Here is a 72,089-nt window from a genome sequence, read left to right as displayed (position 1 = left end):
ATCCATCCATTATCCACCCATCATCCATCCATCAATGATCCATCCACCTATCCACCATCCATCCATCATCAATCCATCCATCCATCCATCATCCATCCATTATCCACCCATCATCCATCCATCATCCATCCATCATCCATCCATCATCCATCCATCATCCATCCATCCATCCATCCACTCTGTATGTATTTCAAAGTATCAATTCTCCTTACAGTTTAAGATCAGAGCTCACAGCCTTTTTGGTTATGATATAACTTTGTAACAAACTATTAGCTTTGTTAATGTCATTTGATTTTTCTGCTTAGTTTGTGGTCCATAGTCTAACTGTGCATCCATTGTTGTTGCCTTATTTGTGTAGGTGGACAGCAATTTGGTGGCCAAAAAGGATAATCAAGCAGATGGAGACAGTAAGCATCACAATTGAGGATAAAGAGAAGCACTTCCGCAGGATCCAACTAGAGGACCAAAGGAAGTTTGAGGAGCAACTTGATTCTCTTCAGGTGTTTTTCTCATTTTTCTCAATTTTTATAAATCCTAATAGTCCATATGATGGTCATTATGTTGTCTGCATGCCCTACAAAAAAACTTTTTCAACAATATCTCACCTTACAACTGCAGATTTTAACATATTTAGTAAAAGTCCTATGCTTTATTGTATGGATGATGTATCCAGTTTTAGCATTTTGCAGGCGCATCAAAAGATGTTGACCCATATTATGCTCATGGCAAAGTTTCTGGAGTGCATAAATAAGCCAACACCTGCAGGCAGGCAGTGAGGCCACCCCCAGAACTATACTGATTCCTGAATGAAGTTAAATCTTCACCTTTATCCTTCTAATAAACTAGTATCCACTAATCTGTTTTGATCAGTCCTTCAAAATCAATTTAAGGCACATGGAAGTCAGGTGAAACATATCTTTTGGGTTAAGTTGTATCTCTTCAAGTTGTTGTTGCTTAAAGTGACACATCCCCTCTCTTATGCAGTGACCATACTCCAGAAGACGTGGATTCCTCCATCTACAGGGAATAAGTCTTCTGGTCAGCAGAGAGTGAAAAGCAAAAATATAGAAATGCTTTTTGTGTTTTTTCATGTTTTAATAAATGCAGTTATATCAAAATGTCCTGTGAGTGTATTGATGGGAACATCTCAGTGGGATAAATAAAGGTTTTCTATCCATCTGTCTATCTAATTCCTTTTATTTTTGCTTGTTGAAACCGATGCTGGTGCCACCCTGAACAGATTAAATGCTGATGGTTGAACAGTTTGACCAAGTGTTCCTGTAAAACATATCAAAAATAGATTTCCAGCTGGAGTTTGTTTAAACGTCTACTTTAGCACTTTGAATTGTGTTGATCTGGTCTGTTCCTGTTTGGCTGTGACTCCATCCTGGAGAGAAATATCAGCTGTGCTGCTGCCATCAACACCTTTGTTTCTAAATGTGGATCTTGGCCTGTTTTCCAGTCTAGTCCTGTTTCTCTGACTGTGACTAACTGGATGTGTTGTCTTCATCCTCTGACATGGGAGCTGGCTCGGAGCTCGTCTGCCTGGCTGTGTGCTTCCTGGTTGACAGTTGCCTTTTGTATCTATGCTTATTTTTCTATGTCTGCTTCTGCACACATCCTAAATTCCTAAAACTAATTTTAGGGAGACAGAGACAGGGGACAACGGACCCCTGTAGATCATGTCCCGGCCCCTGTTATAGCCCCTGTACTGAAGACATAATAATTTATCATTAGAATTTGTAATGATGAACTATTAAGTCTTCAGTACTAAATTATAAATGTATATTAACCTCACAACCTCATAAGGAATTACAAGTTATTTAACCTAATTTAATAGCAATTTCACTTCATGCAGCTCTCTTTATATATTTGAATCCCTTGCCCTGTTTTTTTATTTCATGCTTTTCTTTGCCCCCATGAAAACATGCTGGCCCCCTCCTGGCCCCTTGGTACATTTGGTCTAGATCCGCCACTGTTTGTCATAATTGAAGGTGACTGAACAAGAGCAACTACAGAGGCAGGTTGTAGGTTTGCTTTATGATCTGGTAGGTAGGTTGGTTTAAGTTCAGCATGGCTGAAGCTTGTGGGTGAGAGTACTCATGGTCTGCATAACTCGAGTTTGCTGCTGGACCATGGTTTGAATGAGTGTTTCATGCTGGCCAAGTAACAGGCCCTGATGGGAAATCACACTCCGTAGCTGCTCACCAGTCAGGATGGTCAGTTCGTTCTGTCATAACTGAAGGTGACTCTGAATGAGAGCAACTACAGAGGCAGGTTGTAGGTTAAGAGGTTTATTGAAAACAAGATAGTTGTTTTCAGATTGGGTTTTCAGATGGGGATCCAAGGTCTATGGTTCCAGGCTGGGTCTCAGGGTCAGAGACAGGGGTTCTGCAAGAAGGGTTCAGAGCAGGGTTTAGTCAAGGGTTTAGAGTCCTGCAGAACCAGCAGGCCCGGTTCAGAACCAGTGGACACCCCAGGGACAGGTGTCGACATCAGGGGACAACACTCGGCAGACCCGGTTCAACACACACTGTCCTCCAGAACCAGGGGGGCCCATGCAGCCTGGTTCCCCACAGGCTAGGGGGGCCCATGCAGCGGGCCCTGGTTCCCCACAGGCCTGCAGAAACAGCAGGCCCGGTTCAGAACCAGTGGGACAGGTGTCGACATCAGGGGACAACACTCGGCAGGGCCTGCTTACAAAGACTCAGGGTCCAGAATCAGGGGGGCCCATGCAGAGCACCATGGACCGCCCTGGTTCCCCACAGGCTAGGGGGGCCCATGCAGCGGGCCTTGGTTCCCCACAGAACCGCATCCAGAACCAGGAGACCAAATGGAGATCCTCTCCCCAGAGACAGAGCACCTGCCTGCATACAGACAGGCTGAGCACACCGTCTGACCTCCACACAACCACGTGCAGGGCCCCTGCTTTTCAGCAGGGCCGAGCTCAATTCGTGGCAGTGGCTCGTTGCAGCAGTTCCGGTGACAGTTCCGATGGCTCGACGTGGCTCGTTGCAGCAGTTCCGGCAAATGGCACGGCGTATTACTGGCCGGAGCCACTGAATTATTTTGTCATGTAGTTTTTGGATTACTGTTCTTTGGTATTTAATTATTTTTTGGGTATTTTTCTTGCCGTTTTTCGGCAAATGCCTTATTTATAGTACTCCTAACTAGATTGTTCTATATATATATATATAGTGATGTTACCACTTAATAACCTGTATTAAAATGTACTGTTTTTTTTTTATTGTGATGTTATTGCTTAATAACTGCATTAAAACTTTTATAGTGTCACATTTACTTGATGGAACAGAGTAGTTTATCTGCCAATAACTGGCCTCTGCCGGCAGCAGCCACCATCGGCCTCTCCGATGGCAGGCTCTGCCGGCAGCAGCCACCATCAGCCTCTCCGATGGCAGGCTCTACCGGCAGCAGCCACCATCGGCCTCTCCGATGGCAAGCTCTGCCGGCAGCAGCCACCATCGGCCTCTCCGATGGCAGGCTCTGCCGGCAGCAGCCACCATCGGCCTCTCCGATGGCAGGCTCTACCGGCAGCAGCCACCATCGGCCTCTCCGATGGCAGGCTCTACCGGCAGCAGCCACCATCGGCCTCTCCGATGTCAGGCTCTGCCGGCAGCAGTCACCATCGGCCTCTCCGATGGCAAGCTCTGCCGGCAGCAGCCACCATCGGCCTCTCCGATGGCAAGCTCTACCGGCAGCAGCCACCATCGGCCTCTCCGATGTCAGGCTCTGCCGGCAGCAGCCACCATCGGCCTCTCCGATGGCAGGCTCTGCCGGCAGCAGCCACCATCGGCCTCTCCGATGGCAAGCTCTGCCGGCAGCAGCCACCATCGGCCTCTCCGATGGCAAGCTCTGCCGGCAGCAGCCACCATCGGCCTCTCCGATGGCAGGCTCTGCCGGCAGCAGCCACCATCGGCCTCTCCGATGTCAGGCTCTGCCGGCAGCAGCCACCATCGGCCTCTCCGATGTCAGGCTCTGCCGGCAGCAGCCACCATCGGCCTCTCCGATGGCAGGCTCTGCCGGCAGCAGCCACCATCGGCCTCTCCGATGGCAGGCTCTGCCGGCAGCAGCCACCATCGCCCTCTCCGATGGCAAGCTCTGCCGGCAGCAGCCACCATCGGCCTCTCCGATGGCAAGCTCTGCCGGCAGCAGCCACCATCGGCCTCTCCGATGGCAGGCTCTGCCGGCAGCAGCCACCATCGGCCTCTCCGATGTCAGGCTCTTCCGGCAGCAGCCACCATCGGCCTCTCCGATGGGAAGCTCTGCCGGCAGCAGCCACCATCGGCCTCTCCGATGGCAGGCTCTGCCGGCAGCAGCCACCATCGGCTTCTCCGATGGCAAGCTCTGCCGGCAGCAGCCACCATCGGCCTCTCCGATGGCAGGCTCTGCCGGCAGCAGCCACCATCGGCTTCTCCGATGGCAAGCTCTGCCAGCAGCAGCCACCATCGGCCTCTCCGATGTCAGGCTCTGCCGGCGGCCACCATCGGCCTCTCCGATGGGAAGCTCTGCCGGCAGCAGCCACCATCGGCCTCTCCGATGGCAAGCTCTGCCGGCAGCAGCCACCATCGGCCTCTCCGATGTCAGGCTCTGCCGGCGGCCACCATCGGCCTCTCCGATGGGAAGCTCTGCCGGCAGCGGCCACCATCGACATCTCCGATGGCAAGCTCTGCCGGCAGCAGCCACAGTGGCGGATCTAGACCAAATGCACCAGGGGGCCAGGGTGTTTTCATGGGGGACAGAAAAGCATGAAATAAAAAACAGGGCAAGGGATTTAAATATATTAAGAGAGCTGCATGAAGTGAAATTTCTTTTCAATTAGGTTCAATAAAAATTGTATTTCTTATGAGGTCAATATACATTCATAATTTAGGAATTTTACATATTTATTTACTTAAGTTAAAATTACCATTTTCTATTAAATCTGAATTAGAACTCAGAAATACTGATAAATTCAGCTATAAAAATCAGAGTACCTTTTTATTTGTTTAGAAAAAAAAACATTTAGCAGATGAAAAATGGGATCCTATCTCAATACGACTGAAGCTATCACCTTACTGTTTTTAAATAATTAGTAAAGGAAAAAAATGAAATAGATCCAAAGGACCTATTAGTAACCAAGTCTGTTCCAGCGCATATCATCATTAGAATTTCTTGTAAGCATTATTTCTTCAGTACAGGTGCCAGGACATGATTTACAGAGGCACTGGCTCCCATTGGCCCCTGTCTAGAACCGCCAATGAGCAGCCACTATCAGCCACTCCGATGGCAGGCTCTGCCGGCAGCGGGCACCACCGGCAGCTTGCTGCCTGCTTTTTTTAAATGATCATTTTAAACAACATTAAACATATTGGTTGTTGGCACCGTTAGGTTACTCCGATCTGCCCAAGTAGAGCTGAAGAAGGGTCTCCTCTAGGGGGAACCCTGTGGGGAAAGCCCATCCAGTATCCCATACACCGCACGATTCCTGGAAGGTCAGAGGAAAGTTGCGATGGATGGGATTACTCCGGGGTGTAGTGTATTGGTCCCTGCAACTTCGCGGGTGGTTTCAGTAAACTATGTCATTAAAATATGTTTAAATGGAAGGTAGTAATAGGGTGTAATTGTCATGATGGGTAATCTGAGCTAGCCCAAAATGCAGAACACACACGGAAAACGGAGTAAAAGTTCAACAGAGTTTATTAAGGTTCACAAGCACACGATAAGAACAAGTTCTGGAACAGGTTCAGGGCTGGTTCACTAAAGTCTTAACTGGGACTGGAGACTGTTGGTTAGCAGAGTTCATGGGAAGCTAAGCGTCTAACTTCAGGCTTAGCATGGTAGACCTTGATCTGAGCTTCCAGCTCATTGCAGAGAACAACAGGGATCATCCACATAGGATTCTTCAGGGTGAGCTTCCAGCTCACTGCAGAGAACAACAGGGAATATCCACAAAGGATTCTTCAGGGTGATTCCACATAGGAACCTTCAGGTTGGCTCACCAGGGCAGATTAGCAGGTTAAGCTCTCCTAGAGCTTCAGGCTTGAGACTGGTTTCCTGTGATGCAGCTCTCCCAGAGCTTCAGACCAGAGACAGGGTTCCAGTGAGGCAGCTCTTCCTGAGCTTCAGACCAGAGACAGGTTTCCTGTGAGGCACAGACAAAGGAGAGATTAGAATCTGATCTCACACTAGAGACAACCAAGATTCAATCTGAAACAGAGGCTTAAGAAGCTAACCAACTAAGATCAACACTGCGGCGTGGAAGCAAGGTCTGGCAGGAGCTTATAAAGGGGAGGTCTCCTGATGAGAGGATTAACAACAGGTGTGCAGGAAGACTCCAGCCCTAGGAGACCCACGGCGCACTCTGCTGGAGACAGAGGGTAATCTCCAGATCCCAGCAGTAACTCCAGTCCTAATTACGGTGGCCCTGAGGTGCAGCAACACAAAAAGAGAAAACACAACGGCAAATCAGAAAACACAACACAAAAAGAGAAAACACAACAGCAAATCAGAAAACACAACAGCAAATCAGAAAACACAACAGCAAATCAGAAAACACAACACAAAAAGAGAAAACACAATGGCAAATCAGAAAACACAACACAAAAAGAGAAAACACAACACAAAAAGAGAAAACACAACGGCAAATCAGAAAACACAACACAAAAAGAGAAAACACAACACAAAAATCTATTTATTTTGAACACATGATGTATCCCCCAGCTTAAAGCTACAGTGTGTAACTTTTAGCGTCATCTAGCGGTCAGACTGCAGACTGCAGCAAGATGAACATCTCCCCCCCACCGCTTCTCCTCCCCAACAGTACGGCAAGCGTTACGGGACAAAATGTCTTCCACGACGTCCGCATCACCTACCTTCTCAAGTGATGAGGTTTGTTTACATAGATAATTTTACAGATAGTATTTTATTAGTCTGTGAAGGGTATAGATTTCATGTAGACTTAGGATAATAAATATACCCGTTATTTTTTCTACATCGTTGTGACGTTTTGGCGATCTCGCAATCGCTAGTTTGTTGGCTCTGCGCTGCCGTAGCACAAAGATGTCTGCCTCCATGGCTGCGAGACCTGCTCCTATGTAATTATAAATAACGAATTCTAAGGCAACGCAAATATTAAGGTTAAGAGGCTGAGCTCGTAGATGATGATAAATAACATAGTTATGTATAATATATTACATTTCTGACTGTATATCCCTGTAATTATTACACACTGTAGCTTTAAATACAGTAATAAAAAGCACAGTACACATAAGACTTCTGCAAAAACAACATTTATTGTTTAAATGGCACTGCTTTTCAGTTGAACAGGTAACAGTTCCTCATCATGACAAGGAATACAGGGCATATTATATTTAAAGACCCCTGTTAAAATTGTTTGCTCTTAATCGAAAAAAACATCTGCCCATATGTAAAACATTGAACATGGTTCAGGAAAAATATATATTTTTAGACATAATAAAACAAGATTTGTTGTTTCTTTGCTACACTAAAACCTGTAAATGTGTTATTCACAACTGCTTGTTTTAAACACTTGTGCAAGAACTTAAAAAGAAAGTTGACACCTGTTTTATCCAGGAATGTTTACAAAATGTGTCATTCAAAAATAAAATGTTTTGCACATATTCAGTTTACTTATTATTATTTAACAATAACAACATTTAGTATCAGAACAGCTTACCAACTTGTCACCTTTTTTGAGACATGGCAGTTTTTCATAAAGCTAACCAAACTATTGAGAACTGCAAACTGACATTTTGTAGCTGATGAGACAATCTACACTATATCCATTTCCCAGACAGAACTAGTCAGCACACTATTAAAATCATTTCTGACGTCTGGGTAATTGTAGTAACCAACAGGCAATTTAAGAATGCACCCATATGTGTCAGCCTGAGGCCTGCGCTGAAAATCAGATGTTTCAGTGAACTCAACCTTAATGGAATGCCCAACCAAATTTGAGCCAGTGCAAAACCTCAGGAAGTTTTGTAAAGTTTGATGGTCAGCTTCTACAATGTAACGTTTCAGATGGCGAGTAACTGCATGCTGTGTTGCGGTCATCACATCTGGGAACTGGAGAAGCTCCTTCACGGCCTTCGAAGTTGGTTTCTTGCAGCCCACATCACATAGCCTACCTTTTCGTTTTCGAGTTTCTGAATAAACTCTTCACTGACACCTCTATCTTTCAAGAAGTCCCTCAGGCTATCAGCAGTCAGCTCCATAGCTGGTGGGACACCGCAGGTGACCCTGCTACAAAGAGTAGAAGTTCGCTATAGTCATCACCTACCGGTGAAAACTAAAAAGGCTTTAATTAACCACGGTATCACTTACCAATGTTGAACTGTAATGTTACAGACAATAGCCGAATCTCAACAGCTTGAGTAACACGAAGTTGCGACAGGCAGCAGCTGTGAGAGCAGCGGTGAGAGCATGTCGGAAATGACTAAATGTGAGTGCGATTTAGGCCTACAACGTGCTCACGTTTTATTAATTCGAGTGCTCAATTAAATGAAAATGTGGTCATGTTTTATTAATTCGAGGGCTCAATTAAAGGAAACGTGCTCACAAATTATCAAGACTTGAAAATAAATATCACTTAAAGTGAGCTCTCCCGGGCTCCGTAAAAAACAAGCAGAGAGAGAAGAAGAAATACATATTCAGCACATGAAGTAAAATGAAAATATTGGAAAAATTGGTTTTTGACTATGCGGAGGGGAGGGGATGGGGGAGAGGAGAGGGGAGACGAGGTGAGAGAAGGCGAGCAGTTTAATGCCCCGTCCACACGAAGACGAACCCTGGCCTAAACGCACAAATTTTTCACCAAACCAGCCTCTCATCCACACGAAGCCGGCGTTTCGGGGGTCTGTAAACGATCTTTTTTTTATTCAGCCTTCAGAGTGGGAAGATTTCGAAACGCCGTTTTCGCGTTTCCATCTTTACGCTCTAACCGCATATTTTTTTTTACAAGCATGCGTCATAGCGTCGCCTCTAAACACGCATGCGCGACCAGTATGACAACAACAATGGCGCCGTTGCTGCTAATGCTACTCACCCTGCTGTCGGGCTTACAACAGAATCTTCTTCTTCTGGAATATTTCCAGGAAGAACAGAGCAATATCGACGACATAGTTCAGCACCTGAATTTGACTTAACCACGAAAATGGAACCGCAGGGCAACCATGTATAAATATTAGTGCGGATGCCCAACATTTCGTCGCTTATTTTTGCTTTGGCACCACAGCGCCACTTACAGGCCTGGCATACATTTTGCAGCGTTTTCAAGCATTCGTGTGGACGCTCACATTTATTTTACGTCTCCGTCTTTACGGCAAACGTTTTGGAAAATATCAGCGTTTCGTGTTCGTTTTGACTTCGTGTGGACGGGGCATAAGTCTTGTTACTAACTTCCTGGTTGTTCCCAAATGTGGTGTTTTCTCTCTGAACCACGGTTGGGAGGAAGTCCCACTGCCACCGAGCACGCAGGTTAAGGAAATCTCTGGAGATTTTTTCCAAGGCGCTGTCGATGGCAGAGACTATCCTGTTTTTTCGGGGTTCTTTTATTTTTATGCTGGTTTTAAGATAATCCAGTAATAAAACATCAAATGATGTGTTTAAATTCAGGCCTGCGTTCATAAATTTTAGAATACTTCCATATTCATTAAAGATGTCCTTGGAAATCCTTTTGACAACCAATTCCAGCTGTTGGATCTGCGGCTGAGGGTGAGATTTGGTTTTATCGCGGCAGAAAGCTATTAGCTGGTAGAAACCATAGTAGAACAGACGTTCTACTATGGTTTGAAGAGCACCTGATGGGAGGGACTTGCCCGCTGTCTTGGAGCTGTTTATCACATTTCTAATTAGTAGAGCCAGAAAAACAGCGTTGGGGTTCGGAGGCTCCTTCATCGGGTTGATAAAATCGAACGCATTCACTTGTTTTGTGCTTTTGAGTCCCAGGTCTTTTTCCAGACTTTTGATAAGAGAGGAATCAAAAGTGTTGTTCCGCGCCATGGCGGCCTGAAGCAAATGTTTAGTTGAGCCAAATATTTTATACAAGTCCTGAGAAACTGCAGTTACTATGTCTGATAGATTCGCCTTTAGAATCATATCCACACAAGGCTCTTTTGTACACATTATCAGATTGGAGAGACGATTTCTCATTTTCTCAAAAGAGCTTTGAGGGATTTCATTCTGAACTCTTTTGGGGCAGTTTATCATGTTTCTGAAAACCAAGACAGAGAACAGAGCGTTTACCTTGTCTTGTTTCCCAGGGCTTTTCATTTTTCCCTTTTCATTTTATTTATTTATTCATTTTTTTTTTTTACTTTTTAACTTAAAAGAATAAATAAATAAAATAAGACCAAGATTGATATAAAATTCATAAATGTATATTTATACAGTGTGGAAATATTAAATATAACAACTGAATTCATTTTATTTTGTCTTATTGTTTTTGTAAAGTTCAATTCCTCCCCGTAAGCCGTGATCAGAGGAAAGGTTACTTGGCGCCGAACAGTGGTGAAAATTGGAAGTTCAGTTTAATATAATTCAAGTCAGTGAATAGTTCCGTCTGAGATTAATGAAAATAGTTGTTTTAATGATTATTGAGTCAGATATGTGGCAGTAATGTTTGATTTATCTAAAGGTTTTTATCTGTTACTGTATAAATGGGTTTGGCTGGAATTTAAGGACAGATTCTAATAGATCTGCAGAGTGGGAACTATAAATCTGATAGGATTTTAATCTTTTATTGCTGTTTTGCACAATATGCTTAACTAAGTATTTTTTGTTGTTGAATATGAGTGATTTTGCAGATATATTTCATATACATACATTGTTTAGATTTACTTCTATCTTTCTACCCTTTTATAGAATTGAAAAATCCCTTTATTGTCCCACAATGGGCAAATTTACAGCAGCAAATAGATTATTGAAAATGGTCACACAAATGTGGACCTTAGAAAAATGTATAAGAATAATATATCGTTCTAACACACAGTTAGTAGGACTGTGTGTCATTAACAGTATATAACAGCTGAAATAATATCTGATTAAATAAGATATTTTACCACCCCTACAGGGGAGGGCAATAGACATCTTAAAGTATCAGAAACATAAATTCCCAGATCGATGGGAATATAAAGGACCTATGGAATCATAACACCCCTTCGCATTACAGTGATGCACACCACCTGATTTACTTAATTGGTAGTTGGCTTTCAAGGCTATACAGCTTGGAGTAGGACAACATGTATGAAAAGGATGATGAGATCGAAATACTCATTTGTCTAATTATTCTGCACACAGTGTATCTATGATTGGCATTTCTGGTTTATGATTTGTTTGCAGAAGGTACATGTCCATTTCCTGAATGTAGCGTGCAAATCATTCACACGCACACACACTTGTCAAGCACCCTTTCTCGAGTTGAGAGTATCTTCTCTCTGCATCCGACAGCCTGCTGGAGCAGAATGCTACTGGCTTTAAGCCATCTTCATGTTCTGGTGGTAGAGCTGCCCCTAAGCCGTAGCTGCTTACATCGGCACTGATGACTGTTGTGTATGGTTTTAGAGTGTATACGGACTTCACTTCCCATAATGCCATGTGTTTAGATGGGGGGGGAAATAAGGTAAGCTCCCACATTGAATGATGCTGTACTGCAACTACACAGACAGCCTACCTGTTTTATTATGCAGTAGTTTAATAACAAGTGGAATGTTCAACAGCTTAAGCTCCGCCTCCATCTTTTTGTATGCGTGACCTCACTCGGACACAACATACTGGTGATGAGGTGTGGAATAGTTAACCACGACTTTGGAAGCAGAAGAAGCTAGCACAACGATGGCAGTATCAACAGTGAAACGGGCTTGTGCTTTGACGAAAGCAATGAAAGTTTCAAGATGTGTGAGCAAAGATTTACTAGGTTTGTGGAAGCCAACGGAATTGATCATGGGAAACAAAGGGCTTTTGTCTTATTCATGGTCGGTGCAAAGACTTTATCATTAATTACAGACTTGCTAGCACCGAAAAAGCTGTATGAATGCACATTAGAAGACTTGTTAAAAGCACTGAGGGAATTCTATGTGCCAAAGAAAAGTGTGTTAATTGAACGTTACTCATTCAGTGTTTGAAAGCAGCAAAATGGAGAGACTGTAGCTGAATATGACGCTGTGCTAAAAGGACTTGCAACATGTGAGTTCTGTGATAATTTGGATGAGCAGCTCAGGGAACAGCTAGTTTATAGAATTAGCAGTAAAGACCTACGAACTAAGCTGTTGAGCGCGGCATATGGACCTCTATGCCTGCCTGAGCCCGTTCTGATGCGTTTGCCTGACCTGCTCCCGGACTCCTGCTGGATTTATGCTAATCTGTGTTCAGAACCTGGAACCACTTCCCTGACACCGTCCTGGATTTCCCTTTGTAACCTCTTCAGACCTCTGATCTTCTGGTCTTCAGACCTCCTGCCTTCCTTCGTCTGCTTGGATATGCTCATCAGCAAGTTCAGCATCCTTCTAGGCATCAGCTCCTAGAACTCCATGGGCAGCATTTGCAGCCATCTGGCTGATTCCCCTTCTTCTTCTGGGCACAGACTGAACTCTAAAACGAGGTTGGTGACTCACATGCTCGTAATCATCCTCGGTCAGGTTTACGTGGTCATTAACCTCAGTTGTGTTTACACATGATGTAGGTGAACACATTGATGTTAGTGTACAGGCTATTACCGCCATCTAATGGGCTTGGATGTCATTTTACAAATTGTGGCGGCCCATTTCCTAGGGAGAAAATCTCCACTTGCGCTTCCCTCATCGAGTGTGCTTTACTGTGGAGGGAACTCACTGGAGTGTTCTAGGAACCAAGTGAGGGAGCTGGGACTGGGCATTTGTCACCATCCAACCAAACTTCTCTAGTCTGAATGACATCCCAATGACTGCGCTATAGATGAAAACAACACTGATCCAATCGAGTACTAACTTCTGATGGAATTATGTGACAGAGGATTTCGGCTACCAAGAAAATAAAACTTCTGAGACGATTGTTACAATTTTATTTGGCCAATCAATTATACATTTAGTTTAAACGAAAAGCAAAATTATCAGACTGATGAAATATGTGGATTTTTTTTAAATAATTGTAGAAAAATACATAAATGTATATAATAACTACCAAGAGTCACATGGTTCCAGAGGACAACTCATTTGGTCAATGATAAAACATTATTATGACTCAGAGTAGAAAGACAAACATGCTGCTGACAGTGTTGACATATTGTGATGAACGAGGCAAACACCATTCTTTGGTATTTTTACTTGTTTATCTCAAGAGAATAAAAAGCTGCTCTAAATCCACCCTCAGTGAAAATCAATAGACTTTACTCTAAATTACTGAACATCATCCAAAGCTCGTGCCTTAATAAATGCCAGAATCTCATTACAGAGGGTTGTCCCCCACAGATGCACAGGTCAGTATTGTCAGAGGGACACAAAGCTCTCTCTTCTACTTGTTCTTGCCCAGCGTCCTCTGTTTCTCTGCATGCTCCACAATCTTCTCCTCAATGTAGAGACCTTTCCGCCGGCGGACAGCATTCATATATTTGAGGGCCTGGTTCTCAGAGTCTGCCTTCTCCCCGAAGTGCAGGTATTCTTCTTCTGTGGTGGGAACCCAGTACGGATCGCTGTTGATCACCTAGTTTACAAACAGAGTCATCATGTCAACTTGATCCCCAATCAGATTCAAAACAGGTAAACAAACACCACTTTATTTATGGAATCTGGCAAGATCCAAAACTTCTTAAAAATGTTCTACAAGGAGAGATCTACCATCAGATCCAAAAAAGCTTGAAACACACAATGATAATTCAATGTCAAATCTACCAAGGATGATCCTGATGTCCTCATAACTTTATTTAAATTTCCTAATGCACAGCAGGGTTTCAACAGCATAAGAAAAGTTCAATTCAAGATGTTCTAAGACCTTTTAATTCCACTTAAAATAAAAAGTTAAGACCGACACAATAAACACAAAAAAATAAAATAAAAAATGGTAGCGACAAATTTATCAAAAAGTAGAAATATTTCAGATTGCGAATAACTTTCCAAAGTGGAAGAAAACTAAAAATAGACAAATAACAGATCTATTTTTAACAACTACTGAACTAAATTCACAAAAATGTAAAATAAATATATATTGTCAATTATTTCAATGTTTGATATGGCCTAAAAAAAATCCTATTTATGATGTGGTAACAATTCTAAGATAAGTGAAAGACTGATTTAAGACAGTTTAATGCCAATGAAGGCCTTAGTTTCATATTGGACAATTCAATAGCTTTTAAGACTTTTTAAGGATCTGCAGGAACCCTGGTCTCTCTGGTGAAGTTCCAATCATTTGCATTTCTGATCAGAGGAGGAGCTCAGGAACAGGTTTGAGGTTTGCAAATTAATGGAAATCAAAGAATGTAAGCGAGGGTCTGTATCACACACAGGCTGAGCTGGCAGGCAGATTCTGAAGATCTTCCTGATTTATTGAACTGAAAGTATGTACCGTATTTTCACGACTATAAGCCGCACTTAAACGTCCTTTTTTTCCCTCAAAATGTGCGGTGCGCCCTTTGGTGCGGTGGGCCCTATGTGTGTTGTAACTGCGACTTTTGAGACCACCTCATTGAGGAGATGATGAAAGAGTGGCTGAATGTAAGGAGACCAGGTGTTTTTTTTCCACTCATCACCATCGCGTGCCCATCTCACAGCTGATGTGAAAAACATGGGGAAACAAATTAACGCTGTGCTCGCTGTTCAACCGCTCGACATCGGTGTGAACCGGACCCAGCAGGTGCAGCAGAAGCAGCGAGTTTACATGCAAAGTCAATGATTAACGAGCGTATAGGTGCAGCAAAAGGTCCCGCAGCGCATTTTGAGCAGCAGGCGCAGCGCGTCGGGAGCGTTTAAGCATCTGCCAACGCGCTGCTGCTGCTCGAGATGGAAAAATTGAAGTTTTGCTGCTGGACGCGCCGCATCAACCAATCAGAGAAGCTGATCTGGGAGCTGACAGCGAGACAGACACAGCGCTCTGATGACATATGATATTAAAGCAAATGAAAAAGGCTGGATGGATGAGGAGATGATGAAAGCGTGGCTGAGGCAGGGGTATGTGAGGAGACCAGGTGTTTTTTTCCACGCATCACCATCGCTGCGTGCCCATCTCACAGCCGATGTGAAAAAAAAAAGGTGAATCAAATGAACGCTGTGCTCGCCGTTATCCCGGGAGGTCTGACAAAGGAACTTCAACCGCTCGACATCGGTGTGAAGCGGCCATTCAAAGTAAGGCTGCGAGCGGCGTGGGAGCGATGGATGACAGACGGAGAGCACAGTTTCAGGATAAGTGGAAGGCAGCGCCGGGCAAGTTACGCCACCGTTTGCGGATGGATTGTAGATGCTTGGACTAACGTGTCTGCTGGCTCTGTTGTTCCAGCTTTCGCAAAAGCCGGCATTATTTCTGAGGAGCCGCGCTGCACGGAAAGTGACTCTGACAGCGAAGAAGGGGAAACTGGCATGTCTGATTTAGCGCAGCTGTTTAATTCAGAAACAGAGGATGATGACTTTGATGGGTTTGATTAATACTTTGTAATAAATACATGAATAAAGCACAATCATACTCAGTTTTGCACCCGCTCTATTTTTCTACCTGAAAACTTAATTCAACAGCAGCCTCTGGGCCCGGTCTCCTCCGCGTATACCGCGGTGGCTGGCAGGTGTTTTTTCATCTAAATAATCTAAATCTTGCAGCTATATTTGCTGTGATCAGTGGGAATAAAGTAGTTTTAATATGTTTTTAAGTGAGAAAGTCCACCTGAAAACTTAATAATTGCAGTCAGTTCATCCAGATTATCTATTTCTGTCGGAGGCGCTCAGACCCCCACATACCAGCGGTACACCGACAGTAGAAATCCCTGCAACAGCAGCCTCTAGGCTGGGCAGCCTCCGGGTTCACGCGGTGGCTGGCAGGTGTTTTTCATCTAAATAATTTAAACTGCAGGCACCAGGATACCGGCAATAAAAGCAAACATATTCCGTCGGCAGGTTTCAGGATTTTAAGTTAATTTAGGAGTGATCACAGCGCTGTGTCATCTGCGATGTGTCTGTCTCACTGCCAGCTCCCAGGTTTGATTAATACTTTGTAATAAATACATGAATAAAGCACAGTCATACTCAGTTTTGCCCCCGCTGTATTTTTAAATACGCAGTAGAGGTATTTAAATGTAGTAGAGGACATGTACCTGTATATAAAAAACGCACCCTATAGTCCGGTGCGCCTTATGTGTGTGTTAAATACAGAAATGGGACACATAACTGAGAGTGCGCCTTTTAGTACGGTGCGCCTTATGGTCGTGAAAATACGGTAAGTAGTACTTGGTATGAAAATAAGTTGAAGGAAGCTGGAGGGCCTAACTAAGAAGACATTGTGGGCCTAATTTACAGAACAGTATCTAAAGGCCTGAACACACCGGTTGGTACGACTAATTAATCTCTAATCCAATTTTTTTCCACGTCACACTGACTGCTTATAGAGAGGCTCTAACTAGGCAGGGTGAGCAGATCTGTGCAGATTTCCTTGACTTCTGTCTCTGTACCATACACACATTAAAACAGTTACCCACATTTGACTTGGAAATATTCTGAAGAGTTAAATAAAATTTTTTTTTTTAAAACACCAATGCATTCTATAAAGCAAAGCACTACTTAATGAGTCTCTGAACAGTACACCTAGGGAGGTCAAACCTACAAGTGACAGTAAAGGCAAGGTCAAGCCAGCACCCTACTGTGCATTCTGTGACAACCGAGAACACCACCTGAATCAGTGCATGGCCATCAGTAAGCTAAACAAAGAGCAGCTAACTGAGTGGATTAAGACTAACAAGAGATGTTGGCGCTGTGCGCGCTCACACCAGGCGGCGCAGTGCACCTTAAAGAAGAACTGTAATCTGTGTCAAGGTCAACACCTACAGGAACTACACAAATTCAATACAGTGACTTAGAGAAGTCCCACCCAAGCAACTGTGCCACCTCAAGGTGGCAGCACAACCTCCACTGAGGTGTTGTACCTTGATCTGCCAGCTGAAAGCAGCAGGGTGCTGCTGAAAGTGGTCCCAGTGTTCCTGTACCATGGCGGCCGCACTCTGGACACCTATGCGATATTAGACGACTGGTCAGAAAGAACGATGTTGCTACCAGCTGCCGATGACACGTCAGCCATGGCGTCCTGCACGAGCATTCGGGGGGGTCGATTCGTTCATGTGTCAGGGTACGCACACAGGGGGAGGGACAAGCAGACGACCATGATAAACGTGTCAGGAACCAACAGTGTACAACTGACCATAGTTTGTGATTGGTTGACGTTACTCATTGATTTCTCACTGTAACGGGGACCATATATTTCAGTTTCAGACCTTCTATTTCACTGCTTGCTAAGCGGCTGTGGGGAGATCTTCAAGCCACATGGTAAAAAATGTGTCAGAAAAGATCTCCTACTGTACCTTTAAAACAATTTTCCAACTTATAAAGTCAATAAAGCCAAGCTGCTCTGTAGCTTGAAGCTACAGAACAGAGCATATAAACACCCAGAGCGACAAAGCAACTTGACCACAGTTTGATACAGTGTTCAAATTTCAGCGTTTAAGCGTTTTTAACGACCAGATCACGTTCTGTGTGAACGCACAATTAGCATCCTGGACACAACCTGGTCCCCTTGGTTCTGCTCTAATCTTTTAGACATTTTATAGATTAGGACCAGTCCCCCAGATGTCCCACAGAGGCCCTCTAACCAAGATGAAGTAATAACCTTACTGAGAGACCAGCTTCCCCTGAGCTCCTTCCTCTGCACCATGGTCAATGTTAGAATCATCAGGAGTGGAAAATCTCTAAAAGCCTGTTTTCATTTGGAAACTAAAGTGCTAATTTACCCATTTAATTAGTTTTAAAATGATTCTGAGATCACAGCATAAGCAAAGGAAGGGATGTGAATACTTTCTGTTGGCACTCTTTGTAGAGATGATTATAAAGTCTACAGTGAAGCAGACAGAAGTATTCAGGCTTTGGACAACAGAAAGGAGACAGAGGTTACCTCCCAGTGGCTGAAAACCAGCTGTGGACTGGCCAACCCGCTGGTTCTCTTGCGGATCTCATCAGCAAAGCCAAAGCTCTCAGCGACAGGAAGAACAGCTGTGATGATGAACATATCCGTCCCCTCCTTCATCTCCTCATGTAGAACCCGACCCTCGCGCTTTCCCAGCACTCCGTAGACCCGGCCTGGAGGAGGAGAAGCACAGGTCAGGACAACCAGATCTCCCTGTAAATACGCTTCATCATCAAATGTTCCTAAAACAGATGAAGGATAATTACAGCTTTGACCTGATCTAATGTTTAAAATCAGAATGTGTCCTTTCTATGCAACACATCCCTCTGGGAGAACTGGGAGTTAGGGTAGGTAGGAGACAAGTAAAGAAGGAGAGTAGGAAAGAAAAAAGGAACATAGGAAGGACAGAAGGAGAGAGGAAAGGAGACAAGGGCAGAAGGAGCGAGGAAAGGCGACAAGGACAGGAGGACAGTAAGAAAGAGACAAGGACAGAAGGAGAGTAGGAAAGAAAAAAGGAACATAGGAAGGACAGAAAGAGACAGGGAAGGAGACAAGGACAGAAGGAGAATATAAAAAAAAAACTTGAAAAGAAGGACAGAGGAAAGGAGACAAGGACAGAAGGAGCGAGGAAAGGCGACAACGAACGGAGGAGAGTAAGAAAGAGACAAGGACAGATGGAGACAGGGAAGAAGACAAGGACAGAAGGAGCGAGGAAAGGAGACGAGGACAGATGGAGAGAGGGAAGGAGACAAGGATGGACAAGAATAGTAAAGAGACAAGGACAGAAGAAGAGAGTGAAGAAGACAAGGACAGAAGGAGCGAGGAAAGGAGACAAGGACAGAAGGAGCGAGGAAAGGCGACAACGAACGGAGGAGAGTAAGAAAGAGACAAGGACAGATGGAGACAGGGAAGAAGACAAGGACAGAAGGAGCGAGGAAAGGAGACGAGGACAGAAGAAGAGAGTGAAGGAGACAAGGACTGAAGGAAATAGACAGGGACAGAAGGAAGGACATACACAAAAAATAATGTCCTCATCAAGCAGGCCGCCACATCTTGGAGATACTAGTGCAGTGTTCGCTCTTACCAAGGACCTCAGCGGTCGCCATGATCTCACAGGTGTACATGGCCACCATGAGCCTCTGGGGCTGAGCCTGGAAAGCATGGCGGCAGGCATCCTTCATGGCGGCGATCAGCTGGCCAGACACCGGCCCGTAGCAGTCCGCAGACGGAGCCTCTATCCTCCGCTCAGCCAGAGGACAGCCTGCTGTCATATCCCCATCGACATCTCTATCAGCTCCATTGGGAACAGAGTCCTTCAAAGATTCTGGCTGCAGCGATAAAGCTGAGGACTGGACATCCCACCTCTCCACCGAGAAGCAAACACCCATCAGGGGCTCCTCGCACATGGGACCGGAGAGCGTTGCCAGCTGGAAGCCGCTGACGATGCTGTTATCAAAGTCCCGCAGTGGAGGAAGCTGAGTTCTGGTGGGGTCACTGCCTTGCCTGCTTTCCAGACACTGCCATATCGACGCTCGGCTGTAGTCCTTAATGCTGTTCAGGAGTATGTTTGGACCGGACCTAACAACAGAGACCACCAACATGAAGTCCTACCCATAAAGGAAAAGGCTTCTAGCTGAAAACACAGAGCATTCTCTGACCTGCGGGGCCCAAAAGCCCAGATCCGGTCCACAGCACTCCGCCACTTCCTTCCTTGCAGCAAGCTTTCCAGCTGGTCCTTCAGCTCTTTTATGGCCTCCATAGTCCTGAGATTTATGTCCAGAGCTTTCCCCTCCCTGAAGGACATGTTGATCAGCTCCAGAGTCCGGATTACATCTGAGCTCTTCTCCAGAAGAACCGTCACCTCTGTAAAGAAAGACAAGTGGATCTGAAGTCAACCTTAACAAGGTACCAAACACATCACTGTCCTACTTTCTGATTTCCTCTCTGAATTTCTGCTTTATTCAGCTAAAGCAGTCCAGATACTCTGGGCGTATTACCCTGTGGTAATGAGACTGCCCGCACGCCCACAGTCGCCAGTTTGTTGGGAGTGGTGACGGTGACGAGTCTATTAGAGTCCATCTGCTGGGACTCAGATGAACGTTCTTCTTTTACCTAGAAAAGAACAAAAACATTGATAAGGCATGAAAACAGGTGAATGTGAGAGTAGACCCCAAGGTTTAAGAAAGTCTACCCTTTAGGGGCTTCAAAAGGTCTTGCACCTTTTGAACCGTTAAGCATGTTTAGCTTGATGCATATTATATGTCTCTAGTTGGAAAATTTCTAATTTTGCAGCTATCAAAAAAACAAAACAATCAAAGAAGCTCATCCGGGAGCATCTTGGAGACAGATGCTGCATGCAAGCAGGTATTTCTGCTTCTGCAGAGCTGTCGGCATAAAACTATGTCCACTGGCTGTAAAAATCCAGAAGAGTTGATTTTTAGATACAAGAAAATCACTTAGACAATAATGATGATTTGAAGAGTTTCAGTCTGGCTTTAGAGCTCATCATAGCACTGAAACAGCTCTGGTGAAAGTCACTAATGATATTCTCATGGCCTCAGATAATGGACTTGTATCTTGTTGGATCTCAGTGTTGCATTTGATACAGTTGATCATAATATTCTTTTAGAAAGACTTGAATATTTTGTTGGAATTAAAGGAACAGCGTTAGTTTGTTTTAAATTGTATCTATGTGACCGATTTCAGTTTTGTTATGTTGATGATAAATCCACTTCCACTGTTATGCTGATGATAACCAGCTATATCTGTCTATAATCCAGATGAAGCTAACCCATTACATAGATTACAGGCATGTCTGAAGACATACAAACCTGGATGACTCTTAACTTTCTGCTTCTGAATGCAGACAAAACAGAAGTTATAGTCTTTGGACCAGAGTCTCTGAAAAATAAGCTGATTAGCCAGTCACTTCATTTGGATGGGATTAAACTGATTTCAGATAATAAAGTAAAAAATCTTGGTGTTGTTTTAGATCAGGACCTGTCATTTAAATCCCATATCAAAGAGGTTTCTAGAATTTCCTTCTTTTATCTGAGGAACATTGCAAAAATGAGAAATCTCCTGTCCAGGGGTGATGCTGAGAAACTAGTCCATGCATTTGTTACTTCAAGGCTGGACTATTGTAATTCTTTACTATCAAGAAGTCCACAAGCTGTAGTTAAAAGCCTTCAGCTGATCCAAAATGCTGCAGTCAGAGTTCTGATGAAAATGAAAAAGAGAGATCATATCTCTCCTATCCTGGCTTCTCTTCATTGGCTTCCTCTTAAATCCAGAATAGAATTTAAAATTCTCCTTCTCACATATAAAGCCTTAAATGGCCAAGCTCCATCTGATATCAGAGATCTGATTGTTCCTTATGTTCCTAACAGAGCACTTCGCTCTCAATCTGCAGGTTTACTAGTGGTTCCAGTGGTTCCCACAGGATTTCAGGAGACTGTGGTGGGAGAGTCTCTGAACCTCGAGGGTTTTGGACATTTTTAAGCGTGGTGTATCCCACTTAAAGGGGAAAGCAATTTTTTTTTCTTTTTTTACATTGGTCCCTTGATTTTCCGTTATTCCATCATGTTCTACTCACCCATATGAGTTTAGTGTCATTTGGAGCCGTTCTGAAGATATTCCGTTAGGTTATATCCAAGTAACATCTTCCTATGGGCAACGACTTGAAGGCACAAACTAAACTGTTCATCATTTATTCTTTATGGTACGCCAGCATTCAGAACATGGAGGCCAATCACTGTCCCCCATACATCCACGGTTATATTTTTAATATTTCTATTTTTTTTAAATAAAGCGCTGTGTGTATAACGCCATGAGACTGTGACAGGCCTGCAAAGAAACTAAAGTCAGCTCAAGTCCAGGCATTCAAATCACCTCCTAGTTGTCTTATTGCTTCAGGCGCCCTAACCTTCTCAGCTCACTATCAGAGCCACGTTTCTCCTGTAACCAAAGTCAAAATTAAACTTTTTCTGGAATAACTATAACACCTACAACCCCCTAAATCAATCAGTTCTCCACTGTTCACACAGGCGACCAACTTGAGAATCAAATGGCGAAATTCACTGAAAGATGAGGGATTTATACATCTAATTAGACTTCAGGTGGTTCTTCTGTTGGGGCCATGAGGGAAAGGAATGTTCTAGAGAACTTTCTAAGAACCACCAAGCTCCATCTTCAACACTGGGGCCAAAGGTCCAGGCTGTTCACAGCAGACCCACCTGATGAATGACAGCCACTTTCTGCTGCCTGCCCAGATCCTCGTTCACCATGTCCACCTTCGGGGGCCGGACCACCGTCTCCCTGAACGGGATGATGGGCTTGGACACGCTAATGTCAATTTTGGCAAATCTGTAGATCCAAGCAGGAGAAGTAGTGTTAGAACCCCAGTCTAGTTTAAAAGACATTGTTACCTTTAAAGTAAATATTTCTTTCTCTATTGTTTCAATTTGTTCAACAGACACTATTAAGCAAATGTGGTCTCAGCCTGGGCTTTGACTAGGCCTTTTACAGAAATCATATATCTATAGCTCAAACGTTTGCTGTAGTTTTTCACCAGGTCTGCATTAGTGGTGAAACGGTTCACAAAATCCGTGGTTTGATTCGGGTCAGTATATGTTTATTGTTACCCCGAAATCCCATAAAAATTAATGAAATGTAATTATTTTTAATGATTCGCAGAAACCATGGATCATTTCGTATGTTTTGCTGCTTTGAATTTAATCATCTGGCGCATGCCCTCTACGATCTCCAAGGAACTCAGAGGGGAGCGGACGGGAGCCACAGCGGAGGCTGTAGGCTTTGCTTTGTGCAGGCGGTCTGGAGCGCAGCGGGGCGGAGCGGAGCGCTGACGGAGTATGCGGGATTTCGGGGTTAGCCTGACATGTTAGTCATGTTGCTGTTAGCATAAACAAAACGTGTTGCACAATGCTTGCACACTGTTGCACTTTTATCCACAACTTTCTTTCGGCCGTCATCGTAGGTCACTCTAAATGCAAAGTAATCCCATACAGCAGACCAATAAAGTGCTGCTGGCGCGTCTTCAAACTCATGTTCTTTCCCACTCGCCATACCCACACAATTCTCCACAACAACTGATTTTTTTCTGCTACACCCGGCTACGCTGCTTCGCTTCTTCTTCTTCTTGTTTACTACTGGTGGTTGGCTGTGGTCGCAGTACCGCCACCTTCGGCTCTGGAGTGTAAACGCTTCACCTATGAGAAAAAGGAGCAGCGCGTGAACCGAACGCAACGCACGCAAACCAAACCGAGACAGTCGAACCAAACGGTTCGGATGGTTTTCATAAACCGTTCCATCCATAGTCTGCACACACTACAGCAGGGATTTTGGCCATCCAAACCCAGGTTTAAAGCCTTGCAGGGCAGCCTAAATCCTACTTCTCTCATTAAGACAGAAAAAAGAAAGAAAAATAACAAACGATCAGTTCAGGTGTTTTATAAAATATGTGAATCAGGAAATTGTCTATATACCAAACTGGCAGGTTGTTGTTCTCTACTTCAAAAAACACCTTTCCAGCCTTGTGGAGGTGAACAATTTTGCCTCCAGTCTCATTGGATAGCTCTTTGGTCTTGGCCATGTTAGTAGTTGGATTCTTACTGATCGTATGGGATGGACAGGTGTCTTAATGCAGCCAAAGACCTAAAACAGGTGCATCTAATTTAGGAGAATAAATGCAGTGGAGGTGGACATTTTGAAGGAAGACTAAAAGCTCTTTGAGGGTCAGAATTCCAGCTGATAGACAGCTGTTCAAATACTTATACTGGATCATACAAATTAATAGTTAAAAAATCTTATATTGTAATTTCTAGATTTTTTTTATAGATTGTGTCTCTCACAGTGGATATGCACCTATGATGACAATTTCAGACCCTCAATGATTTCTAAATTGGAGAACTTACAAAAAAGCTGGGTGTTAAATACTTATTTTTCTCACTGTAACTCTCAGTCCAACATGACAGCTGATGGTTTACTCAGAATGGGAGGATAGAGATAGAATGAAGCAGAATGATGAAAAAGGGGTCCCTATGTCCTCCAGCAGTCTACGCCTATAGCAGTATAGCTATAGATATGATAACCTGAGCAACTCTAACTATAAGCTTTAAAAAGTTTTCAATCTTGACTTCAAAGTAGACAGTGTTTGATTCATGGACTAAAATTGGTAGTTGGTTGAGAAAACTGACCTGGACCCTAACAGGTCTGATACCGAGGTAACGAGAGAGCTTTACTGAGGCAAAGCAGGAAAAGGAGCCATGATGAACACACACACCTCTCTCTGAGGTCATCCAAGCAGCGCTGCAGGTGAACCTCCCCGGCCGTCACCAGGACATGCTCTCCTGTCTCCTGTATCAGAACCTCAGCACACGGATCTGCCTGGTTCAAGAGACGCATCCCACGGACCAGCTTTGGCATCTCACCTGGAACATACACAGATTGTGTTGATCATCCGCTTTGAGAGGACACCGGGGGTTTAAAACTTCAAAATCATTCTGCCTCATTTAGCCCCATCCGCACAGAGAAGTTTGACCATGAAGACGAAACTGGACAAATACACAGGAGCTGTAACAAGCATTATAGTAATCATTCCATCCCAGTGGGGTTGCTGTGATACTGTCAAAGACGCACACAGAATGGAGACAACACCAGAGTAGCTTAGTTTTGTTTATTGGTTTGTTTAAAGGGAATAATTTGCAAAAAAATCCTGAATCAATAAGTCCCTGAGCAGGTGAGCAAATGAAACATGTTGTGCCATATGCCGTGATCATAGTTTTTAGACATTGGGAACCAGTGTCCATATTTCATCTTGACATGATGACCAGAAGAGAAGACGCTTTGGTGAAAGCAGCTGGGGGACCTCTGCGGCCCCCCTCTTTTTAGCCAAGGCCTCCAAAGCAGTAACAGGAACTCCCATAGAGGTGTGACTTGCCAGCCCCTTCTTTGTGAGTACAGACAAAACCACAGAGGACACAGGACGTTATTCACTTTGCCTCCTCTCCCTTGCCCATGAAGCTGGGGTCCATCTCCGACAAGATGGAGATCCTGCTGGAGCGGAAAGACACAGATCTCAAGAATCCTCAAAGATAAATCAGAACCTTTCAGAAACTTCTGCAAAACAGACCTTTTGCAACACATTTCTCTTGAGTTTCAGAACTTATTAACCCAGACTGGATGAGAAGCATGCCTTGATCAGCCACTGAGACCCCTGCTGTGAGCCACTGGAACAGAGAGAGAGACTGCCTTGCTGTGGCCTGCCTGCTGAACTCCAAATGGAAATGGACAAAAAGGTTTGCAGGTCTGGCATGAATAGGGACAGAACAAACAACATGTTGTTTGATTAGGAGTAAGAACAAGTCTAACAGGATGGACTGCAACTTGATCAAGCAAATAATTTAATAAAACATTATTTGGCCAAATAATGTTTTATTCACCTCATGGATTTGCATTGTGAATTGGTCTGAAAACATTCCAATTTCTTTAAAATTAGTAAAAAACTAATTTGATCATATCCCAAATTCTTCCAGATAAACTTTGGTTTCAAACACAGAATCCATCTTAAACTGTAATATGTTTTTCAACCGTTTCCCCCTTCCTCTTTGTACATAGTAGTTAGTTTAGTTTAGTTGAGTTTTACTAGACTTAGTTGAGAGTTTTAAACTGAAATACGTTTGACTTGGAGCTGAATGATTTTTGTTAATAAACTCTTATATTTTGAACAGAAGTTGTGGTGAATGTATGTGCAGAAATAACTGTTTGACCATGATTAGTGCTCAAATAATTCTTTCATTTATTGTTCTAACACACAGTTAGTAGGACTGTGTGTCATAAACAGTATATAACAGCTGAAATAATATCTGATTAAATAAGATATTTTAGCACCCCATACCGGGGCAAAAGACATCTTAAAGTAACAGAAATGTAAATTCCAAGCTGGCTGGGAATTGAATAGAATATAAAATCCCAATATCAATGTGACATTTTATCTGGATGGGCATTGAACATAAAATCACAACAAACAGCTTCTGAAACACAATGGCTGTTGTTAGTCTTTTGTTTATGTTCAATTATCATGCCAGCCCACTAGGGGGCTCTGCAGGATAAGCTATCTCTTCTGGGGTTAGGACGTTGGCTGTATGTTGGTGGTTGAAAGAAAAATAAAGCTCTCCCGAACTCATCCAGAAGTGAAGTTATATTTGGCTAACAGTGGTAGCAGAGGATGGTTAGTAACTACAGAGTTCTGCCAACATTTGAAGAAGGAAAGTCTTATGAAAGCTGGAAGAATGAAGTCAATATGTGGACGAGAGTTACCGACTTGGAAAAAAAGAAACAAGCTCTCGCCGTTGCTCTGGCGCAATCCGGGAGGGCGCGAGACACCGCTATGGAAATTCCGGTAGATGATTTAAATAAAGACACTGGAATGGTCACGTTGTTGAATAAATTAGATAATTTGTTCCTTAAAGAGGAAAAGGACATGATATATGAAGCATACTCAGAGTTTGATCGGATCAAAAAAGATGCAAGCACATCCATGGTGGATTTTATTATTGACTTTGAACAGCGTTATTCGCGCATGAAAAAATACAAAATGGAGTTACCCGATGCAGTTCTGGCATTTAAGCTTTTAGATACTTCGTGCTTGGATGTGACAGACAGGCAGTTGGCTTTAACAGCATGCTCAGATGTGACGTTTGCTTCAATGAAATCCGCTTTAAAAAGAATATTTGGTGATAAGAAAAAAAGTGAAACAGCAGAGAGCATCAAGCAGGATTCAGTGTTTGCAACAGAACAACAAAGACAGAAAGGCAGGACTTGGAGGCCCAACTCATGGCAAAGGTCCCCACAACCCGGCACCAACCCATTGGACAGGTATGGAAAACGATCTAAGTGTGCTGTGTGTCAAAGTACCTATCACTGGGCCAAAGATTGTCCACATAAAGCAGAAAGTATAAAAATCACTGAAGATAACACAGATGTGGAAGAATGCAATATTACTCTGTACACCAAAGAATCACCAACAGATGCTGAAATATTCATGACAGAAAGTTTTGGTTCAGCAATAATAGACACTGCTTGCACTAGAACAGTTTGTGGTAAAGAATGGCTGGATAACTACAGAGCTACACTGCAGCAAAAAGGGGTCAAGACTATGAGAGAAACAGAAATGAAAAGCCACAGGCCATTTAAGTTTGGAGATGGAAAAATAGTGTACTCCATCAAAAAGATAAAGATACCAGCCAAGATTGGCAACACACGATGTAACATCGAAACAGAAGTCGTTCCGGCCAACATCCCACTGCTTTTGAGTAAAACGTCACTAAAGAGAGCAAAAACTGTTCTGGACATGGAAAGAGACAGAGCAATGATGTTTAACCAGCCAGTGCAATTGGACTTCACCAGCTCTGGACACTACTGTGTGAACATTGTGGATAAAGAAAGTAAAAGTCCTACTCACTCTGATCAATTGTTGGTGGAGGAAGAAATACTGGCTATAACAGATAAAATGAACCCAAGTGAGAAGACCAAAGTTCTGGAGAAACTTCATAAGCAGTTTGGACATGCTTCTGCTGAAAAGCTGAAACGGCTTTTAAACAATTCTGGCAACAAAGACACAGACTGTAACAGCCTCCTGCAAAACATCATAAACCAATGTGAAGTATGTCAGAAATATTGCAAGACCAAACCTAAGCCTGCTGTTGGCCTGCCACTAGCGTCGACATACAATGAGACTGTAGCTGTAGATCTACATGAGCTTGAGCCTGGAGTGTGGTATTTACACATCATTGATCAGTTTACTCGTTTCAGTGTAGGTAGTGTTTTGACCAGCAATAGGTCTTCTGAGATCGTCAAACATCTTATTCATGACTGGATTAGTGTACATGGACCACCACAAAAGCTATTCAGTGACAATGGTGGTGAGTTTAATAATGAAGAAGTGAGAGACATGGCTGAGAACTTTAACATTGAAGTCAAGACAACACCTGCTTACAGTCCCTGGAGCAATGGGCTGTTGGAACGCCACAATCAAACTCTGACTGAGATTATATTGAAAGTAAAAACAATACTGGGTGCAACAGGAGCACCGCCATGGACTGGGCTCTAATGGCAAAGAACTGTATGCAAAGCGTCCACGGATACAGCCCCCATCAACTTGTGTTTGGGCAGAATTCCAACCTACCTTCAGTGTTGATAGATAAAGCCCCAGCTCTGGAAGGGACTACTAAAAGTGAATGGGTGGCCAAGCACATCTCTGCCCTACATGCTGCAAGAAAAGCTTTTACAGAAGCAGAGTATTCAGAGAGAATACGCAGAGCCCTAAAGAAACAGCTGCGACCCACAGATGAACAATATAGACTTGGAGACAAAGTGTTCTACAAACGAGTGGACTGCCCTGAATGGAAAGGACCAGGAGTGGTTATTGGGCAGGATGGTGCAGTGGTGTTTGTTAGACATGGAGGCACCTGTGTCAGAGTGCACCGACTCAGGTTGAGGAAGATTACTCATGAGGATGAAGAGCATCAGATTACTGGTGATGACAACATTCAAGGACAACCTACAATGGACATTAATGAAGAAGAGACAGAAGAAAACCTTGGACATACAAGCACAGAGACACAGCCTGCAGAAATGGACAGAGACGCTGTGGATATGGAAAGACCGCACACGGAAACAGAAAGACAACAGACTGGCAGCATCAACGTAAAGCCTGGTGAGATTGTGACATTCACTAATGCAGAGGGTGTATCACAAACAGCAAAGGTGTTGGGACGAGCTGGTAAAGCAACCGGGAAATACAAGAACTGGTTTAACTTGGAACAACTTGAGCCTACAGAGGGGGCTGGTAACAGTAAATCAGTTGATTTATCACAACTGGAAAACCTTTGTGTTCGGTCTAATGTTGCTGAAATGGATAAGAAGAGAGTGAGTTTGTTAGTCTTTTTTTTATGTTCAATTATCATGCCAGCCCACTAGGGGGCTCTGCAGGATAAGCTATCTCTTCTGGGGTTAGGACGTTGGCTGTATGTTGGTGGTTGAAAGAAAAATAAAGCTCTCCCGAACTCATCCAGAAGTGAAGTTATATTTGGGCTAACAGCTGTGTCCGAACCTCTGCCCTAATCCCTATATAGGACACTATATAGTGGTTACGGCATTTTATGGGGGAGTGGCGGCCTAGTGGTTAGAGCATAGGGCTTTGAATCCTGAGGTTGTGAGTTTGATCCCCCACTCCCACAGACTGCCACTCTGGGTCCCTGAGCAAGACAATGGCAGCCCACTGCTCCCTAAGGGGAGGGGTTAAATGCAGAGAAGTAATTTCCCTCTGGGATTATTAGAGTATATATTATTAGAGTACAAAAAAAACAAAAAGAAATATAGAATAGTGTCGAACATCTAGAGAATGAAAAAGTAGTGGACTATGAATGCACAATAAAAAGTGATCATCAGATATATCATCAGCGAGCAGATATATCCCAGTTTGCTTTGCAAGAGCTCTTGTCACAAAGCATCATGGGATTAGTTGTAACACCGACGACAAATAAACAGGTACCGCGCATGGAGGCAGAGTCACGTGACCAACGGCGAGAAAAAAGTAGCGATCACCTGTCCAAGTGGTCAGTTAACTGTGTTCATTATAATGTCCACTGTTTAGCTCTATGGAGGGATTTAGGAGTTAGGGCGGACATTCGGACACAACCAAACAACCCTGAAATCAACTGTTGATGTTGGTGTTAGCTCATGCTTCTTAAGGAAGAGACGGTGCCTTGTTAGCCCACACCTGACCATCTGTAGCAATTAGGGCTTAAAAAAAAGAAGCTCCGCCCCTCTGTGTTTTAGGGAATCATAGAGGACCATTTATGATTCAGGTTTCCACAGTGCAGAGATCTTAATTCCAGCGGTTCAGTGTTCATACATGCTAGCTGCTGCGTTCCTTAAACACTCTACCACATGTCTGGGTTCATTCTGAACACATGCATGTTTTATCATCAGTTTCAGTGCCTTTTTGTGAAAGCACCACCAGAGCAGCAGGACCACAGATTCTAGGTCACTTAGGAGACGCTCTGGTTCTGCTGCTGCTTTGGTTCAGCTAGTCTGGCTGAACCGAAGCTCATCCACCGAAAGCTCATCTCTAAACCTGATAAGTGACCCAGAGGAAATGTGGCAAGAGAAGAGGTTCATCCTTCAGGACCAAAACTGACACCTACTTGGATGCTTTGGCTCCACGGCAACTCGTACAATAGGAGTAGCTTCAAAGTTGAGTGGGATGAAGGGGGGGCAGGCCGGGGAGGCTGACAGGGTGGCCGACTTTAAGACGTACTCCTCTAGACCTCCAATACCTGGAAGAAGAAGATCAGAGGAAGAGAAATAGCCATCAGAAACCGATCTCATCAACAATCTTGCCTGTGTTCTGTCAGTTCAGCATACACCGTTAAAGTAGCATACACGTAGCACAAAACCCTGCGGTTTCTTCGTACAATATGAGCGGTAGCTGCATGCAACGATTGAAAAAAAATCACATAGTGTATGCCCGGCTCTTTCCAGGTCATCGACCAGCTCCTCCCGTGTAGTCCTTGGCTGATTTCTCACTTTCTTAAGATCATTGAGACCCCACCAGGTGAGATCATGCATGAGGGAGATTGACAGTCATCTTTAGCTTCTTCCATTTCCTCATCATTGCTCCAACAGTGGACCTTTTTTCACTCAGCTGCTTGGTAATGTCCCCGTAGACCTTTCCAGCCTTCTGGAAATCTACAATTTTGCCTCTAGTGTCTTTGGACAGCTATTTGCCGTTATTAGTAGTTGGATTCTTACTGATTGTATGGGGTTAACAGGTGTCTTTATTCAGCTAAAGACTTCGAAAAGGTGCATCTAATTTAGGAGAATAAATGGAGAGGAGGTGGACATATTGAAGGCAGATTAAAAGGTTTTTGAGGGTGAGAATTCTAGCTGACAGACAGCTGGTCAAATACTTATTTGCAGCTGGATCATACAAATAAATAGTTAAAAGAATCATATATTGTGATTTCTGGATTTGTTTTTTAGATTGCGTCTCTCACAGTGGACATGCACCTACAATGACAATTTCAGATCCTCAATGATTTCTAAGTGGGACAACTTGCAAAATTGAGTTGAAATACTTATTTTCCTCATTGTGTTTGACCCAGACATGACTGACATTGGCTCCCGACTTTAACATAGTTGATGTTTTATCAAATGCAGCCCGAATTAAAGCAAGAAGGAAGAACAGCAAGAAGTTACCCAAAACGTTCCCAGCAGGGATCTCTTCTAACTCTTCCAGCTCTCGACCCATGAGCAGATAAAGCTTCTCCAGGGTACAACAGGACAGGTGGGGCACCTCCACCAAGCAGTCAGATGCACTGCTACCATCTGGAAGCTAGAATGAAGAAATAAAAGCGTTAGAAATATTGACGATTTGCTCCTGACCGCTGTTTCTCTGATGGACTTCCTCTGGGCTGGGAACAGTCATGTCTATTAGACCTATCCTTCCCCATAGCAGCCTGTCTGATGGGTGGAGGCCACATCCACTCGTTAATGTACGAAGGACCATCTCTAACTGTTCTAGCTCTAGACCTGATCCCTTTCAGATTTTGGACCTTTTGGGTGTTTATCTAGGGTTGATACAGGCATCAGTCCAATGACATTATGAGCGTCAACAAAGCGTAAAAGCAGAAATCTGAACGCTGGATCAAACTGTGGTCCAATTTGCTTTGATGCGTCAACACTGGATGTTTATCTGCTCTGCTCTGTAGCTTCAAACTAAAGAAAAGCTGGGCTTTATTTACTTTATTACCATATTTTCACGACTATAAGGCGCATATAAACATCTTTTTTTTCCCTCAAAATGTGCGGCACACCCTATGTGTGTTGTTACCACGGACATTGTTGAGATCACCATGAGAACGTTAAAGGGGGAAGTGTGGGCGTGGATTGTGTATAAAAGAACAGGTATGTGCTTTATGCAGAACTCCTCATCTCCTCATTGAGGAGATGATGAAAAAGTGGCTGAGGCAGGTGTATGTGAGGAGACCAGGTGGTTTTTTTCCCCCATCGCTGTTAATCTGTGACTCCATGCGTGCCCATCTCACAGCCGATGTGAAGAACATGGTAAAACAAATTAACGCTGTGCTTGCTGTTATTCCGGGAGGTCTGACAAAGGAACTTCAACCGCTCGACATCGGTGTGAACCAGACGCAGCAGGTGCAGCAGAAGCAGCGAGTTTTCAAGCAAAGTCAATGGTTGACGCGCGTCAAGGCACAGCAAAAGGTCCCGCAGCGCGTTTTGAGCAACAGGCGCAGCGTGTCGGGAGCGTTAAAGCATCTGACGCACTTAACGCGCCGCAAAAGCGCTGCTGCTGCTCGAGATGGAAAAATTGAAGTTTTGCTGCTGGACACGCCGCATCAACCAATCAGAGAAGCTGATCTGGGAGCTGAATCGCTGATGATACAGAGCGCTGTGATCACTCCTCTGAAACAGTTTATTAACGCCTAAATTAACTTAAAATGCTGAAACCTGCCGGCTGTTCGCTTTTATTAACCTGGTGCCTGCAGTTTAGATTGTTTTGATGAAAAACACCTACCAGCCGCCGCAGTGAACCGCGAGGAGGGGACCCGGCCAGAGGCTGCTGTTGAATTAAGTTTTCAGGAGGACTTTCTCACTTAAAAACATATTAAAACTACTTTATTCCCACTAATCACAGCAAATATAGCTGCAAGGCAGAGAAAGGATAGAGTAGCTCCGCCCAACGCGCATCCCACAAAGGCCCACTTTTGCACAGCGCAGCAAAGCTGCTTCCAGTGTTGTGCCTGAACGCGTTCATTGAACGAAAGTTCATGAACTCGTTCATATTTTGGGCGAACGTGAACTGAACGTACTGCATTACTGCCTGATGAACGCTATTGTGAACTCGTTCATTCTGGCGTCTGTGAACGGCACGCTCTCAGTTCAGCTCCATTCAATAGGTTGCCAGATTTCTATAGAGTCCTCCAGGCGAAACCCCGGCTAAATCACACCGTAAACAGGCCTTAATATGTAGCGGGAAAAACACCCAATCTGGCAACACCAGCTACCAGTGTCAGCCGCGTGCGTCATCAAAACAAAATGCAGCATGGAGGCGACCGTGGAGGCGACAAAGCAGCAGTATGATCACTTACAATAGTTTTATGACCAGGTGGTCGGTGAGGTTGATGGAAACAAGTTTGCCCGCCGGCTTTCAGAAAAAAATCCGCACTTCAGTAGTTGTGTTAGTAAAATCTTCTTGAGCGGAGGTCTTCAACAGGGGATCCGCGACCCCTAGGGGGTCTACGGAGGTACTGCATGAGGGTCTGCATGGTTAGTTGATATTTTTATATTCCCCCCCTGCAATTTTTTCCCCCACTAATTGAAATGTCTTTAAATACTCATTAACATGAAATCAACACACTGTGGTAAACAGATAAATGGAGACAAAAGATGTCTTTCAGTCATCAATGCACACATTCAGCGACACACAGGAGCTCTTTCAAGCTGGGCACCGTTTCCTTCACAACAACCAGGAATCAGAATCAGAAAAACTTTAATAATCCCAGGGAGAAATTAATTTCTTTACATTACTCCATCTGTAATAGAGTGACTATAGGACACAATTTCATACAATATATATAGTTAGGGGGTCCCCGCTCCATCTCGCCATCAGTTTGGGGGTCCTTGGTCTGGAAAACATAGAAGACCCCTGTTCTTGAGGGTTTTACTATCCATGTAACTTGTTTGTTAAACCTGCCTGGTATAGTTTTCCAGGATTCCAGTATTCCTTTTTAGTATGTATTGAAATGGAATTTCAAATGGAAAAAATTATTAAAATAAAAAAAAAACATTTGCACCTTAAAGACTACTTTCCTATTTTTCTTTTAATAATTCCTCATAAAAAAGACCATTCAAGCAGCACATTTTCCCTGATGTTTTTGAGAATATACTGTAGGGGTGAAAGCTGCAGCTGCTACTAGTGTGAAGTGAATGGACAGCAACAAAGCGTTAAAGCAACAATGGGGAAATGCTGTCCCCTCAATGCTAATGTAAACCCTGGTTGGATAAGGATTCAAAACTGGATATGAAGATGAAATCTGACGCACAGTTTCAGAGTTACAACTGATAAAATAATTGCTGTCTGTGGTTCTACAGTAGGCTATGGTGTAATTGAGCAATATATGAAAAAAAAAAAAAGAACTATGAACTAGTTCGTTTTTTGGAATTGTGAACTATGAACTGAACTAGTTCATTTTAAAATGTGTGAACTGAACTTTGAACCAGTTCACGTAGAAAGAGAACTTTCCCAACGCTGGCTGCTTCAGCCGTGCGTCAGAACTAACTGGAACAATCCAAACTGCCGGCACCAGGATAATAAAAGCGAACATATTCTGCCGGAAGATTTTTGCATTTTAAGTTAATTTATGCGTCAATAAATGTTTGTTGTGTTTCAGAGGAGTGATCATAGCGCTGTCATCAGAGCGATGTGTCTGTCTCACGGCCAGCTCCCAGGTTTGATTAATACTTTGTAATAAATAAATGAATAAAGTACAATCATACTCAGTTTTGCTCCTGCTCTATTTTAAAATACGCAGTAGAGGTATTTAAATGCAGTAGAGGACATGTACCTGTATATAAAACCCGCGCCCTATAGTCTGGTGCGCCTTATTTGTGTGTTAAATACAGAAATGGCACACATAACTTAAACTGCGCCTTTTAGTACGGTGCGCCTTATGGTCGTAAAAATACGGTAGTTGGTAGCAACTGGAAGTGAATAGAAAAGGTTATTTCGGTTTGTTGTAAAAACTGCAAGAACCAGAATATAAAATAGAATATTTATCACCAGCAGGTTTTAATATTTCTTGTTCATTTGGGTATTTATAAACTGTTTCTCCATAGTTCATAAGAATGTGCAGTAATAATAATCAAAGCTGCACTCTGTTCCTTCTACATAACAATCCATTCTACCAGCTTTATTTGAACCTTTGGAGTTTAACTCCATTGATATTTATTTATTATTTTATGCAGAATGTCTGCAGAAGTGACAGCAGCTTGCAGGTAGTGTCTGTCTCCCCCAAATAAACTCCAAGATCAGCTTTTTTGATTGGTTGACGCTCCGGGGTCCAGCAGCCACAGTTCAATTTACTGAACTCGAGTGTTGGATGCTCTGTCGCTCAGACGCCATAGCGCTTCTCTGGAGCTCTCGACGCTGTCCCCCATTGACTCTGCCTGTAAAACAGACTGACGCCAAGGACGCACCTGGTGTGAACGCAGCATTAAAAATGTCCCTAACCAGTGAGTTTCGGTCAAACTAGCTCCTGCGTGCTCAGAGACTAACTGCTCTGTTATCTGCAGGTTTCTGAGTCGCCTTGGTCAAAAGGCTCAGAACAGGAACTACCTACAGTGGTTCTGGTGCTGAGCTAGTTCTAGCGGTTACTTAATGCACGGAGCGGTAGACAAGAGACCTTGGCTTGTCCGTCTCCTAGCAACATGAGAGCCGATATCAAGATGGAGGGAGCTGAGCCTCACCAGACTGAGGCCCTGAGCAGGGTCGTACTTTGGGCCCAAAATGAAAAGCCGCTGGCCTTTCTTCACTGTTCCACTGTAGATCCGTGCAAACGCTATGAAGACCTCCCTCTGCTGCTCCTCTTCCTCCTCCTCTTCCTTTGTGTCCTTCGGAGGCAGACTGGGCGTCTTTGCTATAGGCAGGGAGACAAACAAAATCATTTGTTCAGAGAGACAGCTGTGAGCTCCGCAAAATGGTCCCTGAAGGCATCAGATCCAAACAGAGTTGACCTGGTGGGTCAGGGTTGGATTAACTTTACACTTCAGAGACTCAATGACTGTAATGTTTACATGGTAATCGCACTGGTAGCACGACTTTCAATGTAACCGCCATGGCGCCCAGCAGCGGTGGCTTGGTCTGTTAATCTGAAACCGTTGATGAAAACTACTAGATCTGCTCTACTGTGAACATCCACATCTGGGGCAGACATCCTGACCTTCTACTGGGGGCCCATCTGGGAGCGCGGCACCTTCCAGCCTCTTCTCAGCGTGCCTCTGCCTTGCCACGTCTCTGCGCTGAGCGATCTGTTCCTGGCTCAGAGGCCTGCAGACAAACGAGTCCAGAAAGCATACAGAGAGAGAAGTTCAGCATTCAACCTGTGCACTAATCATGGTGTCTAATCAGCATCTTGATATGGCACAGCTGTGAGATGATCACTTTCACAGAAATGGGAGCAAAACTAAAAGTGTTTCGATTATATTTTTGTTGAGTGTAGCAAATAGGGTAATGAAGAACATGACCACACACACCAGCAAACAACCCTGGATTGATGGGGAGGTTTGGAAATTCACTAAAAGCACCTCAGCTTTCAAGCCTGGTGATAGAGAGGCACCGAGGACAACTTGAACCGTGCCATCAGATCAACAAATCAGAACCACAGAAAAAATACATTTGTTACAAAAAGTTAAAATGTTGGATAGTTATTTCCAATTATTATGGTTTTATGTGTCCAGTCAGCTTTCTTATTGACGTGAACACCCAGGTATTTGAAACTCTCCACAGTTTCTATGTCCTGCCCCTGAATGTTTACACGGGGGTCGTCTCCTGAAGTCGATCACCATCGCCTTGGTCTAACTGGTGTTTAAACACTGGTGTTTTTTCTCACAACAGTCCACAAAGTCCATGATGACTGACCGGTACTCCAGCTCATTCCCCTCAGACACAAGGGGTAGAGGGTGAAGAGAAATGGAGACAGGACGGTAGCCTGGAGGCCCCAGTGCTGCAGACTGCCACCTCTGACTGATAGCCTTGCAGCCACAGGGCTGTCAGTCAGAGAAAATCCTGACTTTGATTTTCTTATAGAAGTCAGGAGAAAAAGATTTTTCTTCCAGGGTCAAGTCATCCACGCCTCCGAAAATTAACCATCTCACTCTTAACTAAATATAAAATTTGAGGTCTGATTAAACATGATAATAAAATTTAAATAAAGAAATACCAATTTTAATATCATAATACAGTACTTATTATTTATTAACCTGCTGATATAGCCAACAAACCGCATAGTTAGTCCAATGAAAAGCTCCTTTGAGGTGAAAACAGCGGTGGCTTTCAGAAGACAGAAGTCTCCTTTCCTTGTAATGTCCTACTTGAGCTGCGATTTGACTCCTCTTTCAGACCAATTGTCCACTCATCCAACATTTTAAAACATCAATAACTCACTGACTGGTTAAAATGTAAAGATTTGCCATTATCAGAACAGCTGGGCGTCAACACACCCCTCTGCTATTGGCTGCTAGACTTCCTCACCAACAGACTTCAGTCAGTCCGGGTCGGACAGAACACCTCTGATGTCATCAGTCTAAGCCCCTCCCCTCAGGGCTGCGTCCTGAGCCCCCTGCTGTTCACCCTGATGACACACGACTGCGTCCCCAGGTTCACCACCAATCACATGGTGAAGTTTGCAAACCACACCACGGTGGTGGGCCTCATCAGAGACGACAACCACCTGGACTACAGAGAGGAGGTGGAGCAGCTGGTGGAGCAGAGATAACAGCCTGATCCTGAAGGTGGAGAAGACCAAGGAGATCATAGTGGACTTCAGGAAGAACCGGCCTAACCACGCTCCACTGCTCATCAACAGCTTAGCTGTGAAGGTGGTCAGCAGCACCACATTCATCACAGACACCCTCACCTGGACTGGAAACACCACCTCACTGGTCCAAAGGGCATTTCATCCCAGCGCGGCGTGTCCCGTGACATCATCAATGACCCCTCACCCCCCCAACATGGACTGTTCTCAGGGGCGCAGATAGGTTTTTGAAACTGTGGGGGACAGTTACTATAGGGCTTGGTCATCGTGACGTAAGCACTTCGCGTCGCCGCCATGTTGAATGCGTCTTTTACAGCAGCTCAGACTACTGCCTATGACTACCGCGTACTGTACTCCCTCTCAGCCGTGTTTTAATTTGATTAATTTCACCTTAACTTGATTTCAACCATGGTAAACCATTGCTGTATTGTGGGCTGTAACAGCTCAACACATGATCGCCATGGAAACATAGAAAATGGGTTAACTTTCCACCGATTTCCTGACTGGAGGCGTAACCATGGAGACCAAGCGTCAGAGATAAAGAGTCGTCGGCTAGCTTGGATCGCGGCTGTAAGACGACCGAACATAACTTTCCACAGTATTCCGATGTCAATGAGAGTGTGTTCCCTGCATTTTCATTCTGGTAAGTTAAAGATGCACGGTTTTATTTTATAGCCTACAGTGTTTCTTTCCTTCAAAGTTGGGATCTTTTACGGGAAAATAATAAAAACGGCAGCGGGAAAAGGCTCAAATACGCGAGAAACCCGGAGGGTTGGCAGTTAACGTTACTAACTACACCTTTTAAACACATAGCAGCTAGTTAAAAGTACATTACATGCGTGAGTGGTTGTTAGCCTTAGCGGTTAGCAGTTGCTAAACTAGCAGGTTCCAGAGCCCGTCTGATCACAGCTTACCTTTGTACGGATTACTGTGTTCCCACTGTTTGCTGGCTTTATGATCTGCAGCTCCTGAACCCATCCATTCATGAACTGCACATGAGACTCCAGGGACTTGTAGCTTGGGAACTGTTTTGAAGTATAGGCGCTCACTCATTGGTGCTCCACTCATTGTTTGGAACTTTATATGGATCCAAATGATTAACAATGCTGATTTTGTCACCATACCGGTCCCTGGCTTCTCTATTTAATGTGTCCCGGTAAATTCCAGATCCTTTTCGGGATTTTAACATCTTTTTTCTCTCTACTTCTGTCTCTTCTTTCAACAACAACGTTGTGTCAGAGCTATGCTTACGTTTGCGTAGCAGTCAATATGGCTGCGACGTCCCACAATGCAACGTGGATCCTGAGCCCTATTACTGGCTATTACTCAGCTATGACAACCCATCAATCTTAATTGCCCATCATTGCAAGAAAATAACATGTATTGGTACCAAGTACTCACCAAACATGCCACATGACGTGTGAAAAAAAAAAGGTTTTATTTAAACATGGACTGACTTTAAGTGCAGGCTGTAAACACACAGAAACACGAACAGCAAAGCCTACATATATACAAAAACAAATTTGTAAATAAGTACTTTACATGGCTTTTCAATAAATGGCCTCAAATGAAGAAAGTTGTGTGTCTACTTTGTCAAGAACTCTGTAGAACTCCACTTTGTGGTACTCCACAGCAGATTCTGGCCTGTGTGCAGGTGCTGGCCCAGAATATCTCTTTGGGGGCCTATGTGTTAGAGACAGCTTCTCAGCCATATCCACTGCTTCCTTAAAGACTGCCTCAAAGTGGGCTGGCTTTCTTTTGTCCCGTAATCTCTCTTGGACAACTGAGACTGCAGAGACCATGCCCTCCAATGTCTGGGTGCTTTTTTGGAGCGATGTATTCAGCACTTCCAGTTCGCTCATTACATCTAAGGCCAGTGAGCCCCAGTAGCCCCAATTTCAGTAAAATCTCAGGCTTTTAAATGTTGTAAAATCACCCATAAGTTTTAGGTGTTTTAGTCCTTTATAATTAAATTTATACATTCAAAAAACATAAGGAAGTTATTATCAACGTCTCACTCTACTTTACAGCTTTGTATTAACATTGCTTTAATGTGTGTTATTGTGTACAGCTGGGGATGTTAAGGGCCATGTTAATTATAGATTAAAGAATTTACTGTTCTGTAGTTTAAGCAATTGTCATATTTGTAACATCACTAGTCTTTCCTGTGACATGCACCTTTTATTTATTTATATATATACACACACACACATTATATATATATATATATATATATATATACGAGAGAGAGATTCTTTCCTCCGAGTTACAGTGACATAGACAAACTTGAAGATACATGACATCCTCAAATTTCTATTCTATTAAAATTTCTGTATCTGTATAATGGGTCTGTTCTATATGTTGCCTTCTCAATTCAGAAGGCCCCATGCCTGTCTTTGCCTAGGGCCCAAAATTTCCAAAATCCGCCCCTGTGTAGTGGAATTTGTCTAGCTTTGAAGTTCGTTTTTCTCATGATTCAACCTGTAACAACCTAAACCATTTGGCTTGGCATAAATACGGATTCAAGTAGCCTACTGTAGCCTACATATTTCTGAAAGACCCCCAACAACTCCAGAAAAAGTCGGAACAGTCGATTTCATTATAAATAAATAAATGCCAGTCGATTCCCCCTGCCTCCCGCCTTATGACATTGGCACCTCTCTTCACGCTATTCTCACTGACCGTCTCCACTCTTTTTTCCACGGCGACATCGAACAGACAACCAAAAAAATGCAAGGTGATATGATACCGCAATGAACAGTTTACTTACAGTTGGTGCTTTTCTAAAAAAGGATGCAATTGTTTTCTGTTTTTTCGGTTTGGCTGGCCTCATGTTGATGTCCGGACTCCGGAATTGGGAACTGTCCAGCCACTACTGTCTGTCTGAGTAACCATGGAAACCAGGCTCGAGACGTAAATGCCAGAGACAGGATAACTTTTAGATTTGAATCTCTACGACGCAGGCAGCCTGCAGTTAAACAAAACGATTGCCTGTCTATGATCTGACTGTTTTATGTTGTTGTTGCAAAGCAGTAAATTAGAAAAAGCTTTTTGATTTTCTGTGAGTTTCGCCATATGTTTTTTTTTTTTTTTATAAAAGTGGGGGGGACGGATTGAGGGTCATTCGAATCTGTGTACGTCAGAACACCCCTGACGTACACGCTATCTGCGCCCTTGACTGTTCTCCCTGCTGCCCTCTGGGAAGAGGCTTCACAGCATTCAATGCAGGACCAGCAGGTTCTGCAGCAGCTTTTTCCCTACCGCCATCAGACTGATGAACTGTTGAGAAAACTATGTCAAATTATGTCACAGATTCTGCATCACACTGATAACAGGAAAAAAGGTTTGCAGGTCTGGCATGATTAGGGACAGAACAAGCAATGTGTCTTTTGATGATGCTAATCATATCGTGTGTTTACTGCTGAGTAAAGACAACGCTAATTGATGCTAAAGAATGGACTGCATGCTACGCTATGCTGCAGGAATATGTGTTGAGCTGTTGCTAAAGCTTAGACAAGCTTTATTCACTAAGGATTTAAACACTGATATAACATTAGTGTTCATATGTTCCTCAGATGCTCATTACATTTCCATTAGCAAGTCTGACCAAGAGTCATTTAGTGGAATCCTGATGTCTATTCGCGGCTAGCTATTTCAAAGAGGGTAAAGAATCATTTAGCTAAAGGTTATTGGTTCTTGATTAAGCAAATCATTCAATAAATCATTATTTGGCCAAATAATGTTTCATTCACCTCATGGATTTGCATTGTGAATTGGTCTGAAAACATTCCAATTTCTTTAAAATTAGTGAAAAGCTAATTTGATCATATCCCAAATTCTTCCAGATAAACTTTGGTTTCAAACACAGAATCCATCTTAAACTGTAATATGATTTTCAACCATGTTTCCCTTCCTCTTTGTACATAGTAGTTAATTTAGTTTAGCTGAGTTTTACTAGTCTTAGTTGAAATATGTTTGACTTGGAGCTGAATGATTTTTGTTAATAAACTCTTATATTTTGAACAGAAGTTGTGGTGAATTTATTCCATGTATTTGCAGAATTAACTGTTTGACCATGATTAGTGCTCGAATCACTCTTTCATCTATTGTTCTAACACACAGTTAGTAGGACTGTGTGTCTTAAACACTATATAACAGCTGAAATAATATCTGATTAAATAAGATTTTTTCATTAGACAGGATACCGTTCTCAACACGTCGCCTCCCAGCAGGAGAGGTCTGGTTTTCCTGCTCCTGATGTCTGCTCAGCTCTCTGCTGGTCTGTGCTGCACTAAAGTGATCATTATTTAGGTTTTCTTGGCAGCAGTTACAGCTTCATCGACCCTCATCTCTTCCTGGAATGCAGAGGTGCTTCTACTGGAAAGATAGGACCTAAACCAATCCAGTGCAGTACCACGGATACCAGCAAGGTGGTTTAACAGAGACAGTGTTGTGGTCCACAGGGTCAAAGGCTGCTGTCAAATCTAACAGCAGAAGAATAATGTGATCACCAGTCATTTGCCAAGAGGATGCCATTAAAAACTCTTCACAAAGCCGACGGAAAGTAGGAGCTGGACCACAGCTTGTTTAAAACTCAAAGATACAACACCAGAGGAAAGAGGAATGTTTGTAACGTCCAGAACTTACTGTCCTATAGGAAAGAAAACTGTTATATGGCTCATTCATCTCCATCCCTATAGTTATGCTGCTATAGGTTTAGACTGCTGTAGGACATAGGAACCCTTTTTAATCATTCTGCTTCATGTTTTCTCTGTTCTCCCATCCTGCAGTATTTCTTAGTTCAATCTCTAACATTATTCTCTCTCTGCTTTTTCTCATAGTAGCTTCATCTGTTCCTGTTTGGCTGTGACTCCATCCTGAAGAGAGATATCAGCTTAGTGTGAGGGATTGCCTTCGGGTCATTGAGTCTATGCAATCAACTGGTTTTCCTTAGAAAACTTTGAATCAATTTGACTGGATGATTTGGTGGAATTGTCTTTGCAAAGCGCCTTCAGATGATGTGTTGTGAATTGGCAATACAGAAATAAACTGAATGGAAATTCATCAGGCTTACCTGGGTCTGTGCTGAGGCAACGCCTTAATGTCCACAGCAAACATTTTGGACACAAAGATGATGACTGGATCATTGGTCCCGCTGGAACACCGCAGGAACGCTGGAAAAGCACACAGATGGAAAACACCACTGAGTCAGCAGGCAGAGCACCGTTAAACTGAAAACAGTTCCTGAGAAAGTGAGACTAGAGGGAGGACCTGATGACGGCTCCCTGACGCTTTCAATTCATTAAAAACCTGAATAGAGTTAGATACTGAAAGGAGGGGTCCAAAAGTAGCACCAAGCTCAATGCCTTCCTAGTTCCACTTGTAAAGTCTGTTAGAAATTGTAGACTGAGACACAGCAGACTGCAAGGAGCAAAGGTTCCTGTTAATTTAGACACTTTCAAGGGGAGAGCTCACAGTTAGACAGAATCTCTCAGTGAGCTCTGACGGGTCGCTCATTCCCCCTCTACATATAGATCACTTTTGCGCGTAAAAGAGGTTACAAAACATTAACAGAAACTCTTTTCCACAACACAAAGGTTTCCACAGAACTGACCTCTTGAGGTGTTTCATAGTAACTGTTTTACCACTAATTGCCGCTTGTATCCGCAATCTCGTTCTTTCGGTCATGACCCAGAGTTCATGACCATAGATGAGGGTAGGAACATAGATCGACCGGAAAATCGAGAGCTTCGCTTTTTGACTCAGCTCTCTCTTCGCCACGACAGACCGGTACAGCGCACGCTTCACAGCAGACGCTGCGCCAAGGTACCTTGGATTTCCTTGCTGATTTGACAAACGCCTAGATGGGAATCCACAGGTTATCTACTTTTTTTTTACCCCAAGCACTGGAACACAAACTTTCTGTCATCAGAACCTTACAACACTGGGCCGATCATGTCCCTACAAAAACAGAAGGGAAGCACAAAGAACAAAAACACATCAAAGATGCTCTTCCAAATTGTGGATACCCAAACTGGGCGTTTCAAATCAGCAAGGAAATCCAAAAGACACACAGCAGAAGATAATGGTCAGAAGATTAAACGCAAAAGCATTGCCATTCAACATGTTGCTAGAATCTCTGAAAAACTCGAAAGGGCAATAACGGTGCGTGTATGAAGTTGTTCGCGCATGCGCACTGGAGTAATAACAGGCAGCCCGGGCCACAGACGGCTACACTCTACCTCTTATATATTCGGCTAGCTAATCTGAATCGTTCAATTCCATTTGGAGAGTGAGATCATCTGTGGTAGCAGCACTAGACATCTTCCAGGCATGTGAGGAAAACTAGCAGCAGTTCAGCGGACTGGATGAATGAATGGTAGCCGACGCGCGCGGATGACGTCATACATGCCCCGCTTTGTTTTTAAAAGATATAAATATAAAAAATATAACCGCAGATGTCTGGGGGACAGTGATAAATGGTAAATGGCCTATACTTATATAGCGCCTTTATTCAAGTCAGCAGACTTGACCAAAGCGCTTTACACTACATTCATTCGCCCATTCACGCACACACTCACACACTGATGGTGGCAAGCTACATTGTAGCCACAGCTGCCCTGGGGCTCACTGACAGAAGCAGGGCTGCCATACACTGGTGCCACCGGGCCCTCTGACCACCATCAGTAGACAATGCAGGTGAAGTGTCTTGCCCAAGGACACAACGACACTGAAAGTCGGAGCCGTCAATCCTTCGATTTCAGGGCAAACTCCTACATCCAACGCCACTGTCGCCCACAGTGATTGGCCTCCATGTTCTGAATGCTGGCGTACCATAAAGAATAAATGATGAACGGTTTAGTTTGTGCCTTCAAGTCGTTGCCCATAGGAAGACGTTACTTGGATATAACCAAACTGAATATCTTCAGAACGGCTCCAAATGACACTAAACTCATATGGGTGAGTAGAACATGATGGAATAACGGAAAATAAAGGGCCAAATGTAAAAAAATGGTGTTTCCCTTTAACAAAACACATACACTTTACAAGGTTATTAAGTGCTTTGTAATGTAAAGAAGGATCTTTAAGTTGAAACGCTGCTTTATGGAGCCAGTAAAGTTGTTCTAGGAGGGGTGTTACACAGTTCTTTGAATGTAACTCACTGTTAGACTTTTAAAGCAGTCTCTAATGTCTCTCTTTTTCAGAAAACCAGGCTGAGAGTCCAATAACCAAATATACACACGCACATGAGACTAATTCAAAGATTTCTGTAAATTAAGACATTTGATATTACAACCCTCCTTGATTACATGACGAAAGTGAAGAACAAATTCCCAATTTAAAGCAGCAGATTTCCTCACCGTCTGTTTGCTAAACCACATTCTTCTTCAAGACCATGAAGACACAGAGACGTAGGACTCAAGCAGAGCTGTAACCGTCCCAAAAGTTAGAAAATTTCTGTTTTCAAAAAATCCTGTCTTAAAATCTGTGTTGTTGTTTTTTTTCGTTATTTTATGCAGGCCAGTTAGTTATATGTCAGCCTGAACACCTAAATTCGGCCAATCATATCATCTGTATATCTGTATCAGTCAACTGTCAATCACATTTGTTAGAGTGATAACTATCCTGTGTTTCAACCAGAAGGGTCATAAACTTTTATGACCTCCTGTAGGTCATGAGGCAGAATCACACGGATGTGTGACTTCCATCCAGCCAGTTGGTCAATTCACACCATCTTGTTACCTGCATCCTCTCAGACAATGATTACTGGCTCTTCTGTTTTAGGCCCGCCTGTTTGATGTTGTAAACTGTTAATAAAAGGCTTTGCTATGAAGGGATCTGGGGGAGAAGGTGATGGCTTTCCAAGCCAGAATCTTCTCTCCACCCGGCACACGCTGACGTCACAAAACCCTGTCTCTGTGTTGATCATTTTCCTTTTAATCTTTTAAACTCACATTTCTCTGGATTTAAACCCAACAACATTTTTTCGGTCATAGCATCTTGATTCATATGTCGCAGCTAATATACCGAACGGTTGAAATCAGAATCCTTTCCTTTCCCATTGAGTTGCGTCCCAGTGTTCACGGGGATGGACATCAGTGTCTTCTGCAGGCGTAGAGCTAACAGAACTGGCAGCGCTGCGAGGCAAGGGCTCAAACATGTACGGCTGGAAGCCTTCTACATCAAACCAAGCTTCTGCCGCCCTGGCGTCCTCTTCCACAACATCTTCGTCCCCGCTTTCCTCCTCTAAATAAAAAATGGATGACGGAGGAGACTCATCCCCGACCTCAGACACTAAACTCTCCTCCTCTTGCATGTTTCCTCTGTCCATAGTGTTCCTTGACAGTGTCGTTTCTAAGTCACCAATTTAGTGCTAATTGGTCCCAATGGAATTTCCCATTGGGAACCTACTAGCACTAAGTTGCTAACTGGTTAGCGAGATGCTTCCGACAAATTGCCACAACCAAACTTGCTTGCAAACCTTTCGCCACAACAATCCCGCCCCCTTGATAAACAACCAATCACATTCACTTTATTCTCTTGTGTCTCGTGCAGTCGGGCACCACTCGGGAGAATTCTGAAATGCAACGGTTGGAACAGCAGGTTCCCTACGACTTTAAGGAATAAAAATAAATACAAAATAAAATGATATTAACCTGTATTTATAAAACTGGACTCCTCTGAGTAACTCCCTTATAATCACATTTAAGCTTGATGAATTGGTAACAAAGGTTATAGGTAGACGGCAGACATGGGCAATGTGGAGTCAACAAGTCATCTCCATGTCATGTATTTGTTCTACCCAGCCACTGAAGCAGGTGAGTCCAATCTTCACCGTGAATTAACCTGTGCAGATTGGACTCACCTGCTTAATTGGCTGGGTAGATTAAATACATGACATGGAGATGACTTGTTGACTCCACTTTGCCCATGTCTGGTAGACGGGTTTAAAAAGTTTTACTTTGTTTCTATTATTCAACACACCTGAGCTGCTTTGATGAGCTCTAATAGCTCAGTGTAAAAAATAGTTGATCCAAGGCTGTTCTCTACATCCAGTCTGTTCCTCTGCTTGGTTTGGATGGGTGTCAAGGCTGAAGGTGAACTCAAACATATAATAAACACTTACTTGTTTAATTTTTCAATTGGATCCTTAAAAAGCAAAACAGATCCCACCCCTGTTTTATTTTACTACCTAACAAATAAAATATTTTCATGCACCCCTTGCAATGCACCTGCGGACCACTAGGGGTACGAGTACAACTGGTTGGGAATCGCTGCAAAGTGAAAGTGTGAGGAGAATCAAAACTCTCCTGCCTCTTTTTGGCTGTATTTTTGAATGATAAACAATAATACAATATCTGTCCTTACTTTTTGTATCATGTTGATGCTGAAGTTCTTTCCAGGTGCTGTAGAAGCTATAGCAGTTGGTTTTACGCATTAATACATCAGGTGTATTCTGAAAGTTACAGGTTCTTTGAAATTACTCTGAAAATTATACAAAAATGTGCTGGTGTTAGGAGAATATAATTTGGATTTTTGAATACTTAAGTATTTTCAAAAGTGATTACTTCAGTACTTTCACTTGAGTAATGTTTGACCTAGCTTTTACTTGTAGTTGAGTAAGATTTGATGAGTATCAATACTTTTACTCAAGTACTATGGTTGAGTACTTCCAATGAGTAACTGAGCAAGTTGCTGAGCTCCAGAGCGACTAAAGGACATGTTTTTTGTTTTAGGAACCAACAGTGCATGTATGTGTGGGTGGAGTGTGTCAGGGATTACCTGTCTTCAGTTCCTGAGTCCTTTCAGGTAGGGATTCAAAAGGACGAGTTCCTACACTCATCAGCTTCTCCACCCTCTCTGCTGCCATCTCTAATGGACTGGGGAGCTTCTCACACACCATAGCTGGAGTCACTGTTCAGGAAAACTGGAACCCAGACTCTGATAGAGCTGTGGAGACGATTAGTTGGAGTTTGAGGATACAGAGGACAGCGTTGGACACTGGTAACCATTGGCTGCAGATAGCATGTAGGAGAACTTTAGGGTCAGAGTGACGCAGGTCTCTGGACATCACCTTTATCTCCAGGGATGATACAACCTTCTCCACCTTGTCTTTGTCTCTGCTCACACAAATACAAACACTTTTAGAAGAAACCATGCATTAGAATCAATGGAAGGATGACAAAGCCAGCCGCTGATACAGCTGCTGACACAGTCATTGGCGCTGGCACAGCTGCTGATACAGCCGCTGGTACAACCGCTGGCACAGCCACCGATACAGCCACTGGCAAAGTCCCTGCTGCTGTTCCTTACTGGCTTTCCATTGCTGCATCCATTTCACGTACTGGATGGCCTGAATGTTGAGCTTGAACATCTGAAGCTAGAACATGAGCTTTAACCCACCTTCTGGTGATGACTGCATCATATAAACTCCAGATGTTATCCAGAACCAGCTGCACGAACAGTGGCTTCTTTCCTTTGGCCTGCAAGGAAACAGGAGACCCGTTTCTGTTCAACCCAAAAAGGTCTAATTAAAGTCAGACATTCTGACAAATAGCAAAACCAAGAAAAACAAGGAAAAGCTTTAAGAATATCATCTGTTCATATTACCTGAGCCCCCTTCATGATCCTTTTTGTTTTTGCGTTGAGGTAGAAATCTCCCCACAGGGTCTTCAGCAGCACCCAGGCTCTGATCCCCACCCTCTTACTGTATATGGAGGCAAAATGCTGAACGCTGCAGAAAAAAAGACACTAATCAGGATGACAGACACCTTAGAGCCACTATGGGAAATGTCACTGACAAAAGAAATGGTTTGACTGGAACAACATTTTCTGCTCTTAAAATAATAAACTTGGCTGAAACCGTTCACTCATTGTTCTCAGGGTGCTGAGTTTCCAGAACAAAGAACTGATGATGTAACATTTAGAAGAGCAGAGGATCAAGCTGTCAGTGGTTTTAATGTTCAGCGGTCTTGAAGGACCATTATAGATCCAGGAACATGTCTCTCCACTTCTCCTGAGGACCACGCCTGCCATCGGTGTGCAGTGCTGTTAATAGGACACAAATAAATAACTGCTCTCTGCGTCCCCATCGTTTCCAAGGTAACAGCCAGCAGCTCAGGGTGGAAGGCCGTGAATAGTTGTGTTACTGGGATTTTCTAGGTTTCTAGTACCGATTCGAGCAAACTGGCTGTATCTGCCATGTGGGGGTGCTATGTTTGGACTCCAGAGGAAAGGGATGAATCACCTGAAACCCCATCCATCTATGGCACTGGCAAACACCACATTTCCTTGGTCAGGGGAAAAGTAGAGGTTGGAGTCGTCAGCCTCTTCCAGTCCAGCGCTCCAGTCATAGACCTGATCTCCACTCAGGTCCAAGTCCCTGTCCTCCTCCTCCTCCCTCACTTTCTCTGCTCGTTCTTCCAGAACTTTAGATGTGAACAGAGCCCCTGTCACAGCGTTGATCTACAGAGAAGAGAGCAGGTTGACACCAGATAATGAGACCCGTTCTTCTTCCATAGACTTTTCCAAGTCTTTCTCATACAAAACGGAGACTGAAGCTTCTGTGAGTTGCCACCAGGGCTGTGCCATAGACTGACCTGTTCCAGGATCTTCACCAGGTGGTTGTAGGCTTCCAGAGAGGTGAGCTTCAGCTCGGTGATGAGTCTGTCCATCTTATTGATGACCAGAACAGGCCTGATGTTCTCCAGCCATGCCTGTCGGAGTACAGCCTGGGTCTACCAACAGAACAAAAGACAAACAATGCTTCATTCGATCAGGTTTCCTGATTGGAAGCGTTAACACTGAGATTAAACGGGAGGAGGTTTACCTGAGGACACAGGCCCTCCACAGCATCAACAACCACAATGGCTCCATCACACAGCCTGACAGCTGTGGAAACCTCGGAAGAGAAGTCAACGTGACCCGGAGAGTCGATCAGGTTTAGAAGGTACTCCTGACCACCTGTGCAGAAAAACCATCTCATCACTTCTAAAACACAGATAATCAGCAAATGGCAGACTGGTGACTGCTTTCCACCACTGGGAGATGACACTGCCCAACAGATCACAATCAGCATTGATTCCTCATTTAATCTTAAAAGGATGCTGGAACGTGGATACACTGAGATCATGAACCTCAGGTCCAGTTGTTGTTTACGAGAGCAGACCAAGAAGTATCGCTGAACTTCTGACTCAAATTCAAATACTTATGCTGCGTTCACAACAAAGGCATTAACAGCGTCAAAAATGTGTAATTGCAGACATGAGGACGCTGGACCAAACTGTGGTGAACGCTTTGATGCTTCAACACTCTGGATGTTTATCTCCTCTGTTCTGTAGCTTCAAGCTAAAAAGCAGCTTGGCTTTATTTGCTTTATGAGTTAGAAAATTGGTTTTAATCAAGAAAGTCCACCTCCAAACATCCTCTGTTCATCAGGATTATGATCCCACTAAAATATGCAGTTCTTGTTGGGCGTGCCAGACCTGCAGCATACCGCCGGTGTATCGGATCTGCTCGGGTTCCTGCCTTTTCTTATGACATCATCATATGGCAGGTCCACTCGGAAAAACTGTTTATGAACAGTTATGAACAGTTTAGTTTGTGCCTTCAAGTCGTTGCCCATATGAAGACGTTACTTGGATTACAAAATCGAATATCTTCAGAACGGCTCCAAATGACACAAACTAACATTGGTGAGTAGAACATGATGGAATAACGTAAAATTAACGTATAATAAAAAAAAAACGGTGTTCCCCTTTGAGATCTGAGGAGAGAGGAGGAAAAATGGGACAACCTAAAAAACGACTCGTTTTAAACAAATAAAACAGTTATTAGAAAGCGAACATTATTATTAACACAAAGTAACTTTAAAGCAAAGCTACTGAGCACAGCTAGCCACAGCTCTACCCAGCTCCCCCTTTTATATTATGGTCTAACAGTTACTTTGTTCACCAGAAACGGGTATTCTCTGTTTTGTTATCATATCAATCAGGTAAACTTTCATCGGTCATTAGACACGCTAACGCTACAGATGATCCCGACTCGGCACACGGATGCTGCGTGATGTTATTATAATTTTCTGGGCAACAACAATGTTTTACATCATATGGCAATGTTCAGCCAATCATGTAGCTTAACGTCAATGGCATGAAGCAGGACCCGAGCAGATCCGGTTCCTACAGCGGGAGGCAGTGCTGCAATATCATCTGCAAACCAACAGAGGAGAAAGTGGAGCCAGGACTGCTCTGATTTCCATCTGTCTATTAAGAATCCAGCAGACACTGAAACTAACCTGAAACCTGATTGTCGCATTTTCATTTACAGTGGGGAGAACAAGTATTTGATACACTGTTGATTTTTCAGGTTTTCCCACTTGCAAAGCTTGTAGAAGACTGTAATTTTTATCATAGGTACTCTTTAACTGTGAGTGATGGAATCTAAAAATAAAATCCAGAAAAATACAATGTATGATTTTTTTTATAAATAATTTCCATTTTATTGTGTGAAATAAGTATTTGATCATCTATCAACCAGTAAGAATTTTGGCTCTCACAGACATGTTAGTTCTTCTTTAAGAAGCCCTCCTGTTCTCCATTCATTACCTGTATTAACTGCACCTGTTTGAACTTGTTACCTGTATAAAAGACACCTGTCCTCACACTCAATCAATCACACTCCAGCATCTTCACAATGCCCAAGACCAGAGAGCTGTGTAAGGACATCAGGGATAAAATTGTAGACCTGCACAAGGCTGGGATGGGCTACAGGACAATAGGCAAGCAGCTTGGTGAGAAGGCAACAACAGTTGGTGCAATTATTAGAAAATGGAAGAAATACAAAATAACGGAAAATCTCCCTCGGTCTGGGGCGCCATCTGATTCTAAACTGACAGAGATTGTGGTCTCCCTTGATGCTGAGAAAGCCTTCGACAGGGTTGAATGGTGTTTCCTTTATGAAGTGGTGGCCAGGTTTGGAATTGGGGAGGCCTTTCTTCATTGGATTAAGCTCTTATACTCATCACCAAAAGCATCTGTTCAAACTAACAATACATTGTCTCCCCCTTTTCTTTTATTTCACGGTACCAGGCAAGGATGCCCGCTATCCCCGCTACTCTTCACTCTGGTAATAGATTCACTTGATCTGTTGCTACGTTCGGAGGTTGGTTTCAAGGGCATAACGCGTCTTAATAGGGTTCAACAGGTTTCACTGTACGCAGATGACCTCCTTTTGTATGTCTCTGACCCCGCAAACTCATTCCCTGTGATTTGTGACATTTTAAACCGTTACGGTGCTATATTGGGATACAATCTTAATTTTCAGAAGAGTGCGCTCTTGCCTATCAATGTTCCTGCTATAGCTCTTCCCCATATGATAGTTCTATTTAAATGGCCATGTTCTGCCTTTCAATATTTGAGTGTCCATGTTACCACATCTTTGTGTAATTTGTATTCAGTTAACTTTTCTCCATTGGTCGAGAAGACAGAGAGGGATTTTGTCCGCTGGTCTACGCTACCTCTTTCTCTTGTTGGTCGTCAATCTCGTCAAGATGGTAGTTCTCCCCAAATTTCTTTATTTATTTCAACATGTTCCGATTTTGTTAGCCAAATCGTTTTTTGACAGATTGGACAAGCTGGTCTGAGACTTCTTGTGGGATGGTAAGCCTGCAAGGATCCCCCGGTCAATCCTTCAAGCACTTAAGGAAAAGGCGGGGCTTCACCCTACCTGTGTTTAGGTACTACTACTGGGCAGCAAACATACAGAAGCTTTTTTTCCTGGTTAGTTGAGCATGATTCCCTACTTGCTTGGGTACACCTTGAACAGGACTCTGTTCCATTTTCCCTGCGTTCGCCACTATGTTCTCTTCTTCCACTTCAGCTTTCATGTTTGTCTGGCTGCCCCTTAGTTTGTATATCACTGAGGATTTGGAATCAGATTCGAAAGCACTTTGGTCTTTGAGGTCCTTCGGTTTTGACATCGATCTATAGGAATTTTACTTTTGAACCCTCTAAAACGGACACAACATTTCGGCTGTGGCACAACAATGGGCTCAAGTCTGTTGGCGACCTGTATACGGACAATGTTTTTTCATCTTTTGCACAACTTGCAGTTAAATACAACTGATGAAGATTCCCTGTCATCCAGGTCATAGTCATTCCGTAAAGGTTTAAAAACAATCCACTGGACTTGAAAATTTGAAGATGTTTTGCTTCACCTCCAGGAAGCTTTCTCAATTCAAATGTCTGGATCCGCCGTGAGTCTTTATATAGACAAGGCCTTGTATTGCTTAGAAACATGCAAATAGAGCTAGGACTTCCGGTTTGATGACGTAGAGAGCAGACATGAGAGAAGGGAGCTCCAGCCGAACTTTTCATTTACCTTTCAAGTCTACCAGTTTAACTGTGCTTTTCCTTGGACTGACTCGTGCATTACTCAATCTTATGTAAGAAGGTACATTGCGACGTTATGAGCTCCTCAAACTCTAACCCTCAGCCGGCAGTAACAACTCGGGCAGCTATCATCTCAGCTAAGCTAGCCAGCATGGCCACCGCAGCCGCACCTGAACTCCCACACCGGGGGGGCAGAAGCGCCGACAGCGGAGGCCACTCCGACCCAGTCACCAGGACCGACCTTGAGGCTCTTTTCACTAAACAACGTGATAGCTTCAAAGCTGACATGGCTATCCTGATCCAACAGTCAACTGAATCTCTGAAGCAGTCAGTGGACTCACTGGGTCAGCAGGTGACGTCATTTAACAACCGTCTTACTAATACTGAAGTTGTGGTGAGTGAAAACTTCGAAAAAATCACAGAGATGGAAGCTGTTGTTAAGACCTTACAATCCCAAGCCACGGTTCTCCTGGAACGAGTAGATGACCTCGAGAACCGGTCCAGGCGCTCCAACCTGTGGATTATCAACATACCTGAGGGGAGCGAGAGAGACCAGGACCTGACCAAGTTTGCTTCCAACCTGCTGATGGCGGTGATGGGGCCGGACGTTTTCGACAGTCCTCCCGAGATAGAGCAAGCTCACCGCTCCCTCGGCCCCAGACCAGGTGATACCGGTGCCGGGAAACCGAGAGCCTTCATCATTAAATTCCTCCGCCTCCAAGAGAAGGAAAAAGTCCTCCGATGGGCCAGACAACACAAGATGGATTACCGCGGCTCCGAGCTGAGAGTTTATCCGGACATCAGCGCTGCTCTGGCCAAAAAACGGGCTGCATTCAACACCATCAAAAACTCTCTCTACCTGAAAGGAATAAAATTCCGCCTGCTGCACCCTGCCCGTCTCCAGGTCTCGTTCCGAAATGAGAACTTCTATTTTGACTCTCCAGAAAAAGCCCAGGTTTTTTACAACGAGTGCATCGCTCCCACCGGTTAGTGGATTTATTGAGGATGCTGGCTTTATCTGGACCCTGTGCACGGTAACGTTTGAACGTTTATAACGATCAAGATGTAATTCCAAAGGGCTACTTAAGTTGTTTTTTTTTTGTTTTTTTTATTTATTATTTATTATTATTATTATAATTATTATTATTTTTTTTTATGTATTTATTTTTTTTTATTTTTTTTATTTTTTATTTATTTATTATTATTGTTATTATTATTAATTTTTTTATGTTATATTTTATTATTATTATTATTATCATCATTATTATTATTGTTTTTATTATTATTTTTTTTTTTTTACTTATTTTTCTCTTATCTTAATGCTGATATGGGAGTATTACTGCCCCCTGATATTTCTGTTTATTTTGCACCTATTATACATTGTAGACAGATTTGCAGATTTAGGAGCCCCGTCTGCTCGGTGAGTGTTAAGTTTATAAGTTTATGTCACACGGAAGTAACAGAGTCTATGGAGTCCCGCTGCTAGTTCTCGTTCTTAGGACATGCTTAGGGAGGTTTAGGTATGTTTATTTGTTCCCTGTTCTAAGGGTTTTTGTTTTGGGGTATTGGGGTGGTAGATCCTACAGATTTGCTTCTGTCTCTATTTTTGTCTGTGCTTTTGTAACACCACGTCCTTCTACCATGCAGTGGTTTTTCCTACCATATACTTACATATTAGTCTATGGCTAATACTACAAAAAAAGGGGTATCCTCTCTCAGATTTGTCTCTTGGAATGTTAAAGGGATCAATTGTCCAGTAAAAAGGGGTAGAGTTTTTTCCCATTTGAAACATCTTAAAACGGAAATTGCTTTTTTACAGGAGACGCATTTGATCGCTAAGGATCACCATAGGTTAAAGGCTTCATGGGTTGGCCAAAGTTTCCATTCCAATTTTAGTAACAAAGCAAGGGGTACAGCGATTTTAATAAATAAAAAAATACAGTTTTACCCAACAAACGTTATAGCTGACCATCAAGGCCGGTTTGTTATAGTCTCAGGCTCCCTCATTAATGTACCTGTTGTTCTTGTTAATCTCTATGCACCCAATTGGGACGATGAGGCATTTATTAAGAAAATAACCTCACTTTTACCAGACTTAACTTCCCACCACTTTATCTTAGGAGGCGACCTTAACTGTACTATAAATCCTTTGCTAGACAAATCCTTCCCACGACAGGATTCCCCTTCTAAAGTTGCTAAAGCAATTTCAATGTTTATGGATCAAGTAGGAGGTTTGGATCCATGGTGCTTTATCTATCCTGATAAAAAACAATTTTCTTTTTACTCTCAGGTCCACAAAACATTCTCAAGAATTGATTACTTTTACATTGATAATTATTTTCTTCCTGTCGTCGAGAACATAGAATATTCTACGATAGTGGTATCTGATCATGCTCCAGTGCTACTCGACCTTTCGTTTACACTTTTACAAAAAACACGCCCCCCATGGAGGCTGAATTGCACATTGCTTAATAATGAGGAATTTTGCCAAACAATATCCAAAGTAATCGATGATTTTCTTATCTCCAACAAGTCTGATCTCATATCCCCATCTCTGCTGTGGGAGACATTAAAGGTGGTAGTCCAAGGAGAGATTATTTCTTATTCTGCAAGAGTAAATAAACTCAAAAAACAAAAACAGGAACAACTCATGGAAAGCATAACAGAATTGGACAGAAAATTATCAACATCTCCATCCCCTGAATTAGATAAAGAGAGGCAAACCCTTCAAATGGAATATAACTTGCTGTCAACACAAGAAACTGAAAAATTAATGTTACGATCGCGTGGATTTCTCTACGAACATGGTGAGAAGGCAGGACGCCATCTGTCACGCCTAATAAAAAACCAATCTGTATCCCAGCAAATTAAACAGATAAGAACCCCTTCAGGTGAACTTACAGTAGCGCCATCTGTCATAAATGAAACCTTTAAAACATTTTACTCTGAACTATACACGTCACAATCCCCACCTGACAAAACAAACATGATGAGCTTTCTGGATAACCTAAATTTTCCACCCATTTCTGCTATCCAGAAGAGTGAAATGGATCGACCCTTAGAATCTCGTGAAATAGCAAACTCAATTAAATTAATGCAGAGTGGCAAGGCCCCTGGCCCTGATGGTTACCCTATAGAGTTTTATAAAAAATTTGCTGACAAATTAACTCCTCTTCTCTTAGACATGTTCAATGACTCTCTGGACCGGGGAGCTCTGCCCCAAACTCTCACAGAGGCATCAATAACCTTATTACTAAAGCCGGGTAAAGAAGATTCCGAGTGTAGCTCTTACCGTCCTATCTCCCTTTTAAATGCTGATTATAAGATTCTAGCTAAGGCACTGGCCCTACGCCTTGAATCAGTCATGCCGAGCATCATCTCACCCGACCCAACCGGGTTTATGAAAAACAGACACTCTTTTTCCAACGTCCGCCGCCTCCTCGACCTTCTTTACTCTCCCGCAGCCAGGGAGACGCCAGAAGTGGTGGTCTCCCTGTATGCAGAAAAGGCTTTTGATAGGGTGTAGTGGAGTTATTTATTAGAGGTCTTAAAGAGGTTTTGCATTGGGTCTAGGTATACATCTTGGATTTCACTCTTATACTCTTCCCCTAAAGCATCTGTAAGCACTAATGGGATGAAATCCCAATATTTCACACTTAACTGAGGAACCCGCCAAGGGTGCCCTCTGAGTCCACTGTTGTTTGCTGTGGCAATCGAACCTTTATCTATTGCACTTAAATCGGCCAGTTTTAATAAAGGAATCTACAGATGTGGTTTGGAACATACACTTTCCTTGTATGCAGACGATTTACTATTGTTTATTTCTGATCCAGTAACCACCATCCCCAAAATAATTGAATTGCTAAACCGCTTTGGAGCATTTTCCGGCTATAAGTTGAACTTCTCAAAAAGCGAATGCTTTCCTGTAAACAACTTAGCCCTCGGGATCCCTGATGTGTGTTTTCCATTTAAAGTGTCTAAAAGCAGCTTTAAATATTTAGGAGTGCATATCTGCCGCAAGATGTCAGATCTCTACAAGACCAATTTTCAACCCCTAATTGAAAAGCTTAAATCAGATCTGGAAAGATGGTGTAACTTGCACATAACTATAGCGGGAAGGGTAAACTGCATCAAAATGAACGTGCTTCCACGTTTTCTCAATCTTTTCCAATGCTTGCCGATCTTTTTACCCAATTCCTTTTTTCGTGCTATCAATAGGCTAATTTCATCTTTTATATGGAAAGGCAAGACTGCCAGAATAAGGAGAGAGCTTCTACAAAGGAATAAGTCGGTTGGTGGTTTGTCACTCCCTGATCTAAGACTCTACTATTGGGCAGCCAACATAAACAAAATGACTCTCTGGATTCGCGAACCTGAATTAATCTGGTGTAAACTAGGAGCTAAATCCTGTTCTACGTCACTTCTAGCTTTACTTACACAAATATTGCCCTTTCGACCATCCCAATATACATGTAACCCAATTGTCGTCTCCACCCTTAAAATTTGGCTCCAATTCAGACGTACTTTTGGACTCATAGGACTGTCCAATTACAGCCCCATACATAACAACCATCTCTTCCTCCCTCCTAGCATTGATAATGCCTTTTCTCTATGGCAGAGATCTGGCCTTGTTAGGCTAAGTGATCTATATATTAACAATGTCTTTGCTAGCTTCAACGAATTATGTGGAAAATTCAACCTCCCCAAATCTCATCTATTCCGATATTTCCAGATTCGTAACTTTGTTAAATCCAATAGCAGCTATTTTCCTAACGCCCCACCTAACTCAGTAATTGACTAAATTTTGGACATTCCCACAAATCAGAAAGGCCGTATCTCCAAAATATACACCTTAATATCCCATCTCAAAGAAACATCTCTTGATAAAATCAAGAAAGACTGGGAACAAGAACTTGGTAGGGTTATTGATGACGGCGTCTGGGACTCAGCATTAACTCGTGTAAATAATAGTTCATCTTGCTCCAGGCTTAATCTCATACAATTTAAGGTTGTCCATCATATTTATTTTACCAATTCTAAACTTTCCAAAATTAATCCCGAGGTCGCAGACGTATGCAATAGGTGTCACATGTCACCAGCAAACATGACTCACATGTTCTGGTCCTGTCCCCGTCTGCAAGATTACTGGACAGCTGTTTTCAAACATCTTGGAGAAGCACTAAATGTGAAATTGAGACCTTGTCCTGAATTGGCTATTTTTGGATTAATAGACCATAAAAAAATTAAGAAAAAGTTCAAGGATAGTATTGCTTTTGCTTCTCTATTAGCGCGGAGAAGAATTTTGTTGGAATGGAAGGCACAGGGGCCCCAAAAGCTTCACTGTGGCTTAAAGATCTCATGCTGCACATAGACCTGGAGAAAATTAAATATGATCTGAGGGGGGCACCTGGAAAATTTGATTCAGTTTGGGGCTGCATGATTAGCTACATAGCTAGAATGAAGACACTGCAGGACGGGTGAAGCGTCCACTTTTGAAACCTGACTTTTGATTGCTTTTTTCTTTTCCTCCAGGCTTCATCTCGGCCCATTGAAACATTTTTACTTCTCAGTTTTGTTTTGTGGTGTTTTCTGTTTATTTATTTGTGTTGTACTTGCTGCTCTCCCTTTTTTTTTCTTTTTTTTATTGTCTATATACTTTTTTTTTTTTTTTCTTTATTCACATGTTCTTGTACGGTAAGAAGGAAGGATGTGGGTTATTACTGATTTATAGCATAATCTTGTAGGATTGGGGAGGGCTGGGGAAGGGAAGGGAATGAGGGGTTGTTGTTTTTGTAAAAATGGAAAAAAAATCCTTATTTTCATTATTTTCATTGTTTGTACTTGACCTTGTCACATGAATAAAAACATTATTAAAAAAAAAAAGAAACATGCAAATAGAAACCGATGAGTGGGTCGTTTGGTTCGATTGTTAGCCTGTAATACCTGAAACCTGTCTATGATTGTTAAGAGTCAGTCGTTAAGGAGGTATTGTTCACCGGCTGAAGAGAGGAAGGAACTTTGTTCCTCTGTGATGGAGTGGGGGGTGTGGGGATATCTGGAAGGGATTAACTCAGTTAATAACTCTGTTACTTTTTGGGAGAAGTAACTAGTAACTAAAACTAATTACTTTTTCAAAGTAACGTGCCCAACACTGTCTACGACACACAAACTCTTAATTACAATTCTCAAGAATTGGGGGTTGAGTAGGAGAGAGGTTTTTTTTTAAATATATTTATTTATCTGTTTGTTTTTATGTTCAGATGTGTAAGTATATATATATATATATATATATATATATAATTTTTTTCTCCTCCTTCTGATTTGCTCTTCTATTATTTTCATTTATTGATTATTTTTATTTATTTTTCCCTAAAGAGTGAGTTTGTGTATGTGCGTGAATGCTTGTGTGTTCTGTCCGTCGGGTCAAGAAAGCTTGTAAAGGTGAGGGTAGGGGTTGTTGGGCATTATTTCTGGGTGTTTACATACAGATGTGCCACTAAACGCTTTTTGAAAGATGTGGAAACATCTTCAGAATTAGGAGAAGTCTGGCTTCCTTTTATTGAAGTCTGTTATACAATTAACAACATCCTAACATTTCCGAACATCCAACAAAACAGAGGAAAGAAAAATAAAACCCAGCCTCCCTTCAGATGACTGACTGAACTGACTGACTGAACATCCATACTACCCAGAGCTGCAGTACCTGTGCTGTAGTGCAGAGAGATGGCGCTGGACTTCATGGTGATTCCTCGAACCTGTTCATCCTCTCTGCTGTCCAGATATCTTAGCTGGAACATCAAACATCCCCGACATTAACGGAACAGAAGGAAACAAGCAGATCTCTGAAGAGGTCACCATCCACTGCTTCATCTCACCTTCCCAGCCAGACGGCTGGATATTATCCCGTTACTCGCCACAAGGCAGTCAGCCAGAGTAGTTTTACCTGAAAATAGATACAGAACATTATAGTTCCCAGACCAGTTTATCCAACTGAGCTCCGACATCTGACAAAGGTATCATAGAAAAAAATAAAAATAAAAAATATATAAAACAGCAACATCTGGACATCTGCCTGCAGGAGTCCCCAGGATTTTAATTTCTGATTTTGGGCTTCTAGCCTCTTTCACTGCAGACATTTATCTGTCTTTACCAGAGATGCTTTGCAGAAGCCGGCAGCGATTTGCTTCAGGTTGGATAAATCGCTCACAGGTGGTACGTTCTTATGCTACTCTCATACCTACTCATACTTTATTGCACCCGTTTCTTAAGGATCAGATCGCTCAACATATTAATACCTATATTTGCTATTATTCTACATTCCATTAATTTCATGCAATATAAAGTAGCTGAAAGTAGAAAACAATCATTGTCAGTTTCAAAGGAAAGTACTGCCTTCTAAGACACTGAGCTCTGCCATTTAACAAGGAGACAAAAAAGTCTCAGCTTTTTTTTAATTCTTTTTATTAAGATCCGAGGGCAGGAAGGACAGATGGAACATCTTAAACATCTTAATGACTTCCGTAGAGATTTCAGACAGAAAAACAACAGTTATTAGAAACCGAACACTATTATTAACACAAAGCTAAAAGTAGTGTAGCTTAATATGGCTAACTGACTGAGCTAAAAGAGGCTAACTTGTAAGCTACTGAGCACAGCTAGCCACAGCGCTACCCAGCTCTCCCCCTTTATATCACGGTCTAACAGTTACTTTGTTCACCAGAAACTGATTTTTTCTGTTTTGTTATCAATCACTTAACATTTCATTGGTCATTAGACATGCTAACGCTACAGATGCTACCGACTCGGCACACGGACGCTGCGTGATGTTTTTATCATTGCCCGGGCAACCACAATGTTTTACATCATGTGGCAACGTTCAGCCAATCATGTAGCGTAACGTCACTGGCAGGAAGTAGGACCCGAGCAGATCTGGTAGCTACAGCGGGCCTGAGGCAGCTGCTGTTGGGGATTCCCAGTGACAGCGCACCACCGGTATGTGAGGAGAACAGACCATGTTTTCAGGAGGACTACTTTTTATCCCGATGATCACAGCTAATATAGCAAAGCTGCTCTCTGGCATCGAACTCAGGAGCAGCAGAAGCATCTGGACTCACTTTACTAGACGGCTGACCTTAATGTGGATCAGAGACTCATTTCATCATGAGTCAGTTTGATGAACGACAGGGAGTCGTTCATCAAACTGTATAATTTATCTCTCAAGGCATTCATTTAATTTCATTAGTCATTATTTGTTTCTTTTATTACATCACCATGCTCAATAATACAGTCATGTGCAGTAATTGTAATTTAGGTACTGAGCAGCGTTATAAATACTGTTAAATGTATACAATAAGATATTTTTTTCCTGGATCTTATTTAACAGTGTTTATTAGGGCTGGGTATTTTTGCCAAAGTCCTGAATTGATTCGATTTTGATTCATAGAGTTCTAAATTGATTAATTTCGATTCAATCTGTATTACAATAATGAAAGTGGTTCAACTGTGTTTCAAAACACACTGTATTTTATTTGTTCCTGTCATATTAAGTGCAGACACTTGAGATGTGAACAAAACTGTCTCAAAAGTGCAAACTTGTTTATGAAAAGTGAAAAAGCCTCACTCGAGCAAACAGACGTGACACAGCAGACATGCATGAGCTGCATTATCTTCCTGCACAAACCATATTTGCAGCTTTGTCTGTAACTACAGGGTGTTTTCTGCTCAGCCCCCATTTGTTAATGTCTTCAATCAACCTATTGGCTATATTTGCAGCTGGCTGGCTTGAAGTATTTTGAGTGCATGTTTCCTGCTAATTTGAATGTGAATGTCACGTGCGTCACTATAAAACTAATCGATCTCATTCCCTAGACATCGATTTTGCAAAAATCTAAAGGAATCGATTTTTTTTTACTCAGCCCGACTGTTTATATGGGAAGGGTGTACATGGTTTATACAGGAATGAGTAAATCTGATTTAATGCTCTTTGAAATCATTATAATGCCATCAAGAAATACCTCTGACTATATATCGCAGCAAAATCCTTCTTCATCTTTGCCGTCGACAGGCTGCAGCTATGTCCTCAATTTCTCATTTTCCAGCCACTTTTGTTGAAATTAGCATTTTCCCCATTCTCTAGCTTGTTCTCCGCCTCGAGCTCATTTTCCAAATGTACGGCTTTACGATAAACCGGAAGTGCTTCCGCACAACCACCCGGAACCAGTTATATCTGATATATCTGACGAAATTGTTTTTTTTTTTTTTTAAATAAAGCATTTTAAATGCCATGATAATCACATTTAATGAATGTTAATGCCAATTAGAGCCTTAATTTAAAAATTATTAATTTATTGACTTTGAATCATACCCGGAAACCCTGGTGTAATTTAACTTATTGACAATGAGATAAAATAAATAAAGATAAACATAAAATTAATAAAAAAAATAGAAATAATAACTACTCTCTTTTGTAAATCACATTACAGCAAATTTTCCTCAATAAAGAGCAAGCCTTAAAACTAAACATAATACTGAATAATAAAAGATTATATGAATATACAATATTTATAAAACATAATCTTATAATATACTAATATATAAAGATTTGTGTTTATCATATTGATATTTATTTGCAAAATATATCACTGTATTTATCTCATCCAGTTTGAGTTCAGTTTAAATAGTTTTTAATCTGAATAAATTTGTGTAATCTAACTGAAAGGTAATTTCAGACTTTGTTTTGTTCTTTTAAAAGGTTGCGACATGTAAGAGATTATTAAAATATTATCTCTGACTCGTCTTTCATGTGATTAAAATGAGATCTAAAGCGCCTCCTTTTCATTCTGACAGCAGCTGTCTGAACTGTGGTCTGATCCAAAATGGCCGCCCCCTAGGCACGTCAGCCAGCGTCCACTGAGGCGTCTACATATAAACCAGCAATGTTTATGTAAATAGTGAGGAAGCAGCTACGGAAGCCGGGCTGTGAACTCACCGTGATCAACATGTGCCAGAATGCACAGGTTCCTGATGTTGGCCGGGTTTCTCTGCAGGGCTCGGATCTTTTCCAGGCTGGTGGCTCCCATCGCGATCGCCTGATGAAAAACCAGCGGCGGTCACTAAATACTGCAGGGGTTCTGACACCGGGATCGGGTCGGTTCTGGGACAGAGCAGCTGAGATGTGGTCCCGAACCATCAGACACCACGTGCTGTTAAAGCTCGGATCATGTCAGGCCAGTGAATGGCGGCAGTGGTGTAGAACACACCGGGCTAAAAGAAACAAACTTCTCAGAGAAACAAAAGTCCAAACACCTTTAGCTAGCGGTCATTGCCCGCTGCAGCTTCAGACTCGCTTAAAAACATCAAGAGTGACACTGTTATAGCCTAGAAACTCACATAGGAAGGGTGCGATGTTCGCGATCCACTCGTCTTTAGATTAACAGGTGAAAATCCCAAACCTCCCCTAAACACTTCCTCTAAGCACTAACCCTCGGTTCTAACTGCGCCTCAATTGCGTCCTTTGAAGGACCCAGCCTTCGGAGGATGCTCCGGTGAATGGGACGGTCTAGGCTTTGGAGCACTTCCTGGTTGCGACACGACGTCATCACGTCTACCCCCAAGCCTGGGCAAAACTGCGCCAAACAAAACCGACAGCTCCAGAAAGACGGAAAGAAACAAACAAACAAACAACAAAAAAAAAAAAAATGGATATGGAAATTTTTATTTCTTTTCTTTTTATTTACTTGTTATTGGAGGAGGAGAGTCGGCTTTGGCGGCAGCAAAACCGGCGACGTATTTTTCTCAGGCTGGGAGAGGCAGTGGAGTATGGAGGACTGACTGCCATATATAAAAATGAGTACAGAAATAATTATATGCTCAGTAAATAAATAGGCATACAATTAATTGCCACCAAAAATACAATAAGCAAATAAATGTAAGGAGAAATGAAATTATGCAGTGAGACATAAATGTATATAACTCTTTCAATTCACATCTTTATTTGCCTTTGTAATATTTACCTTATTTATTTTTTGTCCTTTATAATCTTCAACTTTATTTTTTAATTACTTATATTTTTAAGTATTTATTCATGTTATGATATTTTTGTCTGTTTTATTCTTCCTTTGTACTTTCTTACCCTAGTTATTTCTTCTATGCTGTTTATTTCTGCCTGCCCTTTTTACGTTTCTGTATGCATTTCTGCCTCATTATGCAAATGAGGAGGGGCGTGTCATAAGGAGCACAATGGCAAGTTTACTGGAGTTGATCAAGTTTTACTTTATTGTTGGTCTAAGACAGGAGAGATCCTGATTCTGCTGCACACTGGATGAGATCAGTATTGGCATGCACACAGTGAGAAGAATCCTCCACAGAATGGGACTCTATGGAGGAAAACATCAATTAGATCCTCTAGTTTTGGAGGCTTTCCTCACTGACCAGCTGGAGAGATACGGAAGCCTGCACGGATATACGGTTCACCTCCTTAAATGTGTTCAACATGGATATGCTGCGACTCAGAATACAGTGAGACATCTGTTATCATTTCTGGTCCCAAGGGGTGCAGAACGAAGGTGGAGGAGGAGGCTGATGCAGTGCATATTGATCCTGGACCTAATTTCTTCCACGAAGCTGAAATTGGCTATCGATTGCAGCTTCTGGTTGCTGAAATGAGTTAATTTTCCCTACCTTCAGCATCTTTAATCCACTCTTATTAAAAAACTACAACACCTAGACACATCTAACCTTGACTAGATTATTCTGAAACTACTTGTCGAATAATTAAAACCAGGTCTGGGATTTGTGAAACATTTCTTTGAGTTGTGAAACTTCAATAAAAACAGTTTTTAACACTTGTACAAATTTTGGAAATACTGTTATTTCTTCACATTCTATGCCATATGTCAGCACAAGATCTAAAGTATGAAGATGAGAATGTGTGGGACTATTCACATTTTGAACAAAGCCAATAGTGTCTAAGATAGCATTAAAGGCTGCTCTTAAGCTATCGCCTTCAATTTCAGCATGGATGTTAAAATCTCCCACTATGATGACCCTGTCAGTATTTAATACCAAATCAGAAAGGAAGTCTGAAAACTCATCTAAAAATTCAGAGTAAGGACCTGGTGGACGATATAAAGTTACAAAAAGAAGAGGTTTTCTTGCTTTTTAATTTGGATGAGGGAAACTAAGGGTTAAATGTTCAAAAGAGTTGTAGGTATTAACTGTTTTGGGAGTAATCAGTAAGTCAGACTGAAAGATTGTTGCTACTCCTACTCCTCGCCCAGAACTTCTGGGTATGTGAAAATTTAAATAGCTTGAAGAAGTTGCCTCATTTATGCTCACATAATCCTCTTGCTGCAGCCAGGTTTCTGTAAGGCAAATCAAGTCATTAACTAGCAGACTTTTAGAGGAAAAAGATCTTATGTTAAACAAGACCACATTTAATTGTTTTAACTTTTTCCCCAATTGGAGTTATTTTGATTTTAATTAGATTATCATGATTTACTCCTTTGGGAACATTTGCTAATTTAATAGATTTTGGTCGTGGGCAAGACACTGTCTGGATGGAGTAAAGAGTGGTTAACAGCAGAGAAGCTGCAGAGACGTGTGTTAAACTACAACTCTGCTTCCTGGTCTGCACCCTGGGTGGTCAGGGTTTTGGAGGACTAATAAATGTGGCCAGATTCCTAGAAAGAAGAGCTGCACCATCCAAAGTGGGATGGATGCCGTCTCTCTGAATCAGACCAGGCTTTCCCCAAAAGGATTGCCAATTATTAATGTAGCCCACGTTGTTTTCAGGACACCACCTAGACAACCAGCGGTTGAATGATGACATGCGGCTAAACATGTCATTGTTACTGTCACTGTTGTCTAGGAGCTCTCTTCATGAGAGAGCTCTCTCTTTGTGTTTCAGGTCTACCTGGCTGTTACAGATGCAATGTGTTGAAGCTCGTCAGCCACCTCATTAACCCCTTGCTCACACTGGTTCCGGTGCGGTTACCGAGCCGACGGAGACCGCAACTCCCGCACACCCCCTCTCACACCGCCCTTTTGACTACGGTGCGGTGCGGCTCTTAGGGTGGCCATTTCTATAGCACCAAAAAGGAGGACATTGTGCGGCATATCAATAAATTACTAAGGTGTACATAAGAATCGGGTAAAGTCACATTTATAGCACAATTCTTAGTAGTTTAAAGAGGATGCTTGTGTAGCTGAATAGAACAAAATATTAAAGAAATGTAAAAAAGAATTGGTTCCCAGCATCTGTATTTATTTAATACATTGTGGTGTTTAAAAAGTGACCATTTTTTAACACGATTAATTTGCGCAGAACTGCTGCAATTGATCATAAAGCAGTTGTTTGGAAAAGAAGCTCGAGAAAGAGCTAGATAATAGGACGATGCAAACTGCAAAAAGTGGCTGGAAAAGAGGAATTCATGACATGGCTGCAGCCTGTCGAGAGTAAAGATGATTTCACCATGTTCTCTATCTATCCATATCTATATATATATATATATAAACTTGAGTCATGGAACTGTGCTTACAGCTCCTTATTTCATGTAAACTAATAACTTGTGTACATGATACTTGTTGATGGCATTAAAATTATTTCTAATAGCATTAAAAGAGCATTAAATTAGAGTTCCTCATTCCTGTATAAAACCTGTGAACGCTTAATTTAATCTGACATATTAAAAAAATCCCCATCATCATCCAGCAGATGTTCAGTTTCTGCTCAAATATTTTCTTTCTGTTGTGGATTTTTGTAACAGGGATAACTAGGATCATACATAGTTTGTATGAACTCTGTTTATTCTCTGCTTCCAAACTCATCATCTCATCCATTCCTGCAATAAGAATTTTCTTTTAAAGTTGTGAGATTCACTCTAGAATCTCACAACTTCTTCCTGGTCTGTTGAAGCACCAATAGTCTGCATCCAATTATTTAATTAACTGCTCTTAGTTTTTGGGAATATATACGAACTATGCTCTAATTTCTAGATACCGATCTGTTTTTACTATAATTTAATTTGACAAACCGGGTCTTCTCTACATTCTTTTTTCTGTTTGGTGCGATTGCAATAGCGGGTCTTGATCTGGATGGACCGGAGGGGAGCAAAAAATAGCTCAGCTCCGTATTTTGACGGTGAAGGACGGAGAAGACGTACGTGGGCGGTGACGAGCGGAGGATGTGGAACAGCTCTCATTGATTTACATGACAGACAAGTACTCCGTACGTGAGCGGGGCGGAGCGCTGACGGAGCATGTGGAATCTGGGGGTAAAGGAGGACAAATACACGTCCGGCTGGGTGCAGCGCCGGACGCCGGACAGTGCAATGAAAATCCGGACTGTCCGCCCTAAAGCCGGACATCTGGCCACCCTAGCGGCTCTGCGGCTCCAGCAACAGGTCCGGAGATTTAACTCGCAAGAACAGAAGTTCACTTGAGTTCACGTAACTTCACGCGATAACACGGCCCAAATAAGGATATTTGCGAGAGCTTGTTGCGGAGGGCTCCGGCATGCCGCAAGGATAGCTTTCTTGCGGAATTTTCTGCAGCACCGGAGTGTCTCGGTTACCGCAGCCGGACAGCTCAGCAGCCATGAGAGAGGTTTACGTCTTTTTAATGACTTGGAATCACTGCGGCGCCGCACACACCGCACCGCAACGGTAAGACCGGAGTCGGTGTGAGCCGGGGGTAAGAGCTTCAACCCTGAGATGTCAGGCCCCCTTTTTCTCCTATTCACTGTGCCTTGATCTGAAGTGATCTTGTTTGTGAGCTGAGTGTATTCTGTGTGTTCATGTTGAACAATTGGCTAACTAAAGTATTTGTTTTTCTGTTCACAGTGGAAGCTGGTAGGGGTTCTCTGGCATTTTTTGTTTAACTGTTTTCTCCTTGTTTTGTGGTTAGCCGGGGAGTCCCGGTATTATATGTTCTTTTCATTTCTGTGTTAGAAAGTGTTTTGTTTTATAAGTAAGGAGGGCTTTTGTTTGTTGTTTTGGCCTTGGAGACCTTGAGACTTTAAGCTTCCCTGTTTTGTTGTTTGTTTTTTTTTACCCCTGCAAATTGTGAATAAATAATATTTTTCTACTGACATCATCTTTTAGTTTACTGACTTTTTTTGTGCACCCAGTGCCAGAATTTACCCTTAGTGGTCTTAATGGTGGGGGTTGTAACATAAGTGGGGGCTTGTCTGGAATTTTAAATTTCTTTTTGAACATGGCACAGTTTAATTTGGAGGAGTTTTTGGGTAATCTCACCATACAACAGTTTAGTGTCTGTAGAAAAGATGATTTATATAAAATTGCTTCTCATTTTGTTATCCGTTTCTCTAAGTCTTTGCTTAAACGTGAACTGAAATCTCTTGTCTTCAGTGGCTTGGTTGAGAAAGGAGTACTTTCAGTGGGAATGGATAAGGAGGAGGCCACCTCTTCTGAAACTGCTGATCAGTTTGATGTTTGTGCTGAGGAGGGAGTGAAGACACCACCAGTTGCTGCCAAGCCAGAGTTGGAAAAACCTCCAGCCTCTCTCCCACGGTTTGAGCCATTCTCTTTTGAGTCCCCAAATCCTAGTGTTGACGCACATCTAAAGGTACGTCTGGTGTGGCTAGAACTTGAAGTTAAAGAAAGGGAACAGAAGGATGAATTCGAGTTCCAGCTTAAGTGCCAAAGAATCGGAGCTGAAACTGGAGCTACAGTCTCATAAACTGACCACTGTACTCACTACAGATTCAGGTGGAGATCAAGATGATGGCGTTATTTCCCCAGATAAACCTTCCTCCTCTTTGCCACCTTTCACATTTGACATCAGAAAAAATATTTCCCTTCGTTGGCTCACAGAAGTCTGGTCCCTTTTGTTGCAGTGCAAACTGAGTGGTAAGGCACAGGAAATTATATTTTTCTACTGACATCATCTTTTAGTTTACTGACTTTTGTGTTACACCTAGTGCCAAAATGTACCCTTAGTGGTCTTAAGGGTGGGGGTTGTAACAGTCATCACCAGTCAGATCAGGGAGGGGACCAGAGAAAATTACAGAGTCCCACATTGTTTTGGCAAACTTACACACCGAAGCAACACTAATTTTAGTGACCTCCGATCGACATAACCGGGTGTCATTATCGCCAGGTGTCATTACCGCCAGCGTGAATAACAATCTTACTGTATTTAACCTTATCTTTGGCCAGCAGTTTCAGGTAGGATTTGATGTCGCCCGTTCTGGCCCCCGGCAAACATTTGACTATGATCCCTGGTGTCTCTAATGCCACGTTCGACTATGGAGCTGCCAATCACCACAGTGGGTTTCTCAGTGGGTGTGTCACTGAGTGGGGAAAACCGGTTAGAAACGTGAACGGGTTGGTGGTGACCAGTGGGCAGAGATCCACGACTACGCTTTCTGCGTACAGTTACCCAATCGCCTGGCTGCTCAGGCACTTCTGGAGGACAGCTACGTGGAGGGCTACTTTAACTCCTGGATGTTCAACAGCCTGAAGCCTGGATTCTAACTCTGACACCCTCGCCTCCAAAGCTGCAAAAATACTACACTTATTACACATCCCATTATCACTAAAGGAGGCAAAGGAATAACTGAACATCTGACACAGAGAGCAGGAGAGAGGAGAGGAAGAAGGAAGAGTTGGAAAGAGTCAAGGGAGGGAGAGAGAGAAGCCATAGCAATGCTAAGCTAGCGCTAGCCTAGGCTAGCTACTCCTTACTACCAGAAATAAAACCTTGTGAAACTGACAAGTGCTGAGTAAAAAAAATGCAGCAGAAGGTGCTATGTTTTAAAGTAGTTCTGGTCAGTTAGAGTTACTTAGATACAGAGATATCACAGAAAAATAACTTAACCTCAGATGGAGATAGTCTGGACAGCAACAACACTCAGTTAATTAAAACAGGAAGTTGAACTAGCTGTCCATTGTTAGGAAGGTGTTTAACTGTTGAAACACAGCTTTTTCAATAATCATTCAGATAAAGGGGAGGATGGATATGGGCCTGTAGTCCTGCAGGGGCTGCTGGTCAGTGTCATGATCTGGCCTGTTTGCTCCTCCCTAATTAGTAATTCCTCTCACCTGCGCTTTTCCCTCCCTGCCTCAATTATAATTTATTCCTCTCACCTGTTTCCTCTGGTTTATATTCCCTTCAGCCTGAGCATTCAGTGCCAGATCATTGCTTGTCTGTCTGTCAGTCTTGCTGTTCTGTTTTTTATGGTTCATGTCCTGGATCCCAGCTGACAGTGGAAAGAGGGTTTTAGTGTTTGTCTCATCTCCTCATCTACCACTGTTCGTCCCCCACTGAGTCCTCTGGGTTTTTGACTCATTATGGGGGAGGGTTCAGTTTTTATCCAGTAAGCCTGGCTCCAGGGAGGAGACCAGTTTAAAGTCCTGCTTCAAGTTCCGGTTCCTACGTCCTGTCTCGGCTACCCTCTTCCACTGTGCCTGCCAGTGGCGGCCGGCCCATAGGGGGCGCTGGGGCACCGCCCTCCCTGATAAGAAGAGAGAAACGTAAAATATATTTTTAGAAATTAACTCATAAATGTCAGTTTTACTCTCTAGAGTGTGTACCTATAAGCAAAACAAATTATATAAACTACATTTCCCTATCTACTGTCATTAATTTGTGGATTTCCACAGACAGACTCCTACCGTCTCTGTTCTGGGGGCGCTGATCAGACTGACCCACATTTGCAGAGAATCTGTCAATCATGTACTATTGCTAGGTGAATTTAATGGCCAATCAGCGTCTCAGAACTTTATGGTCTTGGGGCGCTGAAAATACTGCGCTTTTACAGGCTTCTGAACCCAAGCGCAAGTGCAGACGATTAAAGGGAAGATGGCGAATGTAACGAACAAGATGCAGCTTCCACCAAATTCGGTGAGATCCTTATTTATCTACCCGTTCGCCAGAAGAACATCCCTGTTGTAGGATATGAAAATTTCATGTCATGGTTATTGTGACTGTGACGAATCCACATCCTCTAACTTTGCGCGCCACACACACATTCCTGTTATACTGTGTTTGTGAGGACCAATACACTCGCGCTGAGCAAAGTAGCTCAATTAACTTAAAACACACAAGCTGTCCTGGTTACCTGCTGGCGTATTGAGGGTGCACACTTAATATTTAAGTGGGGTTAGCCGTGTGTGTGTGTGTGTGTGTGTGTGTGTGTGTGTGTGTGTATGTGTGTGTGTGTGTGTGTGTGTGTGTGTGGGTATGTGGGGGGTGTGGGTGTGTACGTGTTTATGCTATGGGGACTTGTCATCTTCAGTCTGGCTGCGTCTTTGCTGGGTTCAAACCCAGTTTGGTGTAATTGAATAAGTCAATGAATCTGTGTAAAATAATTAAGTTGTAAAAATTATTTGTTTTTGTACATCAATTGTTTGTGGAGGTAATATATGGACAAAACGGATTTATGAGAAGAAATCAGAAATAAGAGAGCCTGAGGTGAGGGGCTTAAACTATTTAATGAGGGCTGTGGGAAGAAAAGCGGCAATTTTTGTTTTCTGTTTCTTTGTTACATTGCTGGTAACTGGAGGGAGGCTGAGGCCCAGAGTATCTTATGTTTAGTTTCTTTTGCACCCTGTTTTGAGTTTTTGAGCACAATAAATCACCAACACTGGTAACCCGACTGAGCCTGGATTCTTGGAGGCCAAAGAAACCCGTCACAGTGACCCAAATCATCACTGTTACTGTTATTATATAGTAAATTAAATCATTACTGTTAAATTGTATGTATTGTCCAATTGTTTATTTGAATTCTTATTCCGGATTAGTTGGAGACATTCACTAGGCTATATCAGCCCCACCAAAAATATTTTTCACCAGCCGCCACTGGTGCCTGCCTGTCTGCACCTGATCCTGTCTGCTCCTGTGCGTGACCACCTGGTCATGCTTCTTGTCCCAGTCAGACTCTGAACCCTCCTGGAAGCCT

General features: G+C 42.8%; 1 protein-coding gene across 3 annotated transcripts; it reads right to left on the bottom strand.

Moving 5' to 3' along the window:
* Positions 1-13,037: 13,037 nt before the first annotated feature.
* On the bottom strand, positions 13,038-63,750 carry efl1 (elongation factor like GTPase 1). Of its 3 annotated transcripts, none has more exons than XM_038273817.1 (23): positions 63,557-63,750; positions 63,156-63,444; positions 60,043-60,110; positions 59,871-59,955; positions 49,609-49,742; positions 49,379-49,516; positions 49,027-49,244; positions 48,390-48,513; positions 48,183-48,262; positions 47,763-47,899; positions 47,562-47,684; positions 42,853-42,952; positions 36,186-36,292; positions 35,713-35,882; positions 31,423-31,558; positions 30,369-30,500; positions 24,443-24,590; positions 22,377-22,506; positions 20,139-20,253; positions 19,800-20,004; positions 19,226-19,719; positions 18,130-18,314; positions 13,038-13,695 (listed from the first exon to the last, which is right to left on the bottom strand). In XM_038273817.1, the coding sequence occupies exons 2-23, from the start codon at positions 63,244-63,246 to the stop codon at positions 13,507-13,509; spliced, it is 3,309 nt and encodes a 1,102-aa protein (XP_038129745.1). In that variant the 5' UTR covers positions 63,247-63,444; positions 63,557-63,750; the 3' UTR covers positions 13,038-13,506. The 3 variants fall into 3 exon arrangements, with proteins under 3 accessions (XP_038129745.1, XP_038129744.1, XP_038129746.1); XM_038273816.1 differs by having other exon boundaries at positions 63,156-63,430; XM_038273818.1 differs by having other exon boundaries at positions 63,156-63,255.
* Between the last annotated feature and the right edge of the window lie 8,339 nt (positions 63,751-72,089).

Source organism: Cyprinodon tularosa, unplaced genomic scaffold (genome assembly GCF_016077235.1).
Source record: "Cyprinodon tularosa strain WSP-4 unplaced genomic scaffold, ASM1607723v1 ctg890, whole genome shotgun sequence".
Lineage (NCBI taxonomy): Eukaryota > Metazoa > Chordata > Actinopteri > Cyprinodontiformes > Cyprinodontidae > Cyprinodon > Cyprinodon tularosa.
This window is presented reverse-complemented; position numbering and strand designations above follow the sequence as displayed.

Excerpts from the sequence above, each read along its gene's own strand:
- efl1 (XM_038273817.1), bottom strand. The coding sequence starts at position 63,246 with ATGGGAGCCACCAGCCTGGAAAAGATCCGAGCCCTGCAGAGAAACCCG. Across the intron at positions 49,743-59,870 it reads CTCTCTGCACTACAGCACAG|GTGGTCAGGAGTACCTTCTA; the intron begins GTACTGCAGCTC and ends TTTTCTGCACAG. Across the intron at positions 31,559-35,712 it reads CTGCTCAGGGCCTCAGTCTG|CTTCCAGATGGTAGCAGTGC; the intron begins GTGAGGCTCAGC and ends TCTTCATTCTAG.